At 40.2% G+C, this 72,089-nt stretch overlaps 3 protein-coding genes across 3 annotated transcripts in view; 2 read left to right on the forward strand and 1 right to left on the reverse strand.

Annotated features, from left to right (window-relative positions):
* reep3b (receptor accessory protein 3b) overlaps window positions 1-11,416 on the forward strand; it is a 32,336-nt gene extending 20,920 nt beyond the window's left edge. Inside the window, exons 6-8 of the mRNA XM_069708812.1 lie at window positions 5,380-5,542; window positions 10,105-10,238; window positions 10,407-11,416. Of these exons, the coding sequence (XP_069564913.1) occupies window positions 5,380-5,542; window positions 10,105-10,238; window positions 10,407-10,475 (366 nt within the window). The 3' untranslated portion in view covers window positions 10,476-11,416. The remainder of the gene's footprint in view (window positions 1-5,379; window positions 5,543-10,104; window positions 10,239-10,406) is intronic.
* An 11,279-nt stretch (window positions 11,417-22,695) lies between these two features.
* On the reverse strand, window positions 22,696-30,099 carry nrbf2b (nuclear receptor binding factor 2b). The gene is given in 6 exon segments (XM_069708759.1): window positions 22,696-22,797; window positions 22,840-22,994; window positions 22,997-23,540; window positions 24,057-24,097; window positions 26,580-26,664; window positions 29,935-30,099. Coding segments are annotated over 6 exon segments (1,020 nt in total). The 5' UTR covers window positions 30,028-30,099.
* A 1,281-nt stretch (window positions 30,100-31,380) lies between these two features.
* On the forward strand, window positions 31,381-37,843 carry LOC138626832 (NHL repeat-containing protein 3-like). The gene is made up of 3 exons (XM_069708760.1): window positions 31,381-31,908; window positions 33,044-33,246; window positions 33,381-37,843. The coding sequence occupies exons 1-3, from the start codon at window positions 31,650-31,652 to the stop codon at window positions 33,978-33,980; spliced, it is 1,062 nt and encodes a 353-aa protein (XP_069564861.1). The 5' UTR covers window positions 31,381-31,649; the 3' UTR covers window positions 33,981-37,843.
* Window positions 37,844-72,089: the final 34,246 nt, after the last annotated feature.

The raw sequence follows: 72,089 nt of genomic DNA on the forward strand, positions 1-72,089 counted from the left end.
TAGAGCAGTGATGTTTTGGGGCTGTCGCTGGGCAACACGGACTTTCAACTCCCTCCACAGATTTTCTATGGGGTTGAGATCTGGAGACTGGCGAGGCCACTCCAGGACCTTGAAATGCTTCTTACGAAGCCACTCCTTCGTTGCCCGGGCGGTGTGTTTGGGATCATTGTCATGCTGAAAGACCCAGCCACGTTTCATCTTCAATGCCCTTGCTGATGGAAGGAGGTTTTCACTCAAAATCTCACAATACATGGCCCCATTCATTCTTTCCTTTACACGGATCAGTCATCCTGGTCCCCTTGGAGAAAAACAGCCCCAAAGCATGATGTTTCCACCCCCATGCTTCACAGTAGGTATGGTGTTCTTTGGATGCAACTCGGCATTCTTTCTCCTCCAAACACGACGAGTTGAGTTTTTACCAAAACGTTCTATTTTGGTTTCATCTGACCATATGACATTCTCCCAATCCTCTTCTGGATCATCCAAATGCTCTCTAGCAAACTTCAGGCGGGCCTGGACATGTACTGGCTTAAGCAGGGGGACACGTCTGGCACTGCAGGATTTGAGTCTCTGGCGGCGTAGTGTTTTACTGATGGTAGCCTTTGTTACTTTGGTCCCAGCTCCCTGCAGGTCATTCACCAGGTCCCCCCGTGTGGTTCTGGGATTTTTGTTCACCGTTCTTGTGATCATTTTGGCCCCACGGGGTGAGATCTTGCGTGGAGCCCCAGATCGAGGGAGATTATCAGTGGTCTTGTATGTCTTCCATTTTCTAATAATTGCTCCCACAGTTGATTTCTTCACACCAAGCTGCTTACCTATTGCAGATTCAGTCTTCCCAGCCTGGTGCAGGTCTACAATTTTGTTTCTGGTGTCCTTTGACAGCTCTTTGGTCTTGGCCATAGTGGAGTTTGGAGTGTGACTGTTTGAGGTTGTGGACAGGTGTCTTTTATACTGATAACAAGTTCAAACAGGTGCCATTAATACAGGTAACGAGTGGAGGACAGAGGAGCCTCTTAAAGAAGAAGTTACAGGTCTGTGAGAGCCAGAAATCTTGCTTGTTTGTAGGTGACCAAATACTTATTTTACTGAGGAATTTACCAATTAATTCATTAAAAATCCTACAATGTGATTTCCTGGATTCTTTCCCCCCATTCTGTGCCTCATAGTTGAAGTGTACCTGTGATGAAAATTACAGGCGTCTCTCATCTTTTTAAGTGGGAGAACTTGCACAATTGGTGGCTGACTAAATACTTTTTTGCCCCACTGTAAATATTTTTTATCTACCGGTATTATCGTGAATGATATGATATGGCATAACCCCTATTGTGGGTTATTAATTGTTAGGAAGAAGGATATGGATACATTTCTTTTTAGGTTTTAAAAAAATTCCTTCGAGACTAAAAGACGACACATTGTAAAGCTCGGCGAGCTGCTGTTCGTGCGGTTGCTGGTAACACGAGCAACTTCTTCCATCACCGCTTCAGAAAATGTGCTGGAATAACGAGAGTGTGTACAATTACAGTCGGGCATATTCAAGTATTGAAGCCAACCAGTGAAACGGTGAAGATGAAGTATTAGATATTGCTTGAAGTGTCATTTTCTCAAGGCACTCAGTAACATCACGAGGGCATTAACAATCCACCGATGCAAAGACGGGCCTTTCTATGGACCGTCGAAAGAGACACGTTCCAAGGCCGGATTCAAACTCTGGATTTGAGGTGTGTCTTGTGTACTTGGCAAATAGTCAGTGTGCTCTGGTTTCCTCCTGTTTATAAAGACTAGAGTTGTTACATCCTTATGCCATAAGAGGGCGTTACACCCTCAGGTGAGTGCTTTCTGACAGGTGTACACAATGGCAAGGCACTTTAGGTAGTGCAAAGAGAAAAGTCTGGACAGGAATGTCAAACACTATATTACAATGTCTGTGTATTTTGAAGAAATAATTATCTTTGATAATTTGATTTAACTTCATTCAGTTGTGCAATATATACATGGTGATGGAAATGGAAAGTATCTTCCCGTGCCGGGTGTTTCTTCTTGCCGACTTGTAATGAAAAAAATCCAAATGTGAAAAATCCTGTTGCGCATCTGCCCGAACTTCAAAACTGAAAAGTTCAAATATAGTTTATCATATGATGTTTATTGCTGCTATAAGGTAGGAAGGAGCTGTATAAGTGCAGCCCTTCTGACATCACCAAAGATGTTTTCAAGTGCAATATCAACTCCCTTTTAGCTTTGTTTTGGTCTCTACCAAACCCTGAACAATATGTTACTCTTTAGCTGTTCAGAATTTAGAAGATTTTAAACTGTTGAAATATTTTTTGCTACTTAAAATCACAAAAATGAATTCTTATGAATAACAAGATTGAAAAAAAAACCAACCAAAAAGTTAAAAAAAAATGTGGCCTTTAAAAGCTTCATGTCTTTAGTCGGAATTTTAAGCTGGTACAATAAATCCATCTGTATTGTACATAAAATCCATCAGTGTGAAGCTGCCTGACAGACTGACATGTACAACAGCTCAGAGAGCACGTTGAACCCTTTCAGTGGAGGATGGTTTACAAATGTATCTCTGTATTTACAGCGCAGCCTTTTATAGCATTTGATTTGTATGAAACACATTTCAGGAGAACATGTGCACTGTCCAAGCTCCAACCCAGGTTTGGTTTTATTGTCATTTTCACACAACATAGAGGAAAACAAAATGTCCTTCCTTGTGGACCACAGTGCGATACAGGACAGACATTTAAAGACAAGAAGTGCAAGGAAAAGTAGCGTAACTGGTATAAATTCCACCCGGTCGAAGAACAAAGAGTGAGCACTTCTAAATTAGCAGCAACAACCTGGTGAGTTTCCATACAGTGAGAGGCTCAGTCCCCCTTTATGCATGCAGCATGCATATTGATGTACATGTAGCCTGAGGCGGATTTGAACTTTCATCTGTAAAACTCACAGATTACTTTTTAGGATGTCTATCAGGTCTAACGGAGCCTTATTTGTCAGACGGACAGGAGGAATATTCAGTTGTCTTTTGACAAAAGGCTGAATTGCAGAGTAACACCGATTAAGGAAAATAGATCAAAGGAATGTTGCGTAATTTGTGTAGGTAAATCTACCTTTTGTGGTTGAAACAAGTCATTGAAGCCGCGGTGGTTTGTGTATGTTTCTGAAGCCCTCACAGCTGTGTCCTCCTACCCCGCTGCACGCTCATATACTTTTACATTCCCTCCCCTGCAGCTTCCTACCGACTGCCTGCTGTCCTCAGTGATTCACTCTTGTAAGGTCCTTGACCCTTTATTATAAGGATAATGAACTTAACTAAATTGTAATTTAGTGCTGTGAGTTCTGTTTTGTTTCTTCTGTGTTTTTTTCCCTCAAGGTGTGTAATAGCATGAACACTGTACAGAAAGCCATTTGTAAAAATGCAAGCAGACAAAGGTTATGATCCAGCAGAGATCAGGTTATCAAAAGGCTGATTTCTGCTCCAACGTAGCTTGGAAGATTCAAAGTGTTGTATTTAATGCTTAATATGTTTCCAAGATATTTAAAGTCATTTTGGAAAATTGCAGTGCTTGTGGTGGACTTCTAAACCAGTTTTACAAAAACTGAACACCACGATGTTTTTTACACGTATGGTCAAAATGATGATGTGTGGATCTGCCCCAACCTGCTTACCAGCTAACTCGCTTGTGACCTTTGTTTCTTTTTCTCTTGTCTTCACTCACGTCCTTCTTTCTTCAGGGTTTCTCTGCTTCAGCAGGCTGCTCTGGGAGGTAAAAGCCAGTCAGTGTAAGCAGCATTAATAGAACGTTTCCTTTCCATTTCATACAGCACTATTTCACCATGCCACCATCCTCTTACGTCCACCACATCAGTTCTTTTATCAGAAAATATACCTTGATTTCATTTTTGTTGTGTAGCAATAGAATCAACTGTTTGCAAATACATTTGACTCATTATTTACATCCTGATTCTTCTTCATTTGCTGTATATCCCTTAACATTTGGAGGATTATTATTATTATTTTTTTAATCTCTACATCAATTTCAATGTAACACTTGACATGTTCTTGTTTCTTTTTATATTTGTTTTGTTTCATCAAAAACCTGTTCATGTTTTTTTTCTTTCTCCTCGGCGTCTTTTGTCCTGTAACGTGTGTCCACGATGATGTCTTCATCATGTAGTGTTTGACGATGATATGAGTAATATTTTCAAGGTGTGTCATAGCCAACTTCAATCACAGCCAATCAAATCAGCTCCCATCACCCCCCTTAAACTGCTGTGGTTTTGTAATGGCTGAAGAAGGGGCAGACCGCCACAAGAACCGACCTACTTGTTCGGGAGGTTCAGGTTCATAATCACCAAATATGAGGTGGTACGAGTCAGCCTACACGCACCGATGATGTTCAACGGTTCAGGAAAAGATAACTGAAATTATAAATTCCTCTTTCCCTGGTATCAACGTGTTGAAGTTGGCATATCAGGTGATGCATTGGAGTGAGCAGAAGTAAATTATTCACACTCAAAGCTTCCGATGCAATTTATGCTGAAGAGCAGTGTGCTGGAAGCCTCCCTGATTTTGTGGTGTTCATAAATGTACTGCATCGGGAGCTTTGAGTGGGAATCTTTTACTTTACAATACTTACTTTTATGTTCATATGCGCCCCGTTTGTGTTAAGACAGTCTTGAAAAAAATGTGAACTTATCCTTTAATGCAAAAGGTTTATTTTCATGATGTTTCCTGGTATTTCTTAAGTAATAACAAAACATGAAACCCCTTGCAGTAGTATGGCCGCTGTGATGGGAACAAAAACAAATCTGTCATTTTTCAAGAAATGACAGCAGAAGTTAAATAATAACTATTAAGTTATATTATTGGGAGATTTACTGAACATCAGTAGATGTTCTGTACATATTCTGTATATGCATACTCAAAAATGTATTTCCAGAGTTGTCAGTTATCAAGCTGGTCAAATTATCCCTCACAGCTCTCAGCTGCTTCTTATCTGGTTTTCTGATTTCCGACCAATAGAATATTTCTGAGGGTCGGTGCTTCAGTGAGCCGATGCACCGCAGCAGCAGTTCAACTATATGACTGTAGCTTGTAAATTAGAAGTCGACCACAATCATTTACTGCAGGACAGACTCGCTGTTTTTTTTTAGAAATGCATGTTCCTCATACAAACAATACCTCAAAGTCTAGATGCTGAGTAGTAAACAGCAGAATCGTCTCTGACTGTAGATGTTGAGGGAAGTCGTTAGAAGTGATGATGACGACACTCGCTCGCTTCATCAGTATGTCGGGTTTCATCCTGTTGATCTCTGAGAGCTCCGGTGTGCGGGTGATGTAACGCTGACTGTGTTGTGTGTGTGCTGCAGGGTCAGGGGGCCATCACGGAGAAGCTGCGTAGCCTCAGCATGGCCGACCTCACACAGATCAACCAGCAGGACGACAGAGGAAACCAGCTGTACCAGTACAGCTCCCACTCATCCAACCCCGCCATGAGGAGGTCTCAGAGCAGCGACGCTGCCGACGGAGCAGGTACACGCACGCACGCACACACACACACACACGTACACATGCAACACAAACGGCCTTTGATTTTTATGAAGGCATGTGATTGTGACAGCTCGCCAAAAAAACCTTTCAAATATGTTCATTTATGTTCATACAGTAATTATATTGTTTGATTGTATGATTGACCTAGGTGGTGCAGTGGTTACATTTTCACCTCACAGCGAAAAGGTTCTGGGTTCGAATCCGGTCCTGGGCCTTTCTGTGTGGAGTTTGCATGTTCTCCGTGTGCCTGCGTGGGTTCTCTCCGGGTTCTCCAGCTTCCTCCCACCATCCAAAAACATGCACCTCCAGTTAATTGGTGGTTCTACAAATCCAAATAGGTGTGAATGAGAGTGTGAATGGTCTTTGTTCCTGTCTGTCTCTGTGTTGGCCCTGTGATAGACAGACGATCTGTCCAGGTTGTACCCTGCCTTCGCCCAAAGTGAGCAGGGAATTCAAGAGCGTGATGTCACAATGCAGACTCAGTTAGATCCGTAAGCTTCTACTTGTGGATGTTAGACAGATCTCCGGCTCCCTGAAGCTCAGTAATACAAAAATGGGTGCAAACTCCAAACATGCCTTGAAAAAAAATCCTGCAAAATTTTACCGCATTGTGAAATTTTTTTATCTCTTGAACCTGGTTATTGCAATTTAGTGTTAAAAACTTGCAGCCGTTCATCTTGGATGGCATATGTGACCTCTGATGACGAACGTGATCGGTGAACGTTCCTCTTTGCAGTGACAGCGATACAAGAGGTCCTTAGAAATACAACATTTAGAAATAGAGCTCTTACCTCATAACCCTCATCTTCATCAAAAGCTTACTTAACCTTGGTCTGTTAAAACAATGAACATTCCCACCTTTTTAGGATAACCCCCCCCTCACACACACACACACACACACACACACACACACACACACACACACACACACACACACACACACACACACACACACACACACACACCACCACCACGACTGTCGAATGATTTTAAACGTCTTTCCTAACAATAAGCACAAAGATATCACCGTGCCCGCCATGACTTTGTCAAACAGCCACATCAACTTATTATCTCTGTTGTTTTTTTTTCATTCCCTTACTTCCTCCCTTCTCTGCTTGATGAGAACTGCTGGCTGGCATTTCAATGAAAGCATTCTGCAGCTGTGTTAGAGAGTGTGTGTGAGATGACTTCTCAGCAGACACAGGGGATGAGATGAGGTTGAGTGGGATGCCAGTGGAATGTCAAACACATACTCTCTCTCTGTATTCCTTCTGTCGCTCTCCCTCACACACACACACACACACACACACACACACACACACACACACACACACACACACACACACACACACACACACACACACACACACACACACACACACACACACACACACACACACACACACACACACACACACAGAGTCAGTCAGGCATAGAGAGCAGAGGGTGGGAGTGGAGGAGAGGACAAAGATGAATGTATAGAGGGAGAATGGAGATGTAAGGAATGGATGGAGGGGTAAATTGGTGGTAGAGGTGGATGAATGGATGGAGGGAAGGAAGAAGAAAGGCGGGAAGAGGAAGTATTAGCATGCTGAGAGAGGATATTGTGTATTCAGCTCAGCAGAGAGACGTGGGGAGATGAAGGAGAAGGGAGGAGAGATGTTTTCACCCTCCAACTGCTCCCTTTCATATGATCTCATTGTGTAGAGGTTGTTCATATGACATCAGACTCCATCTGCTCTTAATGGACTTCGCAGTTAGCTGGTGATATTCTATATTTATCTTACTGTTCACAAATCTCAGTGCGGAGCCAAACCAACACGTATCTTCAAACAAGCGTTGTGTGGATACCGAAAGTCTACGTATCTTCTTCCTCTGTGCCTTAGAGCTCCATCGTTGTCCGAAAACACAAGTAAAAACATACCAGTAAGATAAAACACTGTAGTTTATATTGACTCAGTTGCACATACACGGTCCTGCTGCTCCAAATACTCACTAGAGTACCAAATATAGATTCATCCGTGACTGAAAATAGTCCCCAGCAAAACCTATTAATGCTATTACAGCTTTTAACATGGTGTTTATTTAAATATGTTGATATTTTCAGCAGGAACCGATGGGGCTTTGAGCTGAGAGAAAATGTTCAGTACAGCCAGGCTTTACTGTGAACTATAAACTCATGAAACTGCTTGTGTGTTTTAGCTTATTTGCAAACTCTGTATTCTATAAATTGGTGCCGGTGTAGTGGGACTGGAGGAGTACAGGGTTGAATGGTAAATATTAAAAACTATATTCATTTCTAGGTAGTAATGATTATATCTGCAGTACTCCAGTATCGATAATTGTACGGGAATCCCAGCCGACAAAATTTCTCTCTCGGAAGGAACCGATGTCGCAGGGACACACAGATAAGGTTGCACCAACTTTGCCAAATGAATATATGATTGGACCAGTAAGGTTTTTAACCATCCCGATAACTTCCAACCGTTCCAATTTTGACTCACCAAAATAAAAGCAATCTGAAGCTTTTAATTAGAATTTTTTTATTAATTCATCAGCACTTTTAGTTTTATTCATTTGAGGCAGAACGAGAGGGGATCTGATTTTAGGTGTTTAGAGGCGTGGGAATTATTCAAATTCAGAAAACATGAGCAGAGTAGAATGGATGGACTTGGAGTGCTTTTAAAGTATCATGTGCCCCTTTAACATCTCCAAAAAATACATAGTGGGAACTTTGTACTTCACAACTTGCACTTTCTGAGTCTTTCTTTGCATTTCACAAGGACAAGCGCACAAGATCACAAATCTTTGACGCAATGTTGGTTCCTCTTTCTCTTTTCCAGAATAGGAAAACAGAAACAGTTGGACAGAGCTTTGAGAACAACAGCAAAGCTCAACAGCAGTTATAGACAATGTAAACACAGAACCTCTTCTGGGTCCCGTAGGAGGCTGAGCCTTTTCTTGAAAGAACTTGGAAGAATTGCCGGGTCCTGATTGGACGAGCAGCTCTGGATTGCTGTCCTTATAAGATGCTCTTCCCTGATCTCCCTACATGACAGGAAATTGGAGAGATTTACCACAGAACAGACTGGTAGTGGCCAGAATGACTGGAATCTGTTCCCCACAGTGCACATACAGAATTTAGCTCTGTAAAAGTTGACCTGGCTACAAAGGGGAGTTTTATTCTTCTCAGCTCACATGGGAGTTTTGAAATTATTGGGTTTCTCGCTCTATATATGAAAAAAGTTTGAAATAATTTTTGTTGTGAGTTTGTAGACATTTAATTTCTTGTTGGTGCCGTGAGTCAGATTTGGGCTGCGGTGTTTCCACTGTACAGTCTGGAAGCCAAATGAGCGGGGACATTTAGTAACAGTCTGGTTTTGAGATTAATGTCGTCTCAACTGTTGGGCTGAACATTGATGGAGGAGAAGGACAAACTTCTGTCTGGAGTGTTTTTACGCCTCCGCACCGCCGACTGCTATGTACCAGAGGCATTTTGTTTTTGTACAAATTTCAAGCAAGAATTTCTAAAAGGAAGTGTTGAACCAAACAGGAAACCCAAATGTTGAAGTTGTGTTGTTTTACAAATTCTAAATAATGTATTAAAATGAAGGCCGTGCCAAACTATTGAATGAGCCGAGTCTCATCACATCATCCTCTTTATTTAGCAGAAAAAACATAGGAGCTCGAGAAATTTGTCTGATCAAATATAATCAGAAGTTGTTCTCAGAACATGATAAGCAAGTTATAAAGATTTAGGTTCATTTTTGCTCATTATTTTTCGTCAAATTGTGAATGTTTTGGCCACACTGGTGGAATCGTGCTGCTCCTGAAGAGGATTTTCCTGGCTGCTGTCTGAAACAGTGGGTGTAAACCACTCAGACTGTTGTGTTTCTAAGAGAGCTGGTGTCTGCTGCCCCCTGCTGGACCAGCCACCTCTCAGTCACAATTTCACTTCCTTCAGCTTGACAGTCTGCCTCCTTCACACAAACTGTCCTCAGGCCGCAGTCAGAGTCTGTAATCATCACCAGTCACGAGTGGTCATCAGGTTTCAAATGCTGCCTTCTTATTTTTATTGTGATTTCCATCCTATAGTCAGCTGATTTCAGATAATGATTTAGCAAATGTGGCTTCATTATCATTAAAGGGAAACTTCTTTTTTTTTTTTTTTAAACCTGGAACCTATTTTTGAATCATTTAGTTTTTCCTTTCTGCGTTCTCTGTAGACTTAACCATCTTCAACTATTCAATAGGAAACGCTAACGGCTACTTCATGACAAATTGTGGATGTTTAATTATCCATAAATGAGTCCAGCTCATGTTAGTTATTTGAATATCTTACTAGGTATTAGTGTCCTGCAGCTGGGAAGTACTGACAAAACTATCACTTGTCAAAGGTATTGAATTACTTTATTAAAAATATGTAAAAAAAAAAAAAATCTTAAACTTGATTTGGTGAACACTGCAGAAACTCTACAAATATGGTTTCTAAAAAAAAAAGGTGATATTGTCCGAACACACTGATATGTGTATGTGTTTTTCAGAGTACTTCTATGAGCAGGAGGAGAGGACCGATGAAGAGGCCGAGCCGACCTTCTCTGAAGACGAGGCTGTCTGTCAAAAAGGACTGAGGCGATCACAGAGCGTCAAGCTGACCCGATCCAGAGTCCGCAAAGACGTAAGTGTCCTGTTAACATGGCTCGCAGCAAACAAAAGCGCCTGTAATTATTATCTAGGACATTAAAATAGGATTATTATTTTTTTAAAAACAACTGCTGTACGAAAAGGTCAAATAAAAGATGTGCTCACGAGTTTGTATTTATTTGAAACCGTTTTGTGTCACCAGGCTCGATACGGATCACTGAAGATTAAAAGCAAGAAGAGACCAACACTGAACTCTGTTTACGGATTGTGAAGACACACACACACATTTGCACACACACACACACACACACACACACACACACACACACACACACACACACACACACACACACACACACACACACACACACACACACACACACACACACACACACACACACACACACACACACCAGAGCAGTCTGCTGATTGGTCGATGGTGTTGTCAGCTTGTTTTCCAGCTCTGACTTTTCACTGCTGAACTCTTTGATGAAGACTTTTTGCTGACAAAGTATTTATTACAGAATTCCTCCAAAGCCAGTGGCTCGTAGAGATTTTACTCTTGAGAACTTTCATTTTTTTCTTTGGTTTGATGGTGTACATGATGTTTACCACGGGCAAGTGTGTGTGTTTCATCAGTTGTTGTTTATTTTATTAGAATTGCATTCTTATTATGTATGTTTAGTCTTTTAGATTTTCGATCCATCAGTCCACTCATTAACTAGATATAAAAGTTATGTGGTACCACGTACTGATTACCGGTAGACATCCTTCTTTGAGGAGTTTATAACCAGTAACGAATGGATTAACTAGTGTTTAAATAATCTACTGTCGCTTTACAGCACAGTTTTAAACCATTTAAGAGAACAACTTTTAGTTTGCCAGGTTGTGAAAAATCCCTTTTTTTCGTGCTCCAATATGACTTTTTTTGTCTTTTGAATTCTTTGATTCCCAATGGAAAAACCCAAATAATGTTTTATTTATTTAACAACATAAAAACATTTAAAGGACCACAGTTAATAGACTTTTGTAAAACAACTCCATTCATAACTTTTTAACGTTATGAATTTCAACTTTATTTATTTATATAGCGCCAAATCACAACTTAGGTTATTTCATGGCACTTAACACATTAAAGTCCTTACAGCAAGACTTTACAATATTATACAGAGAAACTCAACAATTTAACAATTCCCACATAAACTAGGAGAGAAAAAAAATCCTCTTTAAAGGAGAAAAACCTCCAACAGAGGAAAAGAAAAACTCCCTCTTAACAGGAAGAAACCTCCGACAGAACCAGGATCAGAGGTGGGCGGCCATCTGCCTCGACCGGTTGGGGTGAGAGGAGAGCAGAGAGAGAAAAGGACAGCATAGAGATAGAAGAGAAGAACTGTTAGTGGAGACGACAAGCGCAGGGCAGAGACATGCAGCTCCATGACGGGACATCTGGAAAAGAAAGAAGAGAAACTACGTGAGCGAAGGAACTGAATGGAGACAACAGACAATAATAAGAAACTATGGGAGAGAAAAAGATGGTGAGGTATGAGTCAGTTAAAGAGTAGGAGGAAAGAAAAGAAGCTCAGCATGTAACGAGGTCCTCCAGCAGCCTCGGCCTATAACAGCATAACTAAGGGTTGGTTCAGGTCTACCTGAGTCAGCCCTAACTATAGGCTTTATCAAAAAGGAACGTTTTGAGTCTAATCTTAAAGCTAGAGAGGGTTTCTGCCCCTCCAACACAAACTGGGAGCTGGTTCCACAGGGGAGGAGCCTGAAAACTGAAGCTCCGCCTCCCATTTTACTTCTGTAAACTCTAGGAACCACAAGTAGACCAGCGTACTGAGAGAGAAGTGCTCTGTTAGGATTATATGGTTCTATAAGATCTCTAAGATATGATGGAGCCTGGTCATGTAAAGCTTTGTAAGTCATCAAGAGAATTTAAAATTATATTCTTGATTTCACAGGAAGCCAGTGAAGAGAAGATAAAACTGGAGAGATGGAAGTTGATGCAGTGCTTCCTGATGACATCTCCTAATGGAAGCATGTACAAAGTAAAAAGTATTGGGCCGAACACTGAGCCTTGTGGAACTCCATAACTAACTCTTGTTTATCTGGAAGACTCATTGTTGACATGGACAAATTGGAATCTATCTGATAAGTAGGATTTGAACCAGTCTAATATAGTTCCTTTAATCCTCGTAACGTCTTCTAATCTCTGTAATAAGATCGTATGATCAATCGTATTAAAAGCAGCACTGAGGTCCAGAAGAACAAGTAGAGAGACGAGTCCATTATCTGAGGCTAATAAAAGGTCGTTAGTAACTTTCACCAGAGCTGTTTCTGTGCTATGATGAACAATAATGAAAATCTTCAAACAGATCATTCCTTTGTAAATGATCACAAAGTTGATTTGCAACAACTTTTTCAAGGATTTTAGAAATAAACATCAGGTTGTAAATTGGTCTGTAGTTTCCTAAAACAGCTGATCAAGAGTTGGCTTTTTAAGTAAAAGTTTAATTACAGCCACTTTAAAAGCCTGCGGTACATAGACGTTACGAGGATTAGATAGGTTGGTCTGATCTAATATGGAAGTATTAATTGAAGGAAAGACTTCCTTAAAAGGTTTAGTTGGGATGAGATCTAACAGACAGCTAGAGGATCCAGATGAAGAAATAACTCTAGTTAACTCAGAGAGCTCAACAGGAGAGAAATGTTCCAAGTTTACATCTGGTCCTACAGTTGCTTTCAGGGCTGCTGTGCTTAACATCACATCAGTGATGGTGTCAGGAAGGGTCGGCCCGATTCTCTCCCTAACAGTGAGAATTTTATTAGTAAAGAAGTTAATGAAGTCATTACTGCTGAGAGCTGAAGGAATAGAGGGCTCAACAGAACTGGGACTCTTTGTCAGCCTGCTACAGTGATGAAAAGAAACCTGGGGTTGTTCTTGTTGTCCTCTATTAATGATGAATAATATAAAGTCCTGGCCTTACGAAGAGCTTTCTTATATAATATCAGACTCTCCTTCCAGGCAGGTGAAATTCTTCTAAATTAGTGGAACTCCATTTCCTTTCCATCTTTCTAGTCGCTGCCTAGCAGAGCGTAAGTCTGAGTTGTACCACGGAGACAACTTCCTCTGGTTCATGACTCTCTTCTTCAGAGGGGCGACATCATCTAGAGTTGTAGCAGAGATACTGCAGTGTTTTCTACCAGATGATCCACTTGTGTGGGACTAAGATCAACGTAGATGTCTTCCACTGCTTTAACACACGGCATCGAAGAGGATAAACATGTAACTGCTTCCTTAAACTTGGCCACGACATCATCTGACAGACATCTACTGTAGTGGGATTTATTCCCACATGCTGTGTCGTCCATTAATGTAACTTCAGATGTTAATAAGAAGTGGTCCGACAAAACAGGGTTTGGAGGAAATACTATTACATTTTCAGTTTCCATCCCATACGACAGAACCAGATGGAGGGTGTGGTTGCCACGGTGAGTGGGCTGATGAGGCTATCGTTGTCCATGTCAACATGAATGTTAAAGTCTCCCACTATCATCACTTTATCTGAACTCAGCACTAAATCTGATCAAAAGTCAGAATTCAGTTAGAAACTCTGAATAAGGACCAGGTGGGAGATAAACAACAACAAATAGAATCTGTTTCTCTGCTTTCCAGTTTGGGTGAGAGACTAAGAGTCAGACTCTCAAATGATTTATAACTAAGTTTAGGCTTTGGATTAATTGATCAACTTGAGTGGAATGATTCGGGAATTTGTAAAATGTTAGAACCATGAGCCATTATAGGAGTGGGCGACATCTCTCAAATATTTCAGGGTGTATCTGTGATAATGATGCTCTTCACATATGACAAAACATTGAAAAATATATTAGCAATTTCAAGAACATAAGTATTGTAGTTTTATATGTTAGCATAAACCTCAAACAGTGAGTCTTTGAATATTTAAGAAAAACTAAACAAAAATGATCTCAGTTCTTTAGTTTGTAAACAACAATAACTCTTTATAAGACAGTCACTTTCAGTCCTACTGAGCGTAAGCTCCGCCAACAACATGACGTCATTATGTCAACAAATAGGAATTCTTCCATTATCACAATATTAACTTTTTATTCATATACTAACATTATTGTGAACGATATAATAAGGCGCACCCCTACCAATGACCCTTGAAGAAAAAAATGGTAAACGTGTGACACGTTATCACCTGATAAAGTTATTATGGTGAATTTAATAGAGCAACATGAACATTAAACATTACAAGAGACTTCACAGCGAATTATAGCTCAATGTTTTGGCATTAGACGTCTTCTTTTCCCCGTGAAAAACTCACCGTACACAGACGAGTGGATATCAAATAAGAGATTTTATTTGCTGTAAAGACTTCCTTTAAAACACTTTTGGACCGGAAAGGGGCAGTCCTGCATGTTTTGATATAATGAACATGACTGGTGTGCAGTCAAGCACTGAAACACCAAAAGAATCCAACTCTCTTCTGGTTTATTGTAAATGTGGAGACAGATAGGTGATGGCTGGTCCAGGCGGTGCAGGCTGACAACAACCAATGCTGGTCTTTTATATCTTTTATATCAGAGCCCAGAGTTGTGCTGTAGCTCGCTGACAGGGTTCACACCTGAACTCAGTCCTATCTACTATATAACTCTCCTCCTTCCTGCTCCACCTCCACACCTGCTCTTCAGAACACTGACTAACATCTCATAACCTGACAAACCAAAAAGTTGCTTCCATACGTGACCTGTAAAGTAATATTAATGATTTGTATTATTCATTTAGCAAGCTATTAGCTTCAGCCCTCAAACTCTTTTTATAGAGTACCTTTCTAAAACAAAATGTTACACAAATTTCTCTTCCGCTGCTTTTCAAAGTATTTATGAACTCGTTAGTTGAACCTCTGCCACTCCGTTAACTTATGTGTGGCTCAATGTGCTGATGGAGACTTGTTTATTTTTTACCTCGGGGGATCAGACACTTGTAACATTCCCTGTAACAGCCCCGACAGTGTAGAGCTCTAAAACGAAGGTGGATATGTGGAACTGAGCCTGTTGGAGGGAAACACACTTGAATGAATTGTACGAACACCAGCAAATCAACTCTGTTCCTCGTTCTTCTCAGAGAGGGGGAGAGAAAACCCAATGAGTGAATGAAACAGTGATTCTTTCAGGCTCCCACTCATTTCCTGCTTTTTATGGTATTTTCATACGACTGTGTCCTCATCTTCACCACTGGTTGTAAATTTCTGGCTGTGTTTCTCAGTATCGTTGAAGATTTTGCTTTATGGATGTTGTTTTTTGCGTGATTTAAAAACATCTTTTGTACTATAACCACCTGTTTTGCACATATACCTCCTCCCTACCTTTTTTTTTATCGATGCTGTTGTTGCTTGTCATCTCATTTTATATTCATGTGTACCTTTCGCTGTGGGGAGGATGCAGCACATGTGACAGGCTTCACCGTTCTTTATGATGGATGCTGATATTAACGGCCTGATCTGATAAAGTGGAGCTTGTTGAACTCCAGTTGCTCTGATGTGGAGAGACATTCCTATAAAGTTCCTTTATATTGTTTCTCTGGCAGATTAACAGCAGGCCTTTTGTACTTTTCATGTGTCAGTGTGCTTCTGATTCATGTCTGTCCTCGAGAAGAGCCAATTATATCAGACATCTGTGATCATCAGGGTTTCAAACAGGCTTCTGAAATAACCTGTTTGTCATTAAAGGGGCAACAACAAGACAGAATTTTTTTTTTTTTTTTTTTTTATCATCGTGTTCATTTAATGCTGATAAGTGACTAATGCTACCAAAGCTTCATGTACCTGCAGCTGTGTAAGCGGGGCATGTTTGATCTGTGTGTGGGTGTGGGGTGGGGATCTCTGATGTATGGATTGCGGAATTGTAAATGCAAAAAGAAATAAAGGCTCCCTGATTTCAGTCAGGGTCAACAAATAAAATGCATCTGTTGTGTTATTATTCTTTGAGAGTTCTTATCCCACGTTATGCTCTGCCTGTCAGCTGACTGCAGCTCTGTTGCACACCTGGCACTGAAATCTGAAACCAACCCAATCCGATCACAAGCAGTCAGCGAAAAGTTAAGGTGTGCACTCACCCAGGATGCATTGCGATCCAATCTGCTCAGACCACACTCGGTGGTGGTCTGAGACCGTTTCCATTTGGCTATATCAATCTGGACATTTCCCTCCTGGCCAAATCGTAGTTTTCCCACCTGGCATCAACATGCATCCTATGTGACCGCCTGAGATCGGATCTCACCTCCCGGCTCCGTATGCAAATGAACACGTAGGCTACGTCACCAAAATATACTAGTAAATAAGCACAAGAACAGGAATCAGAAAGTCAATGATTTGGGTCAGATTAATTCATTGTTCCAGCACGTCTCCGCTGCAGTGGATCAAAGGGGGCGGGGCCTCTCAGCTGTCAGTCTAATGTGTGTTGGAAAATTAAACAATATGACTGAAAGAAAAAACAACAACTGGTGAAACAAGTGTAGCCAGTGAGGAAATGGCCCTCCTGAGCTACTGTAGGTTCAGGCAGGCCTCGGCACCTCCCACTTCCTGGTTCAGCCATTAGGCAGAGTATGAAAGCTGCACAGAATGAGCTGCTGTCAGCCTGCTTGTCCCTTTTGGTGTCAGAGTGCTACATTGAGGATCCACAGTGATCTGGTAGGTGTCTTTAGGTTCAGTCTTTAAGTAAAGCGCTCTGTGTGTGTGGGTGGGGGTGGGGGGGTGATGGGTGGGTGGGTGGGGGGGGGGGTGAAGGGTTGATACGATACCGATACGTTACACTCCATCCAGGGTGGGAGAGGTTTTCTCGTGAAACTTTGAGATGTGGTTGAAGGCCAGTAAGCAGACCTTGAGGTCATTTTTTTCTGACCTGTTATCAACAAGAAAAGGAAGAAAAACACTGAGTACTTCTAATTTTGGGGTTCATCAAATGTTTTATTTTTCTTTAGGAACCAATGAATGGCAGCATAAAATATGAACTACAAGCTAAAAACAAACAGTAGGTACATGTAGGTTCCAGTCGACAGGTAAAAGTACCTGAACTGGCCTTCGAACCCCGACGTGTCAGCTCCCCTCATACACACAAACAACACGGCAGAGTTATTCTGTCTTTCAGGCGGCAGAACAAAATCATACTACTCTTCCAAATGATTGCTCCAAATCAGGTCATATCGGCATAACAATACTCACGTCATATCGTCATTAAACAAGTCAGATCCCTCCACTGGAAGCAGGTCTGAAACCATCTGAGCTCTGAGAGGCTGCTGTCATTCAACAAGCCATCACCGTCTCGGGTAACTTGGCTGTTTTTAAATCAGCTCCTTCACAATCATGCAGCTTTGGTCCCTTTCGAGTCTTAATGCTGAGGTTGTTTTTTTAAAAGACAGAAAAAAATTGCCAGAATTTGAAAATGCAACCGTCCTCCTGCAGCTCTCCTCCTCTCCTGTCTGTCCACTAACTTCAAATCTCAAGGTTTTCTCCGTCTCTGAAACGCTTCACCGAGATGACGTGTTTCACCGTGTTCTAGTCACCATTGGGGCAGAGAAAACAAATCCATCATGTGTTTTATTGTGTGCCTGTTGCCGACCCGGTCCAGTCCCAGTCACGATGAGTCCAGCCCTGAATTTCTGTTCCAGCACGAAGCTGATTGTCTTTATTTTCAGATGTTTTTTTTGATAAATCCACCTTCCTGTTCTGGGTTGCTCTGCAGTAGGCAGTTGGTTTGCTAGATTTAGTAACTTGAAAGGATTTTCCACCATTGAATGTACATCTGCATTTGTGAAACAGCTAATAGGAACAGCCTCTCTCTGAAATCACCTGTCACAGGGGCTAGATTTTGTAAAGCCTGATTACAGAGCACCTCTCGTATCACAACATGCTCAAAGGTTTTAAGGAATTTTTTGCTTCATGAAGCCCAAAAAAACAGTTTACTCCAGCTTTAAATAATGATTGACAAAGATGTTATTAGTAGTCTGTTGTACCTGTACAGTTGAAGTCTGTATGTGTGAATACTTGCAAATTAAAATTCCATAAAAAAGAATCTCAAAATATCGCAAAAAGTCTGTATATCGATAAAATTGCGACCGAGTGCAGACTGAGCTCACGTATGTGGAGCGAGTGACGTCCTCCGAAGCTTTCAGTCCACTCGACAGACAAAAAGCAAGAGTTAAACATCAGTTGTGTGAGGTGCGATGAGGAAACTGGAACCTTTCATCACATTATTACCCGTAACTAAGTTTTCCATCTTGTTTTTCACTGTTTGAACTTTGACATTGACGTCATCTTGTTGCTCCACCTGGTATTCATCATAGCAAACCAACTCCTAAAGTTCACATCACATCAGTAGATGGAAATCAACAACTTTTGCTATTTTTCTTTTTCATTTGGTGAAAATTCTTGCTACATTTGCCGCTGTGATACTTTACAACTGATCCACTGAACAAGCTTTCAATGTGAAGCAGCAGCTGTTGGAAAACAGTCTTCAGCAGCATCTTAAAAAAAAGAAGCTGTGATGCTTCAGGAAAGCTCTCTGTAAACAGTTTGATATCTGACACAGCTTTGGTTGAAGAGGGAAACCATCACTGGGAGGACCACGAGGAAACAGCTGTGCACTACAGCGTGACTGCAGCCGGTCACGGCAGACCGGCATTAAATACCCCCGAAGAGCTGAGATGATTTTAGAGCTGCTGTTTTCAGTCAGCGAGCGTTATTATCTGTCCATCCTGTCGCACACAAGTCGAAAAGACAACTGCTTCTGTCCCTGTGAAGAACCCGAGATGTGACTGCCACCACAGTGCAGAACGTCGTCCAAGGCTACTGGGATTCACGATAGCCGGGCCAGCCGGCAGTTTGAAGTTTTCTTTTTGTCCTCTGGCGACCGATTACGAGTGAGAAGTGACTCCCTTCAGCAGAAGTGTGAAGTGTGTCTGTCTTTGTGGTGATGCTGCATTCACGCCCCATCAGAATAATAATCAAACTCATGAATATAGATTTCTGTAAAGATCAGCTGCTCCTACTTTGCCTTTTTTAGTTTTTAACACACGATAACTTGGTAAGTTAAATATTCCACAGCAAAATAAAACCCCATGTCGATGATGAAGCAGACATGCAGCGAGACATGATGTGTTGCTTGGAAGAGCTGCGATCACAAAATGAGAAACTCTGACGTCAATAATTTACTCAGTTTTATTCAAAGAGAACAGGATTTTATACAGTTGTCGGCATGTCAGCATTTTTTTTTTTTTTTTTTGATCAATTAGTTGCACCTGAAAGCTACAGTCAACACTGTTGGACTATTTGATTGTGAAATATGTAGATTGATCATGTTTTGCATAGGTTGTGAACGCAGCATAAATCTCCTGTTTAGCAGCCGGTCCTGCATATGATTATTGTTCCAGTCAGGAAATACACTGTATTAAGTGTGAATCCATGAGTTTTGTATAAATGCCTCAAAGGGTGTGTGTGTGTGTGTGTGTGTGTGTGTGTGTGTGTGCATGCACATGCAACATTCATTCAGACTGCAAGCAACACAATGCTACAGATTTAATGCTGAGTTCACTTAAAGCTGCATCAATGCACCAAGTTAACACCAAATAATGTTAAATGTCAACGTAATGTGAAAGGTTAGATTTGTAGCATTGAAAAGGGCAATAAATAGGCATATAAAGTCATAGTAAGTATGTTTTGCTAAAATGTTCACTTCAACAGCTCTAAGTTGATGATGAGTCCATCTTTTTCTGTCAACTCGACATCATCACAGTGACCAAATGCAGCTTTAAAAGAACCAGAACAGTATTTGTGTGTTTCAGACGTTAAGTTCAAACATCATAACATGCTTGATTTGTCGCCACCGGGACATATCGCGGTGCTACGGTATTACATAATCCATGCACACAGGCCTGCAACTATTATTTTATATAATCAATTATTTTGTCTGAAAATCAGTCATCGTGAGCCCCAGACGATGATCGATACTATTCTCCGTAACACACCGACTATTTACTTTAAATGATAAACAAGTGAGAAGCCAAAACCAAATCAATGTTTGTCATTTGTGCCAGAAAAGAGAATTATCGAAACAACTGTCGAATAATTTCCTGTTGATCAAGTAATCAATAAATTGACTGATTGTTTGGAGTTAAAGTATCCACAGATCTGGAAGATGTAAGAGATTAGATTTAGAGGTAAATATACAATCATGTTTCTAAAACAGTCAGGACGCTGTTGTAAAATGTAAATAAAAACAATATGGTGATTTGCAAATCATGGAAACTTATATTTAATGGAAAATAGACAGACAACATATAAAATGTTGAAATTGAGTTTTATTGTTTTTCAAAAATATATGACTCATTTTGAATTTGATGGCAGCAACACGTCTCAACAAAGTTGTGACAGGATCATGTTCACCACTGTGTTGCATCATTTCTTTTTACAACACTGTAAACGTTTGGGACCTGAGGAGACGAGTTGGTGGAGTTTTTAAAGTGAAATGTTGTCCCGTTCTTGTCTGATACAGGACTTCAGCTGCTCAACAGTTCAGGGTCTCCTTGGTCCTATTTGTTTGTTTCATGATGCACTAAGGATCAAACTGTGTTCACAGACGACGGTTTTCGGAAGTGTTACAATATTCCTTTCTATCCTTGTGTTCAGAGATTTCTCCAGATTCTCTGAATCTTTTAATGATATTATGAACCGCAGACGATGAAATCCACTAATTCTTTGGAGTTTTACGTTGAGGAACATTATTCTTAGATTGTTGAACTATTTTCCAAACAGTCTTTCAGAGTGGTGAACCTCTCCCCATCTTCACTGCTGAGACTCTGCCTCTCTGAAATCATCTTTTTTATTCTCAATCATGTTACTGATCTGTTGCCATGGTAACCTAATTAGTCGTGAGATGTTCAACAAGATGTTTTTTTCTAATCTTCATTATCTTTTCAGTTTCAGTTGAAACTGTCCCAACTTTTGTGAAACGTGTCGCTGGCATCAAATTCAGAATAAGCACATATTTTTCATTAAACATGAACATTTCAGCATTTGATATGTTGTCTTTGTTCTATTTTCAATTTAATGTGTTTATATGATTTGCAAATGATCACATTGTTTTTATTCACATTTTACAGCATCACAACTTTTTTGAAATGGGGTTGCATGTTCTGTTAAAATGTGTGAATTATGTTCTTAAATCTTGGACTGCGTTATTAAAAGACATCATGTGAACATCCCACTACTGTTGCAAACCTTCACATCTTCCAGCTCTTTCAGAACACCAACTCCTCCACCTGGTTGTCTCCATCAGCTGGTGTGTGCTTCAGCCTTTGTTCTCATCAGTATTGATCATTGACGCCTTTAATTCAAATCTGCTACAAAAAGCTATAAAAAAAAAAATAAAAAAAATGCAATGTATTTTCCCCCCTCAAAACACAGACAGCACAATGCTTTTCTGTAACCGAATTACGCTGCATATGATCTGTCTGTGCCGAAGGACCGGACCGGTACCTTTATGAGGAGCAGTTCATCCAAACACTCAGATTCTCCACTCGCCCTCTCGGCAGCTCAAACGCTGCAGTTTGGATGTTAGTGTCAAAGGAAGTGAGTGTCGGGAACATGTTCTGAAACATCACCTGATTTACACAACAGAAACCAGAAACGGACTTTGAACAGCTCCTGCAGAATATCAAGTGTTCTGAAGATGAATTCATTTGCTGTGTGCTTATTTAATGGAATATGGACTCTTAGAAATAATATTTTAAGAGGCAAGTTCTGAGTTTTTCACGCATAAAAGCTCCAGAACTTACAAGTACTGTTGAAGACGCAACACAAAACCTGATTTGTAACAACGCAAATGACCAACAATTAACCAATGTAACATAAAAACAATGGATATCAATATATAGATCAACTAAATTAGTCAACTAATTATCATTTTCACCACACACACACACACACACACACACACACACACACAAGTACTTCTGCATGATACCATATGTTTACTTCCTGTTTGCTACAGTGCAGACACACACACACACACACACACACACACACACACACACACACAGAAAGGGAAAAGCTTGTTGTGAAGCTTCAGAACCTGAAATGATGCTGTTCACTTATTTAATGGCTGTTTCCAAACAGTAAAATATACATTTATATTTAAAAGAAAAACCTAAACATCAATCAACTGCATCGTGTGGTTTTTGTTCAGTTGTTGAACTTGTCGGTCAACAAATGATCCAAACTTGGATGTTTTGGTGTTTTAATAAAACTGAGGGAGACCGTGAGATGCAGTTGAAAGCTTGAAATAAGAACATGCTCCTGACAATCTCCGTTTCTGTTGTTTGTCCAGCTGGCCGACGAAGGACCGAAGAGCGACGCTGACTGTTGGGTGAACTACTCCTTCATCTGTGTCCTGATTAAACATTCTTATTAGTATCAGTCACTTTCAATGTTAAACATTTTGGCATCTGAACTCAAAAGCCATATTGGTTGAACCTTTGTAATGATGCTAGTGTGTGTGTGTGTGTGTGAGAGAGAGTGTGTGTGTGTGAGTGTGTGTGTGTGTGTGTGTGATCAGAGTTTATCCCTGTCCAGCAGCTCCTGCAGTTCGTTCTGGATGTCCTCCGGCAGTTCCAGAGGCGGCAGGTCATCCAGACACAGATCTTCCCGAGCCGGCATCTCCAGCGGCGGCAGCTGAGGGATGGCGATCTCCTTCCCCTTCCCCGTGCTCTTCCTCTCCGCCCCCCCCCCGTCCCCAGAGCGGACCCGGCCTGCGGGAGCACCCAGAGCTCCGAGCGCTCCACAAAGTCCGCCGCGTCGACGGCCTCGGAGCGCAGCCGCGCGTTCTCTGACCGTAGCCGCTCGCTCTCGACCGCCAGCTGCTGGTTCTCGTTCATCAGGTGGTCGACGAGGCGCCGCAGGTCCTCGATGGTGGTCTGTTGTTCTTCCAGGCGAGTCTTGTCGTCTTTGGTGGTCTTAGATCCGGGGCAGGGCGGCGCCGTCGGCTGGCCGCCTCCGGTCTGCCGAGTCTGAAGCTGGTAGAGTAAAGTATCGTACTCTCTCTCCCCGACCGATGTGCACTCTGCGGCCGAGAGGCCCCCGGAGCCGGGCGGCTGGGTCGGGAGCCCCGGGAGCCCCGGGAGCCCCGGGCCTCTGTGGGCCGGCGCCGGGCCGGGCCGGCACTTGGTGGCTTCGCGCCGAGCTTCTCTCTTCCAGCGCTCTTGGATGAGCCGCTGCTGTTTGATGTGACTGTCCCTCTGCAGCTCCATGGACAGACGAGCCTACGGACACAACGGCAGCCGTCGGACTCGCACAACTACAGCTGACACGCAAACACACGGACACACAAAGCCGAAGCTACGCTAACCCTAACCCACGCCTGCAGGGACGCTGCCACAAAAATCAGGCTGGGGATCTCAAACGGCTCTAAATTGTCATCAGAATAATGTTATGAACGAGCTGAAACCAAATCTTTCTGTTAAGATAATTACTGTAAAAGTAGTCGTAATGGAGTAAAGAGAACAGTATTTGCCTCTCATATACATAATGGAGGTAAAAAATACAAAGTATCATAATTAATTACGTCCGAGGACTGAAGAATTGTATTAATTAATTCTTCAGCGGGGTTTTTACCAAATACTGATATCGATATTACTTCGAGCTGCTGCTTTGTTTGTCTCTCAAGCTCTTGTTGTTGTTGTGATGCTGCTTTAGACTCCAGATTACCTCCAGTCATCAGCTCTCACACACACACACACACACACACACACACACACACACACACACGAGCGTCTCACCTGCTCACACTCAGTCGTCTTCATCGCATCGGTCAGAAGATCTGGGAGGAGGACAGAGACGGAGAGATGAGCACCGGGAGGAAACCACAACAATACACACTTTGAGACGCACAATAAAATGATGTGGAAGTTTGCATCAGTTCTTTGAAATGTTCCCTTTTATGTATGCAGTCAGAACATTAGGATAGTGACGTGCTGGTTGTGTAATCCAGTACGGGACTGAAACGTTACGGTGGAGAAGTTAAGGTGTTTTCATCTCAGGGTGTCCAACATCTCGGAGATAAACACTGGATGAATGAACTGCAGCCATTTCCGCACATCATTCCCCGGCTGCGGAGTTTAGGATGTATTGATATCCAGCTGTGAGGTTTCAGATGGCAACCTAATGAATGAGTGGCCACAAAACTCATTTAAAAACAAAAATGCAAAAGGCCCAGTCTAGAGCCACCGCTTGGTTTGTCCATTCTGGGCTACCGTAGAAACACGTTCCAATACTTTTGACTATTTATAAATGTAATGCGTGGTTACGTCATGAAGAGGAAACAGGCAGCTGATCCAGATTCTTGTTTGTTGAATTCTCTAAAAGAATTTAATGTGTTCTACTAGATGTTGGAAACCTTCCTTTGAGTTTCTGCTCCACGTTGGCACGACTTGCATCACATCGTTTTCTCCTGGTCGACCGCATCCTAAAGGCGCTCTGCTGGATTTGGATCAGGTGACCGGAAAGAAGGGATGGGTCACCAATTTACAATATTCAAATAGTCGTTTTAATCTCCACAAATCCATTAGTACATGCGACTTTCGTTCTTCCTTATTTCTCCCGTTTGTTACCGGTGCCTAGCTGTAATGCGTTACTCCCGTCAGAAGGTGGCAGTAATGCGCCTAAAAGCAGGCGTACAGGTGTCTTTAATGGAGTCATGGATTAGTTTGTTGGTACCCATAACAATTCATTAAAAAAAGCTTCATTCCTCCTGAAAGGGGAGGACATTAAAAGTGTTTTTCTCATGTATACAGTGAACCCTCGTTTTTCGCGGGGGTTACGTTCCAAATAGAAACCGTGATAGGTGAAATCCGTGAAGTAGAAACCTTTATTTTACAATTGAAATAGATAGAACTGGACATTAAATATATCTACGTTACATATAGTCGTAATGTGATTTCAATGCACGATGCAAATCCGTGAAGCAGCGAGACCGTGAAAGGTGAACCGCGTTATAGCGAGGGTTCACTGTACTGCAGCCTTTGGTATGTCATAGAGTAAAGCAACGAAAGTGTGAAAAATAGTATTATTGCTCTTCTACAAAGAATATTGTAAAAGGGCCCTGAGCAATTTATTGGTGAGAGAAATGAGAAATAGTTAGGTTATAGTGATATTTCTAACTGTTTTCTTTAACATGTCGTCCAGCCTGTTAAAATGGAGAAAAATGCTCATTCTTGCTGTTTGGTATAATTTTGTTCACCAACACTGAACGCGGAGCCGAGAAAACGAAGCAGAGAGCCGTCTGACGGGATCAGAAAGAAAATGTTGGAGCAGCATATTAAAGGCTGCGAGACGCTCTCGGAGACGCTTCGTGTTCCTGTGACTGCAGCTGCAAACATCATGAACACGTTTAAGGTCCGTGGGACGTCAGTCAGAGGGAGATCAACCCAGACCCAACACAACGATGGCCATGATGAACAAAGAACCAAACAACTTCTAAGTAGACCAAAGTGTAGCTTCATCGGAATCTGATTGCAGCACTTTCTGAGAGCAGTGGGCTCCGGAATATGCTCAAATGTATATCAACAAGCCGCAATGCTTCTGGGAGAACTTCCTTTTGGACACACGAGGCAAAACGGGAGCTTGTTGGTAAATCACATCAACTCTGTGTGCACAGATGAAAAGAAGTTCTACAAGAAAAGAACAGCATCCAGATAAACATGGAGGTGGTTCTGTTCTGGGCCGCTTTGCTTCGGTGCCTCGAATCTGTGAAATCTCAGAGCACTCTGCAGCGAAACGTGCTGCCCAGTGTTACAAAGCTCTGCCCCAGTCACAGGTCACGTGTCCTCCAACAGGATAGTGACCCAAAAACACACAGCTGACATCACCTCAGAATGGACCAGAACCAAACATGGGACTGTTCTGAAGTGGCCTTCAATGAGTCCTGATCTGAATCCTATCAAACATCTCTGGAAAGAGTCTGACAGCGCGTGGAGAAGGAGCGGCTTCAGACCCGGGACAGCTGGAAGAGTGGACCGAACTACCCGCTGACGGACGCACCAGTCTCACCGAGGGACGCAAGAGTCCCACCGAGGGACGCGCAGCTCATCTATTTGCAGTGATTATGCAACAAAATATCGGGTTAAGGGTCATTTTTGTCATTACCATTTTAAATTTTCCTCTCCATGGAATCAAAAATCAAAAAGTACAGTTGGATTTTTGTTCAAAATCAAATAACCAATGATGGAGGTTTTTCTTTTATTCATGGGACGGTACGAACACGGTGAGTGTGGTGTCACAGGTGTGGTTGGAAGAGGGCCGACCTGCTGCTGCTCCGTGGCATGAGATCGCCTCTTCGTACTTTCCAGCAGCTACCAAACGGTCGGCCTTCCTGCACTGCTGGTGAGCCTGAACATATGAAGAAAAATAGAGCACGCAGCGATGTCAAAAACATACAAGACAATGAGTTCAATGTGGTTAATGTCAAATAAAATATTAAGAGAGGTGGTTGAATACACAGAATTCAGGAACGATCAATCAGAGATGAGGGAGGTAGAAAAGCAGAGAGGGGGAAAGGTGTTTTTAAATCCTTGAATGAATTATGTTCATGCAACTAAAATACTAAATATTTGCCGTTTTATTCTCCTTAAAACTATGACCTTGATACTTTCTTTGTGATTCATTTGTAATAGTCATAATAATAAAAATATTAATAAAAAAACTATTTATATAGCACCTTTCATACAAGAAATGCAGCTCAAAGTGCTTCACAGCATGAAAAGTACATGTAGTGATTCACATAAAAACAGATATGAAGGAACATTTAAAAATAAAGAAAAGAAATGAGATACATAAGAACAGATCAAATGCATGAGAACTGATAAAATTAAACACAAATCAAGTTAAAATATAAAATAAGCAATATGAATTTTAAAGGCGCGGTAGTTCAAGTGCAAGAGAGCTTCAGGAGCATCTCGTTAAAGGCTGATGTAGAGATGTGTTAGAGCTTTCTTTTAAAAGTATTAACTGAGCTGATATCTAACAGGTAGTTTGTTTCACAGAGGAAATTAAATTCTAAGATTTTGCTTTGAGAAATTAAAATGTTGAATTTTCTAATTTGTTATGCCATTTTATAGCTCAAATGTTTCATTGTTTATTTGAGAAAATAATTAGATCAATCAATAGTTCTTACCCAAGCGTGTTACTTTTATTTCCAATGAAAAGAAAATCCTGAATAAATAAACAGGAACAAAACACATGCAGATGCTTTGATACTGATGAACTATATACAGTGGTGTGAAAAAGTGTTTGACTCCTTCCTGATTTCTTATTTTTTTGCATGTCTGTCACACTTAAATGTTTCAGATCATCAAACAAATGTAAATATTAGTCAAAGATAACACAAGTAAACACAAAATGCAGTTTTTAAATGAAGGTTTTTATTATTAAGGGAGAAAAACAATCCAAACCCACATGGCCCTGTGTGAAAAAGTGTTTGCCCCCTAAACCTAATAACTGGTTGGACCACCCTTTACAGCAACAACTGTAATCAAGCGTTTGCGATAACTTGCGATGAGTCTTTTCCAGCTGTGGAGGAATTTTAGCCGACTCATCTTTACAGAGTTGTTGTAATTCAGCCACATTGGAGGGTTTTCCAGCACCAACCTCCTTTTTAAGGTCATGCTACAGCATCTCAATAGGATTCAGGTCAGGACTTTGACGGGGCCACTCCAAAGTCTTCATTTTGTTTTTCTTCATCCATTCAGAGGTGGACTTGCTGGTGTGTTTTGGATCATTGTCCTGCTGCAGAACCCAAGTTGACTTCAGCTTGAGGTCACGAACAGACGGCCGGACGTTCTCCTTCAGGATGTTTTGGTAGACGGTAGAATTCATGGTTCCATTTATCACAGCAAGTCTTCCAGGTCCTGAAGCAGTAAAACAGCCCCAGACCATCAGACTACCACCACCATATTTTACTGTTGGTATGAGGTTCTTCTTCTGAAATGCGGTGTTACTTTTACACCAGATGTAACGGGACACACACCTTCCAAAAAGTTCAACTTTTGTCTCGTCAGTCCACAGAGTATTTTCCCAAAAGTCTTGGGGATCATCAAGATGTTTTCTGGCAAAAATGAGACGAGTCTTAATGTTCTTTTTGCTCAGCGGTGGTTTTGGTCTTGGAACTCTGCCATGCAGCCATTTTTACCCAGTCTCTTTCTTATTTCATGGAGTCATGAACACTGACCTGAACTGAGGCAAGTGAGGCCTGCAGTTCTTTGGATGTTGTCGTGGGGTCTTTTGTGACCTCTCGGATGAGTCGTCGCTGCTCTCTCAGGGTAATTTTGGTCGGCCGGCCGCTCCTGGGAAGGTTCACCACTGTTCCATGTTTTCTCCATTTGTGGATAATGGCTCTCACTGTGGTTCTCTGGAGTCCCAAAGCTTTAGAAATGGCTTTAGAACCTTTTCCAGACTGATAGATCTCAATTACTTTCTTTCTCATTTGTTCCTGAATGTCTTTGGATCTCGGCATGATGTCTATCTTTTGAGGATCTTCTGGTCGACTTCACTTTGTCAGGCAGGTCCTATTTCAGTGATTTCTTGATTGAGAACAGGTGTGTCAGTAATCAGGCCTGGGTGTGGCTCGAGAAATTGAACTCAGGTGTGATGAACCACAGTTAAGTTATGTTTTAACAGGAGGGGGCAAACACTTTTTCACACAGGGCCATGTGGGTTTGGATTGTTTTTCTACCTTAATAATAAAAACCTTCATTTAAAACCTGCATTTTGTGTTTACTTGTGTTATCTTTGACTAATATTTAAATTTGTTTGATGATCTGAAACATTTAAGTGTGACAAACATGCAAAAAAAAAAAAGAAATCAGGAAGGAGTCAAACACTTTTTCACACCACTGTATGATTGAACCTGGACAGGTGTCCGTCTATAAAAGGACTGACACAAACCCACTCACTCCTTTCACCACAGTTTAAGTGTTTCTTTAACGGTTATTCCTTCAAAGATTCTGCTAAACAAACATTTTTGTTTCTATTTCTAATTTGGGAGTTTTGTTGGGTGGAACATTAAAAAGCTAGTTTGTCTTAAAGGAGGAAAGACACGCTGCTGTCCGTAAACCACATATTTAAGAAGTTAAAGAATGCTGATGTGGCATTTTGCATTATTGAGGTTGAGGCCATGTGATCATTTATAACCTGTTTTAGAGGTTATCATCAAATGTCCTCCCCGACAAGTAGCAACGTTATTACAGCCTCACTTGCTTATTAGACATCTTTAAAAACATGTTTTCAATGGTTTTAACAGCGTCACCAGAACATCTTCACGGTCATTCAGTCGAGGACACAAACACAATGTGTGGAGCACGTCCGCACAACAACACGCACACACAACAACACGCACACACAACAACACGCACACACAACACACAACAACACGCACACACAACAACACGCACACACAACAACACGCACACACAACACACAACAACACGCACACACAACAACACGCACACACAACAACACGCACACACAACAACACGCACACACAACAACACGCGCACACAACAACACGCGCACGCAGCGCACGCCGCCGCGGCTAGCCGCTAGCTCACTGCGGAGCTCCAGTAACGCTAGCCTGTTATTGCAACATCCAAGACGGAAACTCACGAGGTTGAGCGGGCTGTCCACGACCTCCATGGAGTCGATTCTTCGACGGCTTACACTACATGAAACGTGCCTGTGTCCCTCGCGGACTGTCATTCGCCCCGTAAATAGCCAGAGGTGTCGTTGAGCACGTACCACCAGGACTCTGCGGTGAAGGAAGCACGGTCGCCTCCACTCCACCGCAGATCTGGGTGAGCGAGTCGTGACGTCACTGCCGCTCGACGCTACGTTTTCTTGTTTTTTTTTTGCTGCGTGAAGTAAATCGGAAGTAAAAATAAAAAAATGTCTGGCACCTGAAAGTTAAAAACTTAAAACATAATTGTGTTAAATTGTGTGAATTTCATGAACGCATCTGGGCAGTAACGTCAGCCGCCCTTTGATTTTAGTTGCGCCTACAGCTGTGTAATTATGGTAAGGACTGGTGAACGAGGCGAAGGTCCTGAAAGATATATGTGCGCGGACAGTGTAGTCAGTCCATAGATAAGGACGGTCTCTGGGAGACGTGAACGTCCTGAAAAAACAAAACAATTATACGTAAACTGGTATAAATTTGACCAAGCGACGTTCCTGAAATATATTTCTTTCACTTTTGTTTTTATAAACATAATGATTGTATTTTATTCTCATGTTTGATCAGTTGTACATTTTATTTTGCCTGTATCAGATACACCCTTAAGATTAATTAAATGTCCTCTCTGACAGTAGGGACACTCTAAAAGATACTTATATTTCCACTTCTAAAATTCTTGGGAAAAAAATATTTGTGAGAAATATATGTTGGGAGTTTTTTTTTAATTTAATTTTTTTTTTTTTTTTTAACAAATGGCATGTCCTTATTGATCTCCTGCTCCTTATTCTGTATAGTAGTGTCTACTGCTACCACTGCATCAGCTAATGGAGGAATGTAAACAGCAAAATGTTAAAAAAAATAAAATAATCAAAGTCCAAACTAGAAGAAACAAACACTCAAGACCGCCGACAGAGCTAACAAATTATTGTTCCTCAAACAGGTGAAGTTGGATGGCTCAGATTCAATACTGTTAGAGAGGACATTGGTAACAGCAATCTTTAGGATATATCTGATAAACCTATGGGAAAGATAACACAGCATGTATCAAACATGAGGATAAAGTACATTTCATTATGTTCATGAAAGAAAACAGAAAGAGCAGGAAATAAAACATGCGTATGTATCTTTCAGGACCTTCATCTTTACCGTAATCCCCCAACAGGAGGTGCAACCAAAATCAGATGGCTTTACCACGGTTATACACTTGGCTGCTTACGTTACAGCAAGAAACACATCTGTATTTCTTTAAAAAAAAAAAAAAAAAAAAAAAAAAAATTCCCTCGTTAGGTCTGAACTCGGTTTACTTTTGTTATGTTGGTAACAGCCTTATTGCGACATTTTGACCGGAAGTGCTTGCGCTTCATTAAGTCTCACTTGACCAGTTATTTTTGTTTCCATTCCGGACGCAAGAGGAAGTGACTTTTTGCAGTATATGTGGTCAATGGGTTGAGATTATTGTACAACAATCATGAGATTTAAACATTCATAAGATAAATCATATAGGGTTTTTGTTTGTGTCGGAGGAGGCGGTGTCGCTACACGTTTAAAGACGTCCGTGTCCTCTCCAGTCGACATACCATGTTGTCAGAGGCAGCCAACGTCAGAGAAGCAGAATCTGAGACGCAGCAGTGAAGCCCCCTCCTCCCCGATGTGGATGAAGAAGAGAGGTCATACGTGTTTGTTAGCTTCCAGTATGGCCTCGTTCGTCTTGCTCATGATGGTGCTGTACGGCACGATCAGCACCCAGCCGTCGGTCGGCTCCAGCCTCAGACACGACTACCAGCTGCTGGGAAGGCCCCTCTACAAACTGGACCTGAGCTGGCCCAAGAACCCGGAGCTCTTCACCGGAGAGGCGTTCGGAGTGGCCGTCAACCAGTACGCCGGTGTGGTGTATGTGGCCCAGAGAGGTAAAGACAATCATCCATACAGGTCGAGCAGAATATGTCTTTAATGCTTTGTTTTGGAAATATTTGTTTTCCCTGATGACATTAGTAAACAAGCATGCTTTAGGAATATGAAATGATTATATTTTTGTAGATAAGATAGCAAATAGAAACATAAAGATATATAAAATGAATTAGAAGTGTTGGTGGATATTAATCCAGATGTGCAAAATATGTGAGGAGACCTGTATGTAAGTGAAACTGATTCTGAGCTTTGTAAATGCTAAATACGCACGCACACAGTTTTTGTAGGAACTCCCAGTAGAACTCCCAAAACCTCACCTTAAACACTTAAAATTAAATAAATCAAAACTCCACCAGTCATCCATAACAACTGGGTAGTCCCCTAAATAGTCGACCCGACGTCAGTCTGTGAGAAAAGTTGTAGTCGACCGAGTTTGTCGTTTAGCTGCAGGGTGAAAAAAACAAAAACAAAACTCAAACTGCGCCAAAGTCAAAGATGTTATAAATAACTTAGAAGAATAATTAGTTACCAGCCAAGCCTGCCACTCTAGGAAGGTGGCCCCTTGGGTAATGGGTGACATGTCCAGTGGGCCCTCCCTTCACAACCAGTAAACAAACTCATGGCCTGAATAAGAGTCTGTCACTAATGTCCCCCCTCCCCCTCCCATAGCCACCAGAAAATGTCCTTTGTCCTTGGTCTCAAAACCTCTGTTGTGGGACTTTGGTCACATGATCCCGCATCACGTTAAATTTAAGTGTGTGTAAGTTTCACACTTACAAAACGTGTAACTTTCACGCCTAGGCACCCCCCAAAGCGGGGCTATCTCACATTTAGCTGTTGCCGACGAGCGTGTCTATTTCATGCTTTGCCGTGATGCTGGGTTGTGTTGGAAGTGAGTGACTCTCACGTGTGATAATGAACATCAGCAGCACGCAGCATCAAGCAATTCAATTACTGTAATCAGCTATTACATCAGATGGGTTTCTCTCTGTAATACTGTCCGACCTCGACCTTAGTGTGCGTCGTGGCCTGAGGTGACCCGTGTCGTGGTGCGCCTGATTGTGCAATGCAGCTGATGTTGACTCCTCGCTATCCATCGCTGTACCGTACTGGTTTGCCTTTGCTCTGTTCTAGGGGACAATGTGCCCAAGGTGCTGGTGTTCACCACAGACGGAGACTTCCTCATGGCCTGGAACACGACCACCCTGGAGATGCCTCACGGGATATTTTTAGCAGATGCGGCCTCATCGAACCCGACCGTGTGGATCACAGACGTGGGGAACGGCCCAGACGGCCACTGCGTCAAACAGTACTCGCCGTCAGGGAAGCTTCTGCAGGTGACGTCTTCTCTGGAATTTGATTTGACGTTAGGAAGAGTTGCTTCTAGAAGCTTGGCTAAAGTCTATAATGTGATATACGGGATAAAGAAACAGGATGTTGACGTTGTTGAACGTTTTCTTGCATGTGTCAGGTTCTCGGGACCCCGGGGAAAGCAGGTGCCGGTTTGGACCCCCTGCAGTTCGACCAGCCCGCTGAGATCTTCGTCCACGACTCCGGGGAGATGTACATCGTGGATGGCGACGGCGGCATGAACAACCGCCTCATCAAGCTGTCCAAAGATCAGGAGGTGTTGTGGATGCACGGAGAGAAAGGACAAGGCCTGGCTCAGTTCTACATCCCCCACAGCGTGACGGTGGACGCCGCCCAGCGGGTGTGGGTGGCCGACAGGGGCAACAAGAGGATCCAGGTCTTCAACACCGTCACCGGGGACTGGCTGGGCACGTGGGGCAGCTGCTTCACCGAGGACGCGCCCTACTCCGTCCGCCTGACCTCGGACAAGAAGTATTTTGTCGTCGTGCAGCTCAACACCAATCAGATTTCGCTGCTGGACGCGCCGCCGGTAGGTTTGATCGGTCAGTGCAGAGTGGTGAGCGTGATCCAGCTGCCCGACGAGGTGAAGCCCCACCTGGTGGACCTGGACCTGAAGACCGGCGCCCTGTACGTCGCCGAGATCGGAGCTCAACAGGCTCAAAAGTTCACCCCCTTCAGTCTGGGGGGGAGTTTCCTGTAGAGCCACGCTGGGTTTTATCCGGAGAATTGAATGTCTGATCCGAAAAACTAACCATGCCAATTATTAGCATCACTACTTCACACGTGGATTATTATCGAGTTTGCAATCAAGTGATCCAAAAAACAAAAATCACAGTATGGTGAAACTTAAGCTAAGATATCTATTGTATCCTCAAACATCCCTGTCTCCTAGCTGTACATATTACTCTACTATATTGCATCTGGATACATTTATTTTCTTTAAATCAATTGAATAGGAAAAAAGTCTTTTTTTTTTTTTTTTTTTAGTAATATCCACTCTTGGAGGAATAATAATGGTTTAACTCAAAGCTAAAGGTGAGCAAGAGCTTGTTTCAATACTAAAAAATGTCTGTTGAAGCATGAGACAGAACGCTTGTTATTTTTAATTAATGGATCATGTTTCCAAACAGAATCCTCATATTAACCTCACCTGGCACACACAGCAAACCCTCGTGTCAAAGTCCGGCTTTACAAAAACATAGCGCTTGATTGACGAGAAAAAAATTAAATGACAAACTATTCATTTAAAAAAATAAACATTCATAGCATCTACTTTTAAACTTTAAAAAGAAGCTGTGGTGTCGTTCCATTCAGCTATCCATTCATGGTATCTGCTGTTTAGAAGCAGATAAATGTATTCTCCTACTTTCAACAGATAGCCCTCTTGCATGTTAGGACTCTGACTTGAATGAAGCATGTGAAAACATTATCTGTAGCTTCAATTATTTCACCCAGAAATGAACACGCTGCCGGCGTCTGTCCGTCAGCAGTACGGTGGTACTTGGTGAAAATGAAACCCTCTTGTGCTGTGTTCTGGAACAGCTGCACTACAGCGTCCTCACACGCTTTTGATTAGAAAATTCTTTACATCAGTTGTTCCTCCTTTTCTGCTACGTAGCCAAGATGGCGACTGTTGAGGGTGAAAAGTCTCCAGCGTTTCTCTCATTTTGTTTGGGACCGTTTTGCGTCCGTTATCCGGGTAGCTGTAGTGCACGTTTCTGTGCTCGTCAGTGTGAGCACAGTGAAGGTTTTCTTCTGGCTACGCATGTGCTGCTTTCTAACTTTTAATTATATTCAATGGAATTCAAGTTAAAGTGAAGTAACTGAGATCACTGGACAGGATGTCCTTCAGTAAACCTTGTTAAAGCAACTTCAGATCAGTTGAAAGCAGATGACAGAAGCAGGTAAATAAAATAGTTATTAGTTAATAGTTCACAAAGGTATCATATTGTTTGCTATCAGTGCATTGTTATAAATGATCTCAAATGACTGCGTATGTTATAGGGGTTGAGCTTTTCATAGTTATTTTCTATTTTGTGCAGTTGTGTATTTTTGTTGACGTTGCACTCTTTGAACAGATCAGAGCCTCTCTGAAGTATTTTCCTCTCTTTGCTGCAGACACTTTAACTCGATTGTGTGTTGTTATTTTTTTGCTGATTCAGCCTGTCACCTGATGTACACATGCTTAAAAGGCTGGAACTGAATTGTTTTTTCACACTTTATGTTCTATAGATATGAAAAAAAATCTTAAAGCACTTGAGAATATAGTGAATAAATATACTATTGATTTATTCTTTGTAAAATGACTTTGGCACATCAGCTTCCTTTCAGTAATAATATTTCTATCTCGCTGTATATTCTCTGTTACTATGACATTAATGACATTATTGTTACTGAGAAATATATTGTCACAGTTGATCTATTTCTGTTGAAAAATGGATTTATCTGGAGATTCAGTGAGAGGTGACACTCGCTATTGCTGCAATAGGAAAACTGTATATAGTCGTAGCATCTTTTATTGCAGTAACTGAGCTTTATGAGTGTCAACAGTGTTAACATTTCCAGTTTAACCCACGTCACCAATTTGCCACATTGAGTTTGAGAATTTCAACATCTCCAGCATTGCAATATAATTTCCAAAGCAGTTTCACATTTTGACCTATTTTTCTTCCATTACACTAAACGTTAAAATATGTAAATGTGTATGGATTAAATCAAATGAATATGACCAACACAGAAACTTCAAAAGAGTGGATAAAAAAAAAGACATAAAACTAAATAAAAACTCCTCTGTTTTTGTTTGGGGATGAATGTAAAAGTAAAGAGTGTATTTATGGATGGTAATGAGGATTTCATTGTGTTAATGGTTCCATTACAGGACACCATCTTTTTTTATGAACGAGGCCCTTTGGAGCCTTGATGCATGTTATTTGCTGCATCTCATACTGTCCCCAGACTTTTTGGATCTAAATGTTATACACTTTAAATCAGCAAATAGATTTTAGTCCCTCTCTCAAATCTAGAAGGACTACTTTTGGATCTTTGGAAATATCATATTGGAAAACCTCTGTAAGTGATTTAAATACAGCTACACCTGTCTAATGATTTCTTAACTTCCAATATGACCAGAAATACGGGTTTGGTTGCCAGTTTGTGGAACACGTATTCTCTTTTAATTATCTGAGGTAGTTGGGCGCCACTTTGTTGTTATTAATATTCAAACTCCCATCAAATATTAGAGCTCATTAAAAATGGGCCTCTACAAACTTTTCTCAGATATCTAATGATTTATCTGTTTTTCGCTTGGCTTTCCATCTCTTCTTTATTTGTGAAGTATTTTTTGGGTTCATGAACTACAATATTAGATACACACTGGACATGATTTTCTCTACCTTATTTCTGATGTTTTATTTCTTTAAGGAACTCTTCTTATTTGATGGGGTTTTGACATTTTACAATTCTCAACATGGGAAAAGACAGAAAGTTGCCATATATAGTCGAGTCTGATTAAAAAAAAAAAAAAAAAAAAATGTTTTCGATATAGTCCTCATATATTTGGCCTCAGTGAAGTATATGTTACTCGCTCTGCTTATTTTTTTCCCATCGGCCACTACTGTGACGGTTTGTGGGTGGAGCTCAGGGTGGAGGACTCAAAACACTGACAAGCAGGCAAACTGATCATGACCACGACCATACATTTTGTGATCTGAAATTCTTTTTAAAATTTTTTTTTTATTGAACTTTCATATATGTTGCCTTGTTTTGTTTTTGCCAAAATCTACTTGAAGCTTTTTGTAGTCTAGAAGTGATTCAGTTGTTTTTACATAATGCGATTGACGTAATTTCCACCACTTCCTTATTGTTTTAATTGATTTACATCGTCATGGTCTGAAGAAGGCTGAGTGTTTTGTCATGATGAATCACATATCTAATTGTCTTGTTATAAAATATGTTTTTGTGGTGTCTTTTTATTTGATTTTCAGGACTGTTACGACTTATTATGAAACAGTCTGATCTCATGATAATTGAAAATGATTTAAAATGGCTTGAAAATTGGTTCATTTTCATATGAGGATAGTTTTTGTCATCTAAAGTCGTGATTTGGAAGTAATACGCATCAGAATGAGTCAATTGTTATGTAACAGTCTGTAACTACAATGTTGACTGTAATTCCATGATGCTGTTGGTGTTATATGTAAAAGTGGGAGGCTTTTGGATTTCCATTTCCATTTACTGTGTACATTCATGTATGTTGTACAATACTTTCAATAATATCTTGTCTTTTTTTCAAATTGTTGCAGTGGCAGGAAAAGCATCTTAAACTTCTTACAAATAAAAGTAAAACAGTAAGTGGGCCCGGAGAGTACGGACTCCTAATTGCGGGTTTAAAGAATATGTAAGTTAACTGTGTGTTTGTTTTGTGGGCCACGTCTGTATGATTTGTTTAAAAACTTTCAATGATAATTTTTAAGTCATTTCGTAAAGTTAATTTTGGTGTCTTTACTGTCCCGACTGAATGGGAACCCAAAGACGGATGATTATTAAAAGATTAAAACCAAGTAATCGTAGCAGTGTCTCATTTTCACTACGAAGCGGTTGTGTTTTTATGATAACAGACGTCTGACAGCAACGATTGCAGAAACTGCTTTTGTGTATTTTTTCACAAATCTCAGCGATTTTAGAGCTTAATTATTTATCTAGAAAATAAATCTTATTTGTAGCAACTCTATTTATTACTACTGTGTAACTGTAGTAAAATATGACCCATATATACCAACATACAGTGGAGTCCAGAAGTGTAAGACCACATTTAAAATATGTTTTATTTTTGGAAATAAATTTGAAAGACTTTAAAATATTTAGAAACACAAGAAGTCCTGACATGTAAAATGAAGAAATATTTCAGATGTTGTTGTGTTTCTGGCTCAAACTGATGGAGATTTAGTGATTGTGTTAATTACTTTGGACAAAAGGTCAGATTCCTTGGAGCTGTACTCCTGTTGGAGCAGCGTTCAGATGACACTCAGATTAATCTGATCATCACAGGCTTGTTCAACTAAATCAACTGATGGCCAATGATCACCTTAATGTGCCTCAAGTTTCCAGCAGCTCACTAATGAGCCCAAACACACCTCAAAGCTTTGAGGAGCAACGTGAAGACCAAAGACGGCCCAGGAGTGCTGACTTTCCTCCTCAACCTTTTTGAACATTTATGGGTCATTTGAAGACTGAGAAAATATTCCTGATATCACGAAAAGCTTTTTGAAACATTGTCACATTGCAGGGATGACATGGATTATCAGGTTTGAACAAAAACGGGGGCAGACCAAATACTTTTTTGAAATGTTGAGTATTTCTTTCTCCCAAAACTATTACGTTGATATTATTTGTGATGAATAAAACATTATTATAATTGTCTTCTTCCCCGGTGGTCTCTGACTTTTGGAACCTACTAGTGAGTGTGAAGATTAATGTCAGTGTCCTTAGGTACTCCCAGCTATTACTGCCTTAACTTTGTCCCATATATAAGTTGTCAGGAGCAGAGCCATTGATAGTCAGTGATCTGGCCAGGGTGTGGACTAGAGATATGATGGTTTCTAAAGATGGATTAGAGGAGATTAAAGATGTGCATATGGATCAGAGATTATCCATATATCAGCATGTTCCTAAAAAAAATACACATTACTGATCGGCACTTAGTGGTGTGGATGAATGAAAGTCCTTTGATTTTGGTAGATTGCTCCATTAGGTGGGTATCATATTGTACCACTAGGTGGAGCTCAGTTCATTTAGTTTGTTCTTCCTTCCTGTCTCTATACTTTACACTCCCATGAAGATATACATCATGTCACATTTCATTGTTTATAATATTGTAAGGTCTTCACTGTAACCTGAGATGACTTATGTTGTGATTTGATGCTATATAGATAAATAATACGTTTTCCTTTATTAACTTTCTTGGTTTAGTGTTAACGGCAGCTGGAGTGGAGGTGAACGCAGTCTCAGTTAAACTACGTCTCCTGCTTTCAAATTAAATTGTAACAACATATCTAACATATCCAAGGTCATGCTGTTATAGTTTTTGCATGCATAAGTGTGCTCTGACTTCCAAATAATTAGATTTTCAAAAATATTTGGTCTTACAGCACAAATAAGATCAAATGTTCTCAGTGGAACATTTGCATTTGCATTACAGTGAAATAATAATATTAATACTAAGTTAATTTCTCTTTAGGCGTCAGCTTGTTGAAACAGCCAGAAAAAAAAACCCTGTTTCAAAATGTATAGTTGAGCCTTTTCTAACCCTTATTATACATAATTAATAGCTTATTATATTATTGTATTTCCTCAATCCCCCAAAACCAACCAGCACTCTCGAGCTGGTCTGATTCACCAGAAATACAATGTTGGCATGAAGCTGCAAACTTTTTCAGTCAATATTCTTTTCCCCTTCTGCTATCTGTTACCGTTTTTAAAATCCCAGCTACAACAACAACAACAACAACAACAACAACAACAACAGCCATTAATTTAATCATGCAAAAAGCAGGCCTCCTTGGTTCTTTCTGGTGTTTTGCCATGTTAACGCCAGGGCTCACCTCCTCACTAGTAAAAGCTCCACCAAAACAAGGTCCCCCAATACTACTGAAGGGCACTGTTGCTGCATCCGGCCACATATGACTGGGATTATTTTAATGAAATATGAACAGGCCAGACCATTTCCCCCTGTAGTAGAATGATGTATGGGTGCAGTCAGAGCATTCTCCAGCACGGTGGGGATAGGTCTGGTTATGCAAGACTATTATAGAGCTGACCAGCATCATTTTTAAATATGATTACCTGTTTAAGTTATTTTTGACCCATCCAGTTTCCTGGTTTTCTATGACTGCGTACTTAAAATTAGTTTTTTCTTCTGAAATTGAGGACAGACAAAATGAAGCAATTTGAGTATGTCATATTGATAATAAAATAGATGTTGGTTTCAGATTTACACCACTCCTAAAATGGAATAAAAGGAGCTTGCCTGAGGTTTTCTGTGTGTTAATTACATGACACACAACTGTACAACAAATGAACTCAATAAGATTTTCCACTTCCGACTTTGAAATATCAAACAAATTTGTGATTAATCCAATTATGTTGACAAAAACAGGGTACCTGAGTAAACCTGAGGCCTTTAGAGCTCCATCAGCCAGAAACGTGAATTACAGACACAAAAATTTGTATATTTGAAGTGTGATTAAACAAAAATAACCGTAAAGATTTCCAAAAAGTATTTTCTTTTCTTTTCTAAAACTTTAATTCAGTTGCTTTAAAATAATAACTGTTTTTATTTTACCATTACGAGGCGGAGCACATTTTGAGGTTAACCTTGAGAACATTTCCAAGGCCTACGTTCAAGCAGAGCAGTGTTTCCAGCTGCCCTGCCGCTCTGCCCTCAGCGCTGTCTGACAGGAACTCTGTAGGCGTCCATGCAAACAACAGACAAATGTGAATTGAGTCATAGCTCATTGAATAAAAGATAGAACTGGAGAGAGACTGAGAGAAAGAGCAATGAGAGCTGGGAGGGGTTGGAGAAGAAAGAGGGGATCTATGGCGAGAAGAGAGGAGGACGGCTGTGTGTGAGAGGGAAAGGGGTCAGATGGAAAAGGAGATGAAGGGGAAATGGATGAATATCATACAACACAAAGCTTAATAACACAGTGGTGTCATTGTTACGAGGACAGCGGCCTCTTAGCACAGGAACACCACTGAAAGAAGAGAAGAGCAGTGGAGGGAACATGGAGAGATGTGGCAGCTCTGCAGTTGGAGCTGTGGACACCTCGGACCGACACACCAACCCTGATGATAGGGCTCACTTCTCCTCAACATGACAAAAAAATGTCCTATTAGTCCTATAATTATTACATAGTTTTTGTGAGTCACAGAGGAAGCGTTGGGACGAGAAATTAAGAGTCCATGTTCATTTTTGCAGACCAACCTCCCCCATTTATGTATTAATTTGTTTTTGTTCAGCATATTTTCATGTCTTATTCCTCATGGTGCATGGTGTCTTTTTTGCAGAACAAACGTCAAGTGTCTTTATTCATCACATGCCTTCCTCTCGAATAACTTCTGTTGAGGTATTTGAATCCTAATTTAGACATCACTTTTGGGCCTTCATTTTTTTTTGTTCCAGTAATTGCTAATTCAATATCCATATTAAGACAAGTACATAATACATGTTTGTCTGTTCTCACATAGCCAGCAGATCTCTCCACTCTGCTGTGGTAGCGCTGAAGAACAGTCTGGCTGCATCCGTTTATCATTCGGATTTAAGAGGAAACTAGAATTAATGCCATGTGGTTCAATGTCTCCACCAACCGGTCAAGTTGCAGTTTGCATCCAAGTTTGACAAGACTCATATTATATATTCAATTAAATTTTCTTTTTTAGTGACAGTTAAAGTCCAAACAATAACCAGTATAAGCTCGGCTTCACCATCACAGCAGACAGAGCAGCTGCAGCTCTGCTCACAGCAAGAAGCTGAACACTGTCGGGGATCGGCCTTTTAACATGAATGAGCACTAAATGCACAACTTGTCACATCACCTCTAATTCCTGTGTGTGTGTTACAGCTGACATGGACCAACACACTGTTCATGAGGACCAGAGCAGCTGAATGCAAACAGACATGTGGCTCAGCGCAAACGGAAGAAGAAAAGTATTGCGAGGGAATGCAAAAGTAGTCCTGAAAAAAATCCTCCCCTGTGACCCTTTAGGCTAGGGGCTCCGTACACATGAGCAACAGTAGGAGGGAAAACTTTCCCTTAACAGGAAGAAACTTCAGACAGAACCAGGCTCAGAGGTCGGCGGCCATCTGCCTCGACCGGGTTGGGATGAGGGGAGAGCGGAGAGAGAAAAAAACAGCATAGAGAGACAACAACAAAAATAAAGACTGGGGCAGGTTAGTGGAGCCATGTAACCACACATGTACCTCACATACACCTCCAGAGCCAGCGATACGTACAGAAGGAGCACAAACTATGACCAAGAGAAGGCGTAAGGTTAATGAGACGCAATAGTGTTCAGTTTCAAATTGGATTCAACATAGCAATGGAGCTGCTAATTACCAGTCAGTGTGTTACTGAATGAGAGAAATTGATTTAAAAATGTGAACTGGTTGGAGGTGAATTGATTTAATTTTTAACACACATCTTCAAACTGACAGCATAGAAGTTGAGATATGTTCTTGATATATTTAGCATCTTAATATTGTTGACAGATGGTATTTATAGATGCTTTTCTGTTATCCCATGTATTTATATTAGAATATTCCAAAAAGACAGTGACCTTTCCTGATTGTACCCCGTTTTCAGCCAAAGCCAGCTGTGATAGGCTCCAGACTCTATAGGTGTTCAATGACACGTGATGGTATCGCTCACATTTCTGGCATCAGTAACTCAATGTACACGTCCATACAACCTCTCTTTACATGATCAATGATTAAAACTCCTCATACACAAAACTCAAAATAGATCTTAAATAAGATCAACACCAGTTTCAACACTTTTTAGAAATGGAGCAGTTTCTTTGATTTTGAATTGACAAGCATGCAGGCAACTACTCTTCACTTATTTAACTAATACAAGATTTATTGAGAAATATGTTCTGTATGTAGGTGCAGGTATGAATTTTATATCTTTATACATATTGCATTTAGGTAGCTTGTTGTTGTTACTGCAAATAAATGGGAAAACAGTCATATATATATATATATATAATTTGAGCTGTTATATAAATGTAGAGGAGTTAAAAGTGATATATTTTTCCTCGAAAATGTATTAAAGATACTTTTATAGAATGTTATATATGATTCTATTGTTTAGCATTAAACAGTAGCATGAAAATGAGGTATATTAGGTATATTCTGTCATTTTTATTGCTTACCCTGTATCTTTACATGCTGCTGTAGTGGGAAAATGTCCCCTTGTGGGATCAATAAAGTATCTATCTATCTATCTATCTATCTATCTATCTATCTATCTATCTATCTATCTATCTATCTATCTATCTATCTATCTATCTATCTATCTATCTATCTATCTATCTATCTATCTATCTATCTATCTATCTATCTATCTATCTATCTATCTATCTATCTATCTATCTATCTATCTATCTATCTATCTATCTATCTATCTATCTATCTATCTATCTATCTATCTATCTATCTATCTATCTATCTATCTATCTATCTATCTATCTATCTATCTATCTATCTATCTATCTATCTATCTATCTATCTATCTATCTATCTATCTATCTATCTATCTATCTATCTATCTATCTATCTATCTATCTATCTATCTATCTATCTATCTATCTATCTATCTATCTATCTATCTATCTATCTATCTATCTATCTATCTATCTATCTATCTATCTATCTATCTATCTATCTATCTATCTATCTATCTATCTATCTATCTATCTATCTATCTATCTATCTATCTATCTATCTATCTATCTATCTATCTATCTATCTATCTATCTATCTATCTATCTATCTGTACATTTTCCATCACTGTCTGCATTTGATAAAACAATGCTTTTAATTCTGTTTAATCTGCACATATATTATTATCAGTCACTTTGTTTAAAACAGCCCTTCATGCCCAGCGGGGCTCCAGACCACCTCGACCTGCGGAGGTCGAGCCCTGTTCTCCAGGAAGCTGCTGTTTGTGAGGTTTCCCACTGCGTTCCCACTCAGGAAAAGAACATCACCTCCTACACGCTCACATCTTCCTGTCGCAGGTACTTCTGCCCGTCCTGCTCACTGTGCAGCTGTTAACAGTGTGTCCATACTGTCAGTCCTGTTGACTTCCATATAATACAGTGGAATGTGAGTGTAGGGGGGAGTCTACTTTGCACACCAGGATGGTCACACCGACACACACTTTCTGCATCCCTGTCCACCTCACACTTTGCCTATCACACACGTTTCTCCCTTTATCCACGCTCTCAGTCTCACGCAGCCTTTGTTCTCCCTCCATCTTCTTGTTGTCTTCTTCCTCTATGGTTTCTGCCTCGCTGGCTGTTTTGCTGACAGTCTCCAGCTGGATGTCTTGGCGGGGAGAGAGGTGGGATCCCGAGTGTGTAGGCTGATCTTTAGAGGTCTTCTGTATGGGGAAGCCCACACAACACTCCCACACACCTTCCCCACTCACTCAGGAGGGATTCCAGGCACCACAAAGAGCACTTCCTTGTTAGAGGTATTCATTTGTTAAATGCTTCATATTAAAGACTGACCTGCCACTTTCCTTTTCTTTTCCAGTTTCTGAGGAAGAAGAGGATCAACAAATGTTGTTATTCTAAGACTGAAGCAAACATCAGCTGACATTTGTGCCTGCGTTTAGTTAGTTAGTTTTATTGTCATCAAATCACATTCAAATTTTCAACTTCCCTCATTGCACCAGCTCCAAGCCCTTATGCGCATCTGAGGCTGATTTAAAGCATTAGATTCTTCTTTTAAAACCATATCCATATTTTTTTTTCCTGGCTGCATTATGTGGGCTTAATTAGAAAAGCAGTTAGACTTTCATGTTGGAAGACGAAACAGTATCGCTTAATATTTCTCAACTTTCTAATATTTCTGAGGTTTTCTGGGCATAAGAATGTAACAGTAAGATTAGAGATAGTTAGTTTAGTTATAGGTCAGCTCGCTGTGATGAACTTATGAGCAGTGTAAAGAACTGCTCCATTTAAATACAAAAACTGACTATGAAATGTAAAAGTGAATACAAACAGGGGGTCGGGACTCAGACTCTTGTGTTTAAAGTCCTGCATTATTATTATTTTGGTCAGATGCAGGACAAGAGAGTCAGTTAAACAAAAAGGAACCATAGCGGTAGAAGAAGAAGAAGAATACTGAGACTCAGTGGAGAGATGCATCATCTCACTAGATTACACACTTGTATCAATAAGCAAAAGAGGAATAACAGAGTTGGAGACATGTCTGATCATTTTAACCATGCAGACCACAATATAAATGCTTTAAGATACAGCAACAATGAAAAGGCTATTTATTTGTTTTCATACATTGACTCCAAATGTCTTTTGTTATGATTTTGTTATAAAGCCTTTTTTTCATCTAACTCCTACTGCAGCCGTTCCTACCAAGATTCAGATTGGTTACTAAAATAATTTAAATTTAAAGATCCACATTTGATACTTTTAGGATTTAATTTATCAAATATTTCAATTTGAGATTTAGGTCATTTAAAAGGAATGAATGACTCTTTGTTATGTTGGCCATTTTCCTGGTGAAGACCTGGAAGGATCAACACATGGCCTCTTGGTGTTTTCCACTATTAGATTGATATGTCATCTTCTATAGAACAATCTAAGACACTAGTGTAAGAAAAAACTTGTATTCATCTGCAATGTGCATTACAGTATTCATCACCCCATCACTCTTCTATGATCTTATAGATATTTCTAGGCAAGACTATCTATTGAAATCATCTTGACAACACCTTTCCTATTACTTCACAATTGGAGAACTGTTATAGAAGCTGCTGACTGATTTCCTGCAGAAAGCTGCAGGCATGGACACTACAGCTGCTGTGTCGTCATTCCTGTCGTGTCCTGTCAAAGACACAAAGACAGTGTAAGATGGACGACATGGTGCCATGTATGTGTGACAGTATCTTGATATATTCAAGGATGTTGGGTACCATCAGACAGCTTCTGGCTAAAAACAGTGAGATTATTAAAGCATTTTGGGAGCAACAGACTAACTGACAGAGCGACTTTCACTAACACAGACAGATCAGCTGGGTTTACTCTGTAGGGCCTGGAGAATAGCAGTCCTCTGGGGCGGGGGGACAGCAGGGGGGCAACAGAGTACACTGGCAACTGCCCCCCCCTCCCACACACACTTACACACTCATACACTCATACACACACACACACACACACACACACACACACACACACACACACACACACACACACACACACACACACACACACACACACACACACACACACACACACACACACACACACACACACACACACACACACACACACACACACACACACACACACACACACTGTAATGTGTCTGAACAAGGGTTTCATGAAGTCTGAGTTGATAGTAATCCACTTCAGCACATTAAATACAGTAAAAAGCAAATTTCATGATGGTTGTTGAAATATTTCGGTCGCGGCTGGAATCACCAACATTACTATCAGCAGAGCCTATAAAACGCACTGAGAGCATTGAAACCAAAACTTTCACCGCCTCTGGAGAATCAACGTGTTCTTGACACACAAATGTTCACTTGACAGTTAAACTAATTTATTTATCATCTGGATACCTTGACTATTCAGATATCTGTCTTTGTATCAAAGTGTAGGTCAGCAGGATAGATGGACAGACTGCCTCTCGGAGAGGCCAGAGAGAGCAGCAGGGAGGAACAGAACATGTGGAGCTGCCAGCTGGGGGGAGGCTGGGTGGAGTAGTACAGACTGTCACCTGGGAGACAGATGGCTCTCCCTGTTCAACCATCCCAGACATGATGAGTGTATCAGTGTACAGCACAGGGTGTGTGCTAAAAGTGTTATGTTTAATATCCAAATGGTAAAAGCACGGCATTTTTATATACTAGTGATCACAACCATGTTGTCCAGCATGGCAGACTGTGATTAATGCCATCAATCCACCCCTCCTCTCTCCTTCTACTGTCCCAAAATGGCCTTTGAACTTGGTGTCACAACCTCGGTCACGTGATCCCACGTCACATTTACGTGCGTGTAAGTTTTTATGCTTTCAAAACGTATAACTTAATGCGTAGACAGACTTTTACCTGTGTGTAACCTTCACGCTTACACAGCGTGTAACTTTCACGCCTGGACAGCCCCCCCCCCAAAAAAACAACAACAACAACAACAACAAAAAAACCGTGGTGGACCGGCGTGTCTATTTCACGCTTTGTTGTGACACTGGATTCACCTGTCAGACCTTCTAACCCGCAACCTTTCCCATCTCTTTATGCTCACCCATCCTCTTCCCCATCACACCCTCATCCGCCCTATTTCTTCCTACCTCGCTCGAGGAAGGTGCCTCCAATCATAAAAGTCTTATCACAAAATCTTTATTACTAAAACTCTCATTACTTCAATAAATATTTCTATTCACTCCTAAATCTCTCCTTGTTGAATTACTTTTAGCAAAGTTTATATGACCTTTAGCTAACAATGAAATCAATAACTTCTATAGTTAACTATTAATCACTTTTAGCTAACCGTTTAATCCATTTCCTTCATTGAACATTGCCTGTGTATTTTCATCAGGTATCTAACAATTCAATTCAATTCAATTCAATTCAATTCAATTCAATTCAATTCAATTCAATTCAATTCAATTCAATTCAATTCAATTCAATTCAATTCAATTCAATTCAATTCAATTCAATTCAATGCAACTTTATTTCAATTTAAATCACAACATAGGTTATTTCATAGCACTTAACACATTAAAGTCCTTACAGCAAGACTTTACAATATCATACAGAGAAACTCAACAATTTAACAATTCCCACATAAGCTAGGAGAGAAAAAAACTCCTCTTTAAAGGAGAAAAACCTCCAACAGAGAGAAGAAAAACTCCCTCTTAACAGGAAGAAACCTCCGACAGAACCAGGATCAGAGGTGGGCGGCCATCTGCCTCGACCGGTTGGGGTGAGAGGAGAGCAGAGAGAGAAAAGGACAGCATAGAGATAGAAGAGAAGAACTGTTGGTGGAGACGACAAGCGCAGGACAGAGACATGCAGCTCCATGACGGGACATCTGGAAAAGAGAGAAGAGAAACTACACGAGTGAAGGAACTGAATGGAGACAACAGATAATAATAAGAAACTATGGGAGAGAAGAAGATGGTGAGGTATGAGTCAGTTAAAGAGTAGGAGGAAAGAAAAGAAGCTCAGCATGTAACGAGGTCCTCCAGCAGCCTCGGCCTATAACAGCATAACTAAGGGTTGGTTCAGGTCTACCTGAGCCAGCCCTAACTATAGGCTTTATCAAGAAGGAACGTTTTGAGTCTAATCTTAAAGCTGGAGAGGGTTTCTGCCCCTCCAACACAAACTGGGAGCTGGTTCCACAGGGGAGGAGCCTGAAAACTGAAGCTCCGCCTCCTATTCTACTTCTGGAAACTCTAGGAACCACAAGTAGACCAGCGTACTGAGAGAGAAGTGCTCTGCTAGGATTATATGGTTCTACAAGATCTCTAAGATATGATGGAGCCTGGTCATGTAAAGCTTTGTAAGTCATCAAGAGAATTTTAAATTATATTCTTGATTTCACAGGAAGCCAGTGAAGAGAAGATAAAACTGGAGAAATGGAAGTTGATGCAGTGCTTCCTGATGACATCTCCTAATGGAAGCATGTACAAAGTAAAAAGTATTGGGCCGAACACTGATCTTGTGGAACTCCATAACTAACTCTTGTTTGTCTGGAAGATTCATTGTTGACATGGACAAACTGGAATCTATCTGATAAGTAGGATTTGAACCAATCTAATGCAGCTCCTTTAATCCTCGTAACATCTTCGAATCTCTGTAATAAGATCATATGATCAATCGTATCAAAAGCAGCACTGAGGTCCAGAAGAACAAGTGGAGAGACAAGTCCATTATCTGAGGCTAATAAAAGGTTGTTAGTAACTTTCACCAGAGCTGTTTCTGTGCTATGATGAACAATAATGAAAATCTTCAAACAGATCATTCCTTTGTAAATAATCACAAAGTTGATTTGCAACAACTTTTTCAAGGATTTTAGAAATAAACATCAAGTTGTAAATTGGTCTGTAGTTTCCTAAAACAGCTGATCAAGAGTTGGCTTTTTAAGTAAAAGTTTAATTACAGCCACTTTAAAAGCCTGCGGTACATAGCCGGTTACAATAGATAGGTTGATCTGATCTAATATGGAAGTATTAATTAAAGGGAAGACTTCCTTAAAAAGTTTAGTTGGGATGAGATCTAACAGACAGCTAGAGGATCCAGATGAAGAAATAATTCTAGTTAACTCAGAGAGCTCAACAGGAGAGAAATGTTCCAAGTTTACATCTGGTCCTACAGTTGCTTTCAGGGCTGCTGTTGCTTAGCAACACATCAGTGATGGTGTCAGGAAGGGTCGGCCCGATTCTCTCCCTAATAGTAAGAATTGTATTAGTAAAGAAGTTAATGAAGTCATTACTGTTGAGAGCTGAAGGAATAGAGGGCTCAACAGAACTGGGACTCTTTGTCAGCCTGCTACAGTGATGAAAAGAAACCTGGGGTTGTTCTTGTTGTCCTCTATTAATGATGAATAATATAAAGTTCTGGCCTTACCAAGAGCTTTCTTATATAATATTAGACTATCCTTCCAGGCAGGTGAAATTCTTCTAAATTAGTGGAACTCCATTTCCTTTCCATCTTTCTAGTCGCTGCCTAGCAGAGCGTAGTTCTGAGTTGTACCACGGAGACAACTTCCTCTGGTTCATGACTCTCTTCTTCAGAGGGGCGACATCATCTAGAGTTGTAGCAGAGATACTGCAGTGTTTTCTACCAGATGATCCACTTGTGTGGGACTAAGATCAACGTAGATGTCTTCCACTGCTTTAACACACGGCATCGAAGAGGATAAACATGTAACTGCTTCCTTAAACTTGGCCACGGCATCATCTGACAGACATCTACTGTAGTGGGATTTATTCCCACATGCTGTGTCGTCCATTATTGTAACTTCAGATGTTAATAAGAAGTGGTCCGACAAAACAGGGTTCTGAGGAAATACAATTAAATTTTCAGTTTCCATCCCATACATCAACCAGATGGAGGGTGTGGTTGCCACGGTGAGTGGGCTGATGAGGCTATCGTTGTCCACGTCAACATGAATGTTAAAGTCTCCCACTATCATCACTTTATCTGAACTCAGCACTAAATCTGATCAAAAGTCAGAGAATTCAGTTAGAAACTCTGAATAAGGACCAGGTGGGCGATAAACAACAACAAATAGAATCGGTTTCTCTGCTTTCCAGTTTGGGTGAGAGACTAAGAGTCAGACTCTCAAATGATTTATAACTAAGTTTAGGCTTTGGATTAATTGATCAACTTGAGTGGAAGATTACTGCCACTCCTCCTCCTCCTCCTCCCCCTCCTCCTCGGCCTGAATCTCTGGGAATATGATAATGAATATGACTGGGAGGAGTTGCTTCATTAATACTAACATATTCTTCCTGTTGCAGCCAGGTCTCTGTGAGACAGAATAAATCAATCTGATGATCAGTTATCAAGTCATTTACTAACAGAGATTTAGACCAGAGAGATCTCATATTTAATAGTCTGCTTTTAATAGTCAGATTTTTTTTGATCCATTAATTTGGTAGGATCAATTTTTATTACATTTTTATTGATAGATCTTTTCTTGAGTTTTTTTAAATATAGGTGGTCTGGGTACAGACACAACCTCTACAGGATGTTGAATGTTTTGGGTGATTGACAGCTCTAAAGAAGCTGCAGAGGAGCTGTAAGACTGCAGCTCTGTGTCCTGGCCTCAACCCTTGATGTCAGGTTTTAGGGCTGTTAAGAGATATGGCCATATTTCTAGAAAGAAGAGCTGCACCATCCAAAGTAAGATGGATGCCGTCTCTCCGGATCAGACCAGATTTTCCCCAGAAAGTATTCCAATTGTCAATGAAGCCCACATTGTTAGCGGGACACCACCTCGACAACCAGCGGTGAAGTGAAGACGTACGGCTGAACATATCATCACTGGTCCGGTTAGGAAGGGGTCCAGAGAAAACTAGGAGTCCGACATAGTTTTTGCAAAGTCCAGAGCTTCATATTTCTGATCTGCGGTTTCTGACCTCACCAACCAGCTAATTGCCCCCCCTCCTGTTAAAGGGGAGTTTTCCCTTTCAACTTTGGCTCGTGGTAACGGTTGAATAGTTGGGTTCTTCTCTATGATATTGTAAGGTCTGGACTTTAAGTGCCCTGAGATTACTTATATTGTAATTGGCACTAAATAAATAAATTGAATTAAACTGAATAAACTGTTTATCAGAAAACCCTTAATACATTTTTTAGCAAACTTTTTCTTCCATGTAGCTAACAATTGAATCCACTACCTTTAGCTAGCCATTCAATCCATTACATGTACCTAACTACTTCTGACATTACTTGTAGCTAATGTTTACTTTTAGCAATTTCAGCCACTTATCTATGACTTTTTAGACTTCCTTGTTTTTTTGCTACGTAGTTTTAATGCACTAAGACACTACTGGGTCACCACAGAGCTGACTCAATAAAGACTTTTTCTTTTTTAATCAAATTATAGTTGAGAAAACCTTTCAACTTACCCCTTGGGAATTGCAAAAGCACCCTTGGTTAGGAATCACAAACACAATGCTCTACTGAAAATTTAAAACTGTTAAATCCTGTTTGGATGACTTACTGCAGTTCCTGTTTTTTTTTTTTGCCGTTGTTTACCACATTTTTCCGGTTATAGGAATTCTTTACTTCCTGTCTTTTGGTCCATTTCTGACATTTTGTGATCAACTGCTCCATCTGAGTATTGCTTTCCAACATTTGCTCCTCGTGTTTGTCCTCATGATCTGTGACTCTGCCCTTCTCATTGTTTTTTTGGACTTTAACCTCTCCCCTTTCTGGATGTGTTTGCTTGGTTTAAACTTCTTTTCCATGAAAACCCTTTTTCTTGTTCAGTAAAGATGCTGACTTTATGAATCTCCAGTGTCAATCTCTGCATTGAAGTCTCCGTTCAGCCTTAGAGTCCTACAAAAACCGGAACGGTATAAAGACTGACATGACAAACTTCTTAAAGAATAGCGTGTATATATTTTCATTTTGAAAATTGATTTGAAGTTAAAATCTTCCTTCCACTGTGAGATAGTTACAAGATTATGAATAAACAGATGAAAGGGGGTGATGAAGGGGTATATCGTTCCCTTGCAGAAGCATCGCATCAGTTCCTGTGGATGGTTAAACATTAACAGGCTTTCCATCAACAAGCTGCCACTGTGAATAGAAGTGAATGTAGCTCCTGCTCTCTGTTGCATCCTGAGGCCCTGCTGAGACAGACAGCCGACCGCCAGAGTCTCATCACCAAAGAGCCGTTCAACAGGATCCTCTGTCTTTGTTTGACTGGACGAACAAGACAGGGATGACAACGCGTCAGCCATAACGGCCTGGTCTGTAGTTTTCTGCAGGAACTCAAACTGCCGGCCGAGGCAGAGGAAGTGAGGAGGTGGACGAGACGTGGTACACGAAGCTTTCAAGCACTTTTCATGAAGCAGTTGGTTGTCAACATGGTGGCCTGACAGCGGCAGTTTTAACCAGGATTGTTTCAGTGGTTTCACATTTTGCCCATTTACAAATCATATCAATCAAATCACATATTGCCTTCTGTTTTTCCATATTTTAATTCTTCTATTGCCTTCATGTCTTTTCTCTTTATGTTTGTTTGTTTATTTACTTGTGTCATTTTCCTTTGTCTGAATAGAGAGTACCATATGTGTATAGAATATAAAGCCTTCTCAGAAGAATATGTAACGTTGGGGAGTACAAAATATTTTTTAATAAAATTGAAAATTAAACATTTATAGTCTTTATAAATGTGAGCATTAGTGGGAAATCAACACCTAAACTTTATTAGAACCCCCAAGTACAAGACACAAGAAAAGTCATAGAGATTGTTGGCAACAAAGAAGGTGCTGAATTTGCAAGATGCTTAATTTTCAAATGGAAAAAAGAAATCTTCTTAAAAGATTGAAGAAGCAGTAGTACATGTTGGAAAAGATGTTTGTCAAATGAGAAACGGATATCAGTTTAATCTGCGGGGGTCAGGTGCTGAAGCAGATCCAAGTCAAATGGTAATCTACTGTTAGATCACCCATTGGTTTCTGAACTGCCATTTTAAGGCCTCAAGTTTTGCATTTCGGTCGTCCTCATCTTGATTTTCTGGTGCTAGAAGTGACTATATTTAGATGAGCTGTGGAGGAGCGAGCGGTGGATCTGACTTGGAACCTGCGGACATTACTCCCGCCCACCTATAGCGGAAATCAGACTGTACCCTCAACATGTCAATCAAACCAGACACGCCCCCAAATATATTGCTTTTTAAGGCCTAACATCTAATAAAATATGACAGTATTTTTAGAGGCACCACCAGAAATCTTATTATGTTGACCAAATTTGTAAATGAGATCATAATAATTCAATCTAATTTGATTTCAAATAACTTTACATGTCATGACTGAAGTTAAATGGCACTTCTGCAGAGGCTTCACTCTTCAGACCCAGAAGCTGCATCCCCTTTTAATATACAGTCTAAGTTGTTATCCTACTCCAGCATAAAGACCCAAAGCAAAGAACAACAGTAAATGCTTAATCAAAAGTGCACCTGCTAACATCTCCATAGCTTCCTCAGGTGGATCATCTTTTCTAATACTGTGAAAGATGGCAATTGTATTAATGTGATTGGTTCATTTGTGTGGGACGATGTTCATTGTTTAACAGTAAAAGTGCTGTAACTATTTAATGGAATGAAATATTTGGGTGCAGTGACTGTTTCCTGAGGTCTGAATATCACAGTGAAGTTGCCATGTTTGGTGCCATTGTGTGTGAACAAAACTTGTACCCACTGACTGTACCCTATCCCAGGTGACTTTGGGCAAAGGTGGGGTAAACCCTGAACACAGAAAGCCAACCTTTCACACTAACATTCACATCTACGGACAATTTAGCCTCACAAAATAACCCAGGTGCATGTTTTTTGGGTGATGGGAGGAAGCCAGAGCACCCTGAGAAAACCCACACAAGCAAAGGGAGAACATGTAAACTCCACACAGAAGGTCACAGCCATACAGCAGGTTCAAACCCAGACTGAAAATGTCCGAGATTTAAGATGTATGATATAACATCTTACTTGTGGGTGAAATAAAGGTTACCAAAAAACTCTGTTGTGAAGCCACAACATATTGATTGCTGTTAAAGTTATGACCGGAGAGTATTGATCCAGCAGGACATTTGCCCATAGCAGACACACCTCAGCCCTGACTATGAATATTTTAGGACAGAACAAAGAAACCAGAAAACTGGTCATCATCAAACATTCTTTTAAAATGGATTAAAAAGAGTAAGCAAAAAAATAAAATATATAAAAATATATAGTTTATCAGTATAAACTTAAAAAAAACAAGTTATGTATAGTATTTTGTTTTTTGACCACAAAACATTAGAAGAACAACACACTGCCCATCTGTATTTGACATGAAATTAAGGGATTACATGAAAAGACCACATCCAATAGCTGGGAATTAAAGTAGCAATCCATCCAAATGTACGTAGATGAAGTCTAAACCAATAGTGTTTGGAGAGTTGCACATTTTCTCTGTGCTTAACACATTAAATAAAAAAATAAATAATGGAATCTACATTAAAGTGATTTCTCTTAGGTTTAATTTGAGCCGGTTTATGAAAGAAGAGGGCTTTATTTCCCACAATGCTCTTTGAATATTGACACAAACATACTCAAAATAAATGTGAGATTCGGCACTTTCAAGTCGTAACCATTATTATTCATGAATATAATTATTTTTAACCAATTGCATTTGTCCAAATACTTATTGTGTCGCCTGCATTCTTGGATTTTTCACATGGAGAGGTCTGCTGCCAGCGTTATATGCAGATGACAAGGATAATATATAATCTCTGCAAAACAATAGATTGACTGTTGTTGAGAAATCTCACATAAAATCATGAAAGGTCACACAGTCAACACATAGGTAGGTAGGTAGGTATGTAGGTATATACTTTATTAATCCCCGAGGGGAAAACCCAATTTATACCAATTATAAAGTGATCAGAAATGGCAAAAACTGCTGAATATATTTTTGCTATATAGCCTGCTAAAATTACAAAGAGAAAAAAATATTGTCATCCTAGCTGAATGTGTCATGGAGAAAGTCAGTTTTAATCTATTGGAATCACAGCCATGTATGATTTTAGTTGCAGCCATAAAAATGTCAAGGCACAGCTGGAAGATAACACAAGCTTCATCAGACTCAAACAGTCACTGACAGAGTTTATCTGGACATCTTAAGTAACTAAGGGTTAGTGTTGATGTACTGCAAACACAGTCTTGTCAAGCTGTAGACATCCTCCTGTCTCCACCTCCCAGTGATTGTCTCTACCACAGTGACATCAAAGTTAGTTTAGGCAGGACGCTACGAGAGATTTAACCATTATTTCAGAGTGACATACATTTGTATTTGATGGTGACTCTGCTCCTGCCGGCAGAGCCTGAAATCCACAACATTTGAATGAATGAACATAATATGAACAAAGAAACTATTTCTCCCAATGCAGGAGGAGGCTGAGGAGGTGGGTGACATGAATTGCAGGTTTGTAGTTGGCTAATGCCGGAGCGATGGGGTGTGCACAGAGCAAGCGTAACGTGAATGAACGTTGCGTCAGTTATGAAGCGCACATTTAAAGATGGGACAGACCAAAGACATGAATGATGGGACAGAAATATGCTCCTCAGTCTAACTAACTTGGTGCCTGACTGAACAAAAAGCTCCATTTTGGGCCGGACACTGTCAGCTTTAGACAGTATTTCAGAATGACATCCATTTATGTTTGTGGTGACTCTGCTTGAATGATGTTCTTGAATCTGAGCAAGCATGACACAGACAGTCCCTGAACTCACACAACTCTTAAACCTGCGCTCCCAAAGGTACTGGATGAGCTGAGTCACCTGCTAGCACAGTGTAAATAAAATGGAAGAATGGAGTTTTGTATACCGACAAGTGTGTGGCATTTCCTTTGAAATTCATGCAATGCCAGATTGGATCAGTTAACTCAAACCTTTATTTTGTATTTCATCATTAATTAATTAATTGTCAAAGTGAACAAAGAACACTTTTCTAATGTACTGAAATCAGTAGAGGAGTGAACATAAGTAAATCACGCACATTGAAAGCTCCCGATGGAATTAATTTATTAACAACACTGATGAAGAGCAATGTACTTGAAATGTCACTGACGTTCTGGTTTCAATAAATGAATTGCATCAGGAGCTTTGAGTGTGCATGATTTACTTTGAAATCAATTATTACATGGCCTGTGCTAATTTTATTTGTATTTTATTTTAATATTGGTACATATATTTTCCATATAGTTTTATTTTGCTTGGATAAAAAAAGACAGAAGCGTACCTTCATACTAACATCCTGGTTTCAGTTACCACTATTGTAGAGTCCAAGACTCGATGGGTTGGAGCTGTTTCAGCAGCACAGAAAGGACTGACAACATATTAGACAGACCCCATTTTAAAATTGGCCAAAGTAGATCTCCTCAAGAAGAGTTCTTGAGCAGTAGAAAATTTGTAAAGTGAGCTGCAGGCTAGTCAAGTCCAGTCCGCGTTGCGCTTAACTTAACATATGGATTGTGAACACAAACTGGCCCAGGTTTAGTTTGCCCTTTTGTCTTTGCATTTTATCCCTTTAGGCTTCCCTTACAAAGATCATATGTGCTTGCACTGTGATACTGAAAACAACAAACATGGACTATAACAGCTGATAGCAAGACTGGTGGACAGGGAGTGGTTAGGATTAGAGGAACTACACTAATCTGACACAACATTAAAACCACTGACAGGTGAGAAATCCAGTACAGAATCCTCACTTCATTGGCATTACCAAATTCAGTTGTTATTCAAGGGTTGTTGGTTTATTTTAATAGTCCCTTTGGAGACTTTAATTTGTGGTGCCGTTGAACAGTACTAGGTTTTACTGAGATGTTCCTAATATTTTGGCCTACATTGTGTTGATAGAATATTAAGAACACCTCTCGGTATAAAGCAGTGCAGTTCAGCAGCACCGCAGATTACAGTCTCAAAAATGACATTAAATATCCAACCCAGTATCGCGACAAACCGCACGTCCCCTACAGCAAAACATGAGCTAGCCACGCTTTGGGCTGGCAAGGCCGGAAAATTACACGTTTTGTAAGCGTGAAACTTACACGGGCACGTAAATGTCACTTGGATCATGTAACCAAGGTACCATGTGGGGAGAGGTTTTTGAGGACAAGTACAAAGGACATTTTTGGGCGGCATTAAGAGGTAGTCAAAGAAAGCCAGGGGGATGATGTTCAAATCCGGGAGGTCCAGGTAGGACAAGGTTTCTTGAGTTGTTTTTTGTTTTCTATCCCCAAGCATGTTATTTGTCACTGATCCCAAGCATGTGTTTTTGCAAAGTTTAATTTTCCTGTAAATGTCATGGCTCTAAGCATTCAGAAGGTTTCATTTTAATCCACTACAGAAACCCCTAGACAACCCAAAGTTTGGCTATCTCACATTTTGTTGTAGTGGACGGGTGTGTCTATTTCACGCTTTGTCGTGATACCAGGTTGAAATATATCAACACCTCTCTCAATCAGATTGAATAACTACTAAACAATCCTCATGAAAAGGATTTATTGCTGGGCAAATGTACAGTACTTTATGCTTCACCTGTCCCTGGTTTATATGGTAACCCAGCTGGGAATGAAGCAATACTTTCATACTGTTTCTAGCACTATTTTACCTGAACGTTACATTGCAACATTCTCTAAAAACATTCTTAACATAATTCTGGGAACAATAAAAAAACAAAAAAAACGTGCTACTGCCAACATTTGATAAATTAGGGCAAAATGTTACGTAAGTTCTGAGATTGTTATGACAAACATTTTCGTAAGTTTACACAAAATGTTTTCATATTGTGCTCCGAGATCACTATTCTATCTTTTAGTAGAACATTCTGGGAACCAAAACTTCCTGCTGATAACATAAATAGGACATCATATTCTGAGAACGTTTTTAGAAGAAAGAAATCCACCCTGGGATGGCTGATTGGTGTACGGTGTGAACAGAAAGAGGACTGAGGCCCCGTCAGAGCTGAAGTGGACCATTAATTAACTCATAATGTGAACGCAAAGAGAAATGAGTCCCTTTTCTGTCGATCCACTGAGTTTGGTTCGTTTAAAGAGGACCATATGTGAAAACACCTTCCATCTTCACCCAGACATTTTCCTTCCATATCACTGAGGTAACATTTCTCCATTACTCCCTCAGTGAATTTACAGCCCGACTGTTTCTTTGGATCCAGATTAAACAATATAGTTTGCAAGAAAAGGGGATGAAGATTGAATAACTACAAAACTAATATGAGAAATGGTTCTCAGAGTTTCTGTACATTCCTTTATTCTGAAGGGAGGGAGAGATTTTGTTATATTTGACTCTCATCAACCTCAAATCCCATCATCTGCACCATTCAATAAAACAGTAAATACATCAGGATTGGCTCCGAGGCCTCTCTACCGCAGAAACACAACACACACAAAGATGATCAGCCGAGACAGAGGGATTCTTGATGATATTCTAATGGGGTTTATTCTTCTTTCCTGTCATTAGTCAAACGATGACAAATCCATTTGATCTCCGCTGTATGATGTTATATGAACTTCACTAGGGAAACACTCTCCTCTCCTACCCAGATGAGCCTGAAACCTGAACCCTCACATTCCCCTTTTTGCTTAATTGAAGCATTGAGAGGGAAATTAAACAATAGCCCGTTGTAATTAAATCTCAGCAATACCCTGTTGTGGTAGTTTAAGCCTGTAATGATGTTTTTGCCGCGGCCCTCTCTCCTGTTCCCCATCAATTAGAACCTGCTAAAGAGCGTAAAGACAGCTGGATCGAGTTCTGCTTAATGCCAGTGTTGTGGTTTTTGATCTGTCCTCCAGTGGCACTGAAATCCAATAAATGGTATCATCGCCATTCCTTAATGACAAGACGCAGGTGCAGGGTGATTTGTTTTTCTTGATTTGGCGTGCAAGATGAGATTTACAGAAGACCAAAAAAAGTTGTTTAATTGCCACAGAATATGCCGATGACGTGATATTGATGTGTGGAAGTTTTCGAGATACAGCAGCTAATGCACAAACTACAGGAACATTTTGGGCTTTCCAAATGTCAATATTGAATATGTTTACACAAAAATAACACATGCAAAAAAAGGAGTATATCCTCTGGCAACATAAACTGAACCGTCAGTGAAAGATTTTGTAATTACAAGCTAGATTTCGGTCTGGTAGATGCAGTATTTTTAGATTAAACGCCGATATTTTGAGCTAATCCTCTGTCATTTGCTTTAAAATTTGAATCTTTACAAACAGACAGACTGGAGTGACGAATCACTTCAGTCCTAAGATTCGTAGTCACTGACTATCAAGCTCCTTAAACTTTTTACAATTCTGTGGCATTGCAATTTATACCGTATGCTCTTCAGTACGCACATTGGTAAGTGATCGTGTCTCTGTTCAATGGTACACACAAGAGTAATCGTAAGTGAATGTGGCAACGTTTTTAAAGCCTGATGTTCAGCGACTGACTTCACCTGTGTAGTTTAAGTCTTGTGCTACACATGGTTTGACTGTTATCAGATTCTAGGGTGTAGATTTGAAATGGACGTTTGGGACATGTCCGTACCAATATTTAGGGAGGACATCATTGAGGTCACAGAGGTGTGTATAATAAAAGTTGTAAGATAATTTTCTGAAAGAACTCTGCTTTGGTGCTGCAATGATATTACAGAATGTCAAGATAGTTGACTACCTCATACAGTCTGTAATCTGACCACTTTCGTCACTCCTTTACCGTTGAGGGAGTGAATGATCTTGTTGTTAACTCAACACGATGTTTCTTTGATTACTTCAACAAACCAGACAGGAAGCTGAGCCCGCTGGAACCTGATACAGGTAACGAGACAAGTTCACTATCTGACTGTTTATAGTTGAGCCCTAATCAGACTACAATACTTTACTACAGACATCATCTGACAAAAAACTCCACGCCGTCACGTTACTTTAAACAGTGGGCGTCCCTCATGATGCCAGCTGGTTAGATACGCTTGAATGAAAACCTGCTATCTTGCTATGCAGCATATTGAATAGACAGTTTTCATCACACCTCTGCCCCAAATATGTGAGCTGGTCGGAGGCTCAGCCATTTTCACCAACTTATATGATGCTTGTCATTATGGACGACAGGCGTACTGACCTTTGTTGTCATGGTAATAGAAATTAACCATTTTTCCCAGTCTGAACATTCTATCAATAAAATAAATGGATAATAATAGCCTCTTGAACCTACTAGAAGCTTTGGTAGGCGCCTACTAACCCATATATTTGGGACAGATGATAACCGCCTGATAATTGATTATGTGTAGTCTGCCAACAAATCAGGTGGTTGCTAGCAAACATTGTGTAGGAACGAAACTATAACGTAAGGACAGTAACCACGTTCATACAAATCAGGTATCCAGTAATTTGCAATATTGATCATGCAATAGCTTCACTTTTCCACTCAGAGACAGTGCCTTGACAACAAACTCAAAACAAGAGCTATCAACCCAGTACCACAGCAACAAATTAAATGGACACGCCTGTCCACGATGTCCATGATTAGTTTAACAGTTATTTTGTATGTATTTGTACAAATTCTCTTCTCTTCTCTTCTCTTCTCTTCTCTTCTCTTCTCTTCTCTTCTCTTCTCTTCTCTTCTCTTCTCTTCTCTTCTCTTCTCTTCTCTTCTCTTCTCTTCTCTTCTCTTCTCTTCTCTTCTCTTCTCTTCTCTTCTCTTCTCTTCTCTTCTACTGGGCAGGATGTTTAACTGGTGTCTGTACAACTGAATGGCATTCAATTATGCGCGCTATTATCAGCCTGGAGGTTAGGGCCCAGTCTAATTCACTCCTACTCTGTTGTCACAACATTAAGACCCCCCAACCCACCTGTTTTACCTCTGTTATCGAAACTACACACATTGGCCATCTGATAATAATGCCTGATTATGATGTCGACACCTCCTCCACTCCCCACCCCCCATAACTCATCCCCAGCTAAATGAAGGCAGGGAGTGGATGAGCTTCTCCTACGCTGCTTTAATAGCATTAAAGTGTTGGGACAGGTACGGTTTCCTATCAATTTTCTCCAAGAGGAAACATGAGACTCGGCAGCATCATTAGTGAGCAGACATAATGTAATCACTCATAGACGAGATATGTGTGTGTGTGTGTGTGTGTGTGTGTGTGTGTGTGTGTGTGTGTGTGTGTGTGTGTGTGTGTGTGTGTGTGTGTGTGTGTCAGGGGGCTGTATTACATTCACACCAACGGTGGTTATTAAAAGTAAACATTTTTGACTTTTTCTGTGTGAGATTGTGTATGTTTGTGTGCATGTGGCTGTGTGTGTGTCATTTGCATGTTAGCATTAGTGTTGGTAATTAAGGCTACATCTACAGGAATGTTTTCATTTAAAAAAACACAATTTTTGCCACATTTACATCCGTGTCCGACCACACGACTCCAGCATTTTTTAAACCCTACACTGATTTGCAATTCTTGTGCTAAATAAAGTGCTTATATAGACGCGTAAGGTACTGCACATTTAGAAGTAGTCTATATAAAATGCCAGAACCACATGGTTATAGTTTGGAAAAGAACATGGTCGCCATTTGGTTGGGTTGAAGCAAGAAAACTATTTGCTTACAGGTTAGATATAAAAGCTTGGTTAAGGATTATAGGCATAACATCTACTTGATTAGCGTTAGGAAAACATGATAGTTTGGGTTACTTAAAAAAAAACATGTTGACTTTTACTTTACACCGTCCCTGGTGAAAGTCTCAGGACCTTCCTCAAACAGTTGTCAAACAGAAGGTACCTTGTGTGTATTTCTAAGAGGCCAAAGAGCAGTTTGCGTATCTTTCTGAAGCCAACAGCTGACAATACAACATTATACGTCACCCTGGGAATAAAAATGGGCTGGAAGAAACCAGGAGGAATGGAAGAACAGAAAACACCAATATTAATTGGAAAAAAAAGAAGAGAAGTAAAAAAGAGGTAAAGGAAAGAGGGGCAAAAATAAGATGCGGAGAGAGAGGGGTAAGATGTGGATAGAGGAAAGGAAGTATGGGGGTGAAAAGGAGAAAATGAGTGGGAGAGCGAAGTAAGAAAAGTAATTAAGGAGGATAGCAGGGGATGAAAGGGAGATGTGGTGAGGAGGGATGAAATGTCACGAGAAAACAAAAGGTAAGTCAATTAAAGGAGAACACAAGGGGAGAACAGATGGAAATAGATAAAAGGAAGAGAGGAGAACAAATAAGGAGCTAGCATCAGAGAAGGTGGAAGAGATCAAGATGAAGGATTGAAGGAAAAAGAAACAATAGAAGAAGAGAAAAGAAAAGAGTGAAAAGTTAGGGAGGAGATGAGAGATGCTGGTGAGTAGAGGAATAAAAAAAGTGGAGTGGAGGAAAACTGAAAAAAGACAGAAAGATGAGTAAGAGAAGTGGAGTGGTAAAGGAAGAAGAAATGGAGGGGTGCCAGTGCAAGAGAGGAAATGGAAAAGGAGTGGAAGAGCAGGGAGATGAGAAGGAGCAAATGAAAAAGTGGGAGAGTACAGGGGGACGGATGGAAAAAGAAGAAGTGCAAGAGAGAAAAGCACAGAACGAGGAGAAAGAGACGGGTGGAGAGGAAAGAAAAGAGGGGATGCATAACAAGAAGTGAAGAGCCTCTTTATGTGTGATGCACTAGGTCATAACATAAAAACCTTCCAGTGCACCATTATACTCCACATTGTGTGTGTGTGTGTGTGTGTGTGTGTGTGTGTGTGTGTGTGTGTGTGTGTGTGTGTGTGTGTGTGTGTGTGTGTGTGTGTGTGTGTGTGTGTGTGTGTGTGTGTGTGTGTGTGTGTGGTGAAGAGGGCTGTTTGCAGTGGGTATTCGTGCTGCAATTTTGTACTTTGGCTTTTTTGTCCCTGCGGTTGTGCGTCACTGATAACGTCCATTAACTCACTCACATCACTGTTTACATGCATTAAATATGACATCAAGTCAGGTGTTCACAGGTAAATATGAAGCTGACATACATGTGTGGGGTCTATAGAGTTGTTGATCTGTGACTATTATTAAACACAGAAGCTGTTTCATCCCACCAGACTGTGGCTCGGTTGGGGGGGGGCTGTGGTCCTCTTTATAAAGGAAGCACTCCCTTTCTTTTATTTTTTTAAAGATTTATTATTGATATTATACAACAAAGAATTCCAACCCAGGATTCTAATTGGTCAACTGTATATTTGGAACGTGCTCAAATCAGCATCACACCACACCCTGCTCATCACTAGTAAATATCACTCCGTCATCTCCATGGCAAGTATATAATTGTAATTGAATTTCATATAACATGCAATATAATGTTGTTTTTACTTCTTATAGGGCTGTTAAATGTGAACTGTCCGAGCACCTGTACCGTAACGCCACAGATAGTTGCGCACTTAAAATCCTAGTGGCAGCTAAGCTTGACCAGTTTGATTTGAACACATAATGACTCACTTGATGGATTTCTTTCTCAAGACTGAGCGAGCTGAGCAGTTTAGTGTTTCTAAGTGCTGTATTTATTCAGTTTGAGAAACCATCTCTAGAAAGTAATAGTAAATGGTAAATGTTCTGTACTTGTATAGCTCTTTATCACCTTTCGGTCTCAAAGCACTTTAACATGTTTTTCCATTCACACACTAATGAGACAGATCACCATGCAAGGTGCTGCCATCAGGAGCACATTCACACACCGATGGTACTCCATCGGGAGCAACTTAGGGTTCAGTGTCTTGCTCAAGGACACTCAGGCATGTGGACAGGAGGAGCTGGGGATTGAACCACCAACCTTCTGATTAGTGTTCAACCCACTGTACTGTCTGAGCCACAGTCTCCATAAAATGGACTAGATCTCGTCTGTTCCCAGGTGGTTGCTAAGGGTTGGCCTACTTCCTGGAGTATTAAACATTGCGTACATTATTTAACAGTCCACTGACACGATTGACTGTTTTCCAGTTCTTAGTCATAACCAATGTATTACCATGGAAACGGAGATTGCTCGAACAAAAAGTTTCATATTTTGAGAGCGAATTGCCCCACAATATGAATACATTTTGATTACATGATTTATTTTGTTAGTAAATGGTTGTATAATCCCAATATTATATGATTAAAATCACTCGTTTATTTTCCAGTCACATTTTTGTGTAAGGCAGTCAAGAATAGAAATACTGCTGCCACAATTGTACACATTCCAGAACAAATCACATTACACATATTACAAATCATTATCATTATCATTATACAATACAATTCAATTACATATAGCAGTCTTGTACTGACTAATATAATGTGCGAGAGTTTGTTCTGCTAAATTAAGAACAGGGCACTTCAAATTCCTGAAAAGTCCTTTGTAGAATTTGCAGACTTTTATTTTAAAAAGTATGTAACTGTAACACTTCCCCCCTCTCTCCAGTGACACTTTCTTCACTGCTGCTAATATATTTTTATGTGGTGTTTTTATATAACATTTCTGCACTTTACTATAAAAAGGAAAATTCTGTTTTTCGCCCTCTCTTGATTCCTTTTTTCCTTTTTGAGATATAAAGAATTAAGTTTTGTTTATTTATAGCTATGAATTTGTAACTAAAAGAGTGATAAATAATTGATAGTTACTCATCGAAAAATAATTCAACATCAACGGCAATTAGGTAGGTAGATAGGTAGGTAGTTACTTTATTAATCCCCAAGGGGAAATTTTTTCGCTACAGCAGCATTTATAGATACAGGAAAGCAATAAAATAACAGTAAAAAATATTAAATATAAAAATGCACAGTATATACAGTACAGTATATATACAGTACAGTACAGTATATATATACATTTTTTTTATATTTAAACAAACAAGAAACACAGACAACAGTGTTATTGTTGTGTGACTTAAGTGCTGCACACGAGGCAACATTGAGACAATATATAAAGAAACACAAGGCAGTATAAAATAAACACAAACAACTTGAAAAGATTGGAATGAAATCTGTAGGCTATATAGTTCAAGGGTTTTTATGGTGACAGCAAAGAAAAAGAAGGAAGGAGGAAAAAAAAGGAGAACAATTTTAATGTCAATCTAAAATCGATACGGGTTAAATAATGGGTTACAAGGAATAATAGTTGCCTGAAATGTTAATACTGTCAATACTTTAATGATGGAGGATCAATGCAGCTAAAGAGAAAGTGATCCCAGATCTGGTCTTTCTTCACTCAGCTTGTCTCTAACATACAGTATGATATCTTAAGAAGCAACTTTGTGTCACCCTGTGTCTTGTTCAGAAGGATTGCAGCCACTACATTGTATGACTTCTTTACAAAGCACCAGATGGGTTTTAATACTTCTGTAAGTGAGAAATTCATTTAACCTTAAAAACAACACAGTTCAGTTCAGTGTTTCAACAAGCGAAGCTTTTCACTGACGCATTTCTTCTCCTGCAAGTTCCCGAAACAGCTAACAAGAGCATCTTGTTTTATTTTATCAGATTTTTCTTCCTTCATAAACTTTTGATAGACGTTATACAGTATGTACAATACTTATATGTTATGGCTATAAATAGTGGTTATATTAGATCTCCAGTACCAAACATCCATCCAATGACATTTGGATTGGTGAGTAGCATTGAATTATATGAATAGTTATAGATTATGTTTTGGCAAGTAATACATGCAACTTGTTTTAATTTGGAAACTAGACCTCAGTTATCAGTATGAAATGTAATTTTAGGTTTGCTCACGTCATAGACTTACATTTTGCTTAAAGGTAAGGCTGCTACTGTGAAAAGAGGAAAATCCCAAGCTTGGACCAGGTACTGCTGAACCTGTTAGTTGAATGTGTTATGACCAGCTCGTTCAAGCCATAACAAAGGATAGGAGGTCCACACAGTAAACGGATAAAGTTATTATTTTAATGCAAAAGAACCCCACAAACTGTGCAAAAACAGAAGAAGACACAACTCAACCAACCTCAAAGGCTGCCAGGAGCCCGGCTGTCCATGGAGAGACAGCAAACAGCGAGGAAGCCTGGCTTTATGCTCTTCCTCTCAGGTGCAGCTGATCACCAATCAAGGGCAGGCGGAGCCCCACAACCACACCGGAAACCATGTCAGCAAGGCAACGGGACGAGGCCAAGCAGACCACATCAGCACTGCAAGGTGGTGGAGACATCACCTACAACAGAAAACACAGGGAGCAAAACAGAAAGGAAGAGCTGGTTGCCTGGGCCGTCACAGTACAGAAGCCACAATGCAATCTTACAGAAAAAGCTATGCAGTAGAGATATTGATAATATTCCCCATATATTGATGCACATCTAGTGATTTCTTATATTCTCAGTAAAATAATGGATATTGCACCATAATTTCACTTTAACCCTTATTTTAAGATTATGTTTTATTTCCCAAATAGTTAATCTGTCATATTGCTTGTGATGCACACACCATAATAAATTGTTGTTACACTCACAGATAAAAGTGTAGAACACAAGCACTTTATTATAGCTTAGGGCAATATCAACAAAATATCTGGCATGTTGCTGGTGCTTTCCTTTAAGGCTTGTTTGATCTGATACCCCTCCAAATAAACTGTATGGTACTTTGTGTATTGGTTATATTGTGTTCTGTCTTACATTGTGATTTAGGAAATTTGATCCGTTCAAAGCACATACTGGAGATGTAGGTGTGCATCATTAATGTCTTTTTCAGTCAGTTTTTCAGAGCAAATTCTCTTAATGAGAGGCAGTCTTTCAGAACCATTAATTCTTAATAGATACATTAATGCATCAAACCACAGGACCTTTGTGAGCTGCGGCCTTTCTTAATAGCGGGTAATTAGGATCCTGACCAGTCCGCTGACCTGTATAAACACACATCAACTTTCTGTACACTTTCTTGTCCATTGAACAAGAGTCATAAAAGTTTACAGGCTGGTAAATGAGAGTCTGATATTCAGGCATTATTAAACATGTGTATCTCAAACTTCATTGATACCATTATGAAATCTGATCATCTTCATTAATGTAAACTTACAATTTCATGCTGTGCTCTTTATGTTCATCCATTTGTGTGTGTGTGTGTGTGTGTGTGTGTGTGTGTGTGTGTGTGTGTGTGTGTGTGTGTGTGTGTGTGTGTGTGTGTGTGTGTGTGTGTGTGTGTGTGTGTGTGTGTGTGTGTGTGTGTGCGTGCGTGGGAGGGTGTCAGGAAGATGAATGACCTCGGAGTCATGCAGGCAGACAGGAGTCCTGTCATTAGCAAACAACACAGTAGTGAAGAGAATCAAACACGTGTGTTTTACTTCTACGGCACGTCTCCTTCAGACATCCCTACACATTCGTTACAGAGTGAATAATTATAGACAGAGAGAAAGAATCACATTAAACAAAATGTCGAGAAAACTGTTCTTCACATGGAATTAAATGCTAGTTCGTGTACAGACGCTGTGACGTTAAACAAAATCTTCATAGACACACTGAGAAATAGTGCTCTTATAAGTTAGGACTATTACTTGTGTAGTGCAGGAATTTTGACAGCATTGTTTCAAAACCACACATTGGATATGACCTCATCATGTGAACACATCACCCGCCAAAATATCTGCAGCTTTAATTATTTTGCCCAGAAATCATCGTATTTTTGTGTCTTCTGTTTAACACACTCAACAAAAGCCCTGATGGCTTCTGTCCAGCAGCAGAAATGAAAAAGAAACACTTTTGTGTTCAGGAACATCTGCAGCTTCCTCAGACGCTTTTAGTTTGAAAATCCTTTACATCGGTGGTCCCGGCCCTTCCTGTATGGAGCCAAGATAGCGACGGTTTAGGGTGGAAAGTGTCATAGTTTGTATCACCAGTAATCAGTCACAAACTCAATAAAGGTGCGAGCAAACTACAATCACATATGACGTGACATCTTTAGTTTGTCAGGATGAATGACAGCAAAATAAAATAAAATTTGTCTCTCTCATCCAAGCTCGTTCCAGTCATTTTCTCTGCCTTTTCTAGCATATAGCCAGGTATCCAGCTATGTGTCATCACAGCTCCAACTGGCCCCCCCAAAAACAGTCATCAATGAACACAACGAAAGACCTGCTTAAAAGAAAATGGTGGTTTTCTCAAATTAAACAACAATACATCATTAGTAACCATCCCTATCAGCGAGACTCCATCATTTTTCATCACATTCATATACACACTATCTTTCTCACACATACACACAAACACTTAACAAATTATTAGCCTGCCCCCACCCCCAACCAACCCCCCCCCCCCACACACACACACCTTCCCCCCTCTCCCTTTGTCCACCTGAAATAGAGTATAATCTCATCAGCATGTTATTGCTGTCACTGTCTCTGTTCAACCAGTCCATTAGCACAGCTAGGTGAGCTAATAAGGGGACTTAATTGTTTGATTGGCCGAGCCGGTTTGGGATATGGCGGCTAATGTTCTTCTTTGATTTAGGCTGAGGTTACTGCTGCTCAAATACCAACACACAGCCATATAACACAGTGTTGCTTAATAAACTTGAATTAACCACCTCTTGGTTGTATGTCTTTGTAAATGTCAACCTGCAATTTACATTCACAATTTTTTGATAAACGGATGGTTTGACTTGACTTAATTCAGCTTTGTTGTTCTTGTTTTTTTGTTTTTTTTTACTGTTTTTACTGTGTTGAGAGAAACAATGAACATAGTCAAATTCCTTGTATGTGTTCACATGCTTGGCCAATAAACCTGCATACCAAGTGGTATCCACTCTGCGCTCCACCATCTTGTTAGAACACAGCAGCCAGTTGCTCATGATTGACTAAATTTGGAGGTCAAAGGTGAACAAGCTTAACTCAACTCTAATCTTCGTTAACTCCCAAAGCCAAAGCCCCGACCTCTGTTTGTCACCCAAACCCTGTGTTAAAATCTCAAAGATCCTCAGCCAGAGCACCCTGTCAAACCCTCGTTATCGACCATCCGTCAGTATCACAACACGACGCTTTCTTATTCTACTCACTTCTTTAGGGGAAGCTGGGTGGGACAAAGTAAATAAATTAGCCCCAGTTGATAAAATGACAAATCAAATTCACCGGCCTCATTGTTCAGTTAAATGATATGAATGGAAGAAATAAAGATAATGTTATGAAGGCTGATTGCGTGCTCATTTTTAATATAAATCATATTTGTGAAAATAGCTGAGAGACAGAAGGAGACTACTATGAGAAAGTGGCAATGGGTGGGAAGAGGGAGGGTTTCCTACAGGAAAATATTGCATCCATATCTCCAAATACTCTGACTTCTCCTTACGAGGATGAATGTTTAGAAATATGAATATAAAGATATTATCGTACTAAAATGTGAATAACAAGACATTTGTCATGAAAACTGATGGTGGAGGGATACTTCAGTGTGTAAATATGGCTTCATAATCATTCCACACACAATCTGCCAAACACAAATCCACTGACACTGCTAAACATGGGTGGAAAATTCATGTTCTGAAAATGAAAAACAATCCAATTCATGAATTAAAGAATTAAATTACAAAAAATTGCTTTTAAAATATGTAACAATATTTTTTTCCTCTCATTTAAAAGAATAGACGAGCATTCACTGTCTCATCTCTTGATGGTGAAATCCCAGTTAACCTCCTGTATTTTGTAGTAATTATAGTAACAGCATATTTTAAAAAACCCAACAGAAATTCAAAGTGCTTTACATAAAACGCATTGAGACAAGATATAAAGAATAAAAGTCAACATAAAAAGACATACATAGGATTTGATAGTTTAAAATATAATAATAATAATAATAATAATGATAACGATATCAATACAATGAGAATAAACAGGAAGAAAAAAATGCACAAATATCTGTCACAGATATCTGTACAGTAACACGTTGTCAACTGTGTCGAGCGCAGATCTGAGATCTTGTCATGCCAACTTTCTTTAGCGTATTTCAAGACCTTCACAAGAGGACTTTCAGAGCTGCAGTTTGGTTTAAACAAAACAGTTGTTGAGGGACAAGGTGTTTAAAACAGCCTTTACAATAATTTGTATTTATAGACCACCTTTCTAAAGAGACATTTAAAAAAAAAAAAGAAAGTGGTCCATATGTTAACTAATAATTACAAAATGTTTCATTAACAAAGGTATCTCATGTTTGTTCTGCAGTAACTCATCGTGATATACTAAAATCCTGGATTCAGCCAGTATTAGTCATTTGCCCTTCACAACAGCCAGTGTAAATAGGAGTCTATTTAAAGGGTTAGAATCTTAATTGCTGATGCTAAAATGGATCAGTGGGAGGGATGCTCTGCTTGTGATCGGTTGTTGAGGGAAGGTTTAGGCAGACCGATCACAATTATAACATAATCATCTGACTGTGATTATTTTAGCTGATCGCAAACCCTTTGCATGATCATTAAAATCCTTTCCATTTATCTGTATAAAAACAGCTGGATGAAACAAACAGAAATATCACATTTCAATCACTATTTAAATGTCATAGCACAATGACATCATTTCATTGCATCCCTGCTTCTGCTATTGTCAGTGGAAAAACAATGCAACCAAGGAGCTTCACCCACATTTTAGACCGACTGTATTTAGATGAGCATCTATTGACAATAACATCAGTTATTCAGTGTCAAAGTCAAACATGACAGAACTGTGGGAACATTTTGGTTTTAAGCCAGATGAAAACGGAGAGCTCACTAACTTTACAGGAGGGGATTTGGTGGATTTGTTGCAAAAAGCTGTTGGTGAATATTAGATATTATATTAATAGCAATTATTTGTATGGTAATTATTCATTAACTAAAATGTCATGATCGTGAGAGTGTTACATTAAAGTTAGGGTAGGGACCACTTGACTGACAGTGAAACAATGAATCACAGTGAACACTTTAAGTCCGATCACAGCACCGATGAGTTTAGATCCAATCTAACCTGCCACCAACCTTAGTTGATGGTTGTTACTAGTTTGTCAAACATGATTGGTTTGTTTGTTCTGGCAGAAAATGAGATCTAAACTCTGTTTTATGTACCTTACCATGAAGAGTTACCAAGTTTTTTAAAGTTCAAAAAGTTCAAACACATATTTAGCTTGTACAGTAAATATAGATTTGAAACTTGCATATTTATTCTCCGCCCACAGTTTACATTTACCACCTCACAATACTGGAGGCCTACACAGAACTAAATGTCAAATTCAAGACACACGGAAATGCTCGGTGTGCACCTATGCAACCACACAAACAACCACACACACACACACACACAATGGTGGGTGGGAGAGGAAATCCCCTCTGCATGTTTGTTAGCTCCAGCTATGAGTGTGCGTCTGACATTTGTGACGGCCCAGGCGACCAGCTCTTCCTTTCTGTTTTGCTCCCTGTGTTTTCTGTTGTAGGTGATGTCTCCACCACCTTGCAGTGCTGATGTGGTCTGCTTGGCCTCGTCCCGTTGCCTTGCTGACATGGTTTCCGGTGTGGTTGTGGGGCTCCGCCTGCCCTTGATTGGTGATCAGCTGCACCTGAGAGGAAGAGCATAAAGCCAGGCTTCCTCGCTGTTTGCTGTCTCTCCATGGACAGCCGGGCTCCTGGCAGCCTTTGAGGTTGGTTGAGTTGTGTCTTCTTCTGTTTTTGCACAGTTTGTGGGGTTCTTTTGCATTAAAATAATAACTTAATGCCGTTTACTGTGTGGACTTCCCATCCTTTGTTATGGCCTGAACAAGCCGGTCATAACAGTACGGTGCCATGGCCACATGTTGTACTTTAACAAAGGCCATGAAGAACGTTGTATTAATTCCCTTTTTTTTA

The sequence above is a fragment of the Brachyistius frenatus genome, unplaced genomic scaffold (genome assembly GCF_029030835.1).
Source record: "Brachyistius frenatus isolate BFR_SWC_R1_liver_20210118 unplaced genomic scaffold, ASM2903083v1 Contig_78, whole genome shotgun sequence".
Taxonomy (NCBI): Eukaryota; Metazoa; Chordata; class Actinopteri; family Embiotocidae; genus Brachyistius; species Brachyistius frenatus.

Coding starts and splice junctions, on each gene's coding strand:
- LOC138626832 (XM_069708760.1), top strand. CDS start 31,650: ATGTGGATGAAGAAGAGAGGTCATACGTGTTTGTTAGCTTCCAGTATG. Junction 31,909..33,043: donor GGTGTATGTGGCCCAGAGAG/GTAAAGACAATC, acceptor GCTCTGTTCTAG/GGGACAATGTGCCCAAGGTG. Junction 33,247..33,380: donor CGTCAGGGAAGCTTCTGCAG/GTGACGTCTTCT, acceptor TGCATGTGTCAG/GTTCTCGGGACCCCGGGGAA.